This window comes from Schistocerca piceifrons, chromosome 1 (genome assembly GCF_021461385.2).
Source record: "Schistocerca piceifrons isolate TAMUIC-IGC-003096 chromosome 1, iqSchPice1.1, whole genome shotgun sequence".
In the NCBI taxonomy this organism is placed as follows: Eukaryota; Metazoa; Arthropoda; class Insecta; order Orthoptera; family Acrididae; genus Schistocerca; species Schistocerca piceifrons.
This window is the reverse complement of record NC_060138.1, coordinates 248,741,441-248,813,529: the sequence shown is the minus strand read 5'-3', so window position 1 is coordinate 248,813,529 and position 72,089 is coordinate 248,741,441. Positions and strand designations below refer to the sequence as shown.

Sequence of the window (72,089 nt, the reverse complement as noted above, 5' to 3'; positions counted from 1 at the left end):
TATCATGTAGAGATTATTTCAAAGAGTTAAAAATACTGACACTTACATCACTGTTTATTCTCAGTTGCTTAGTGCACATAAAGGAAAACCAAGAAAGCTATAAACTGCGCGAGTCTATACATAGCCATGACACACGCCAAAGGCAGATGATGGATATCCCAGTTACTAGGCTTAAACAAAACCAAAACAGTTACACATACGCAGGGATACAATTATTTAACATGCTACCACCTACAGTACACAATGCATCACGAATGTCTTCAAAAATATTACAAAAAGATGGCTTGGACAAAAAGCATTCTATACAACAGAAGAATTTAAATGTATGTAATAAAAATGATGTTATCTATTAAAGCTGCTGTATGACATGAACACCATATTACATGAGCACTTCTGAAAATGTTATTGTATCATGTGGTTGTGCTTTATTTACATAATGTATTTATACTCAGTAATTAACTGCTGTATGATATGACCACCCTATTACATAAGTTCTTCTGAAAATGTTATTAAACCATACTGCTGTGCTTTATTTACATAATGCATTTTCCCCAATGGTTAACATGTATTAAGCCTGTCTCATTTATATTTGTTAAAATGATTTTCTTAGTATGAGTATTGTGTTACACATACAGTAACTCCTTTTGTCATTCTGCACGACACATTTATGCTTAATGTCTACTAAACATATGCAGTATAAAACATATATACACATTCAGAATGTTGAAAATGTATGACTTATTTTGTAACTATATAATGTATGTAAAATGATGACATCAATTGCATCAAAATGCTTAAAGATGGATCAATAAATAAATAAATCAATCAATCAATCAAATCAATCTACTTGTACAATGTATCTCTATATATGCTTTTTCTGCTGAAATCCATTAAGTACACTTGCTGGATTTTTGTTGTTCAAATAATTTCACCACGCCTATCGACAAAGTGCAGCAAAAATCACTTAAATGCACCTAAACGATTTTTGCTACATAGAATATTCAACTATACACTTAACAGAACTCTACAACATCTGATTAACTTCTTAGAGTGAGCATTGCACTTAACTGGTTTCTCCAGACGAAAGATATTCATTTTCTGATGCAGAACTGTACTTAACGAGTTTTTGCAGTAAGGCCACGAATATCTGAGTGTATTGCCAGTTACACATATTTGATCTATGAGGTCATCACTACCATTGTGAAACTGTGTTCTCTCTTTTCTCCAAAGAACATATTTCACTTCCCTTTCCCCAGAAATTTCAGCAATATGAATAAAATTAAAACAAAATTTATAACAAAATTTTCTTACTATATTAACTCCTGCCATATATAATTTAACTGCTCTCAATTTATGCAGTGCCTTCAGAGTCATAGCTACAGGCCTTAAATTTCAATACGAAAGTGTAACACTTATGCTAATTTTACTTCCTCAGCATGCTGCCCCTAATTGTTGGAGCTGTAGACCGCAACGTTGGTTGCAACTCATCTAATGTGTGGGGCTGAAGTCAAGACTTCAGTCACAGTCTGTTCTACAATACCACACGCTATAGCTCCACCTGGCCTCTGTTGTCACTTGTGCTGCTCTCCACATCGCACTGTCTCATAGCAAGACGATTCTTCAAGCAATGTATTTGTGTAACCCCACAGACCATGCACACAAATTGGATTTTGTCACAGTTCATTACATGTTAGTACTTCCTATCTACAACTTTCCAGTTCAGCTGAAGTTCAATTGTAGCTTAGACACAGTTCAAATCCTATTTATAACAGGCGGGTGAAGCACTTCAGGTATCTTTAGGTCCCTCATAAACTATGTGCCTAAACAAAGTAGTTTTTCATTACTTAATCACTCCAGAATTAGAAATCATGAGCTAAAGATGCATAGTCTGGTGCAATCAGTTGTTATTTCAATTCTGTGAAGAAAAGATATCTAGAACAGTTCTACAGTCAGTAACTATTGGTTCAGTCCTGCACTTTTCCACAATATTTATTGTTCACAGTTCTTGCTAATAATTTCAGGCATCATAGCCCCAAAGCACTTCAAACTTCGAATATTTTCCCAAGCCAGGGATGCCAATTATGGTGTAAAATAATTTTAGATTAAGAAAGAATTTGTATAACTTCCCAGATATCTACCTCCTCTTTTCTACTGTTCCCATTTATACTGAGAATGCAGTCCACACTATGTACTTAGAAGCTTTCACCGCTCTAAATAAAATGCATGTGATTTCTGAAAGTTCACCAACATTCTTCTATATATCTGCACTGCATGGAAAGCAGCATAAAGGTCGTACATCCATCATCTTGAGGCTGTAATGAATTGTTGATAAGAAACTAATAATACCTAAATAACTGATTCATTCACTTTTTCGGGATGTCACTCGTATTTTTTCTAGCAGAACATGAGAAAATGCGAATTACCATCTTTATCCACGATGTCACTCGTATTTTTTTCTAGCAGAACACGAGAAAATGCGAATTACCATTTTTATCCACTGTCTATTTAACAATTCACATGTCATTAATAATTTCACAAGTTCTCTTGCTAGACAGTAGTAAATTATCGGACATTTACTTATTTCTTTAACTGTCCTAGACATCTTTTCTTTGTAGAATTGAAATAACAACTGATTGCACCAGACTATGCATCTTTACTCATGACTCCTAGTTATGGAGTGATTAAGTAATGAAAAACTACTTTGTTTGGGCACATAGTTTATGAAGGACCTAAAGATACCCGAAGTTCTGTGTCTGTCTTTTCATTCAACTTTTGTTTTTAGTTTTGCTTATTGGTATGACTTTTGAAATAATCTTGTGAATTAGAGATGCCAATATTTGAATGTCAAGGGAATTTAATGCATAGTTCTTTATAATATTAATGACAGAAAGTGACCGTTCTGGTGCACTGCCTCAGAAAACAGCAGCCAATCACAGTGACAAACTACAATCTGGGCTGTCTTTCCCATAAAAAGGGAGAGCAGACATACCATTGGCTACTGGTACCTCACATTATTATGTCATTTCCTGAAGCATGTAATCTCCATTGCTCTGGGAAGAGAATCTTGGAACAGACATGATGGTTGCTGAAGTGAGAAATATTACAGCAGTACACAAGGTACTGGCTCAGTCTCAGAAAAATAACTTGTGTCACAGCCAAGGATAAATGATTCATTGCTCTCATCCCACATTCATCTCAATGGTCCATGTTTCAAAATGTGAAATATTTGGTGATAAATATTTATCTGCCTTCAGTACACAATACCTAATACTGGATGTTTCAGAATGAATGGTTTGTAATCCTAAACACGCCTTTAAATTCAGCAACTGAATGAAGTAAAGTTGAAGAGATTGAAAGAATCAGCCAATCAGTTGGAAGTAAAGGTTTATTTTATCCCTTCGTCTAGTTTATGACAATTTGTAAAATCTTATCTTCAGAAGGTATAACGGACCCTAAAAATTCTTGTTGTATGAGGCTCCCATTTTACAAACACAAATAAACGCAAGCCATGACTTAAAACTGCAGTACAATAATATTTCATATATGTAGATAAATATCTGGTGAAGTGCCCCATTAACACAAGGGTCTTGTCGAAATAAAAGTTACATACATTAAAACAGAATGATGGCATCTGGATTATAACAGTATGCATATGACAAATAGCAAAAGTCAGCTGCTTTCTTGACACAGTCTTATAATGTTTTGAGTGTGACCTGAATTTAGAAATTCGTTGGTGTTCTGCTTCATCTGCTGTACATAAACTTCACTAGTGTCAGGTGTAGGTTTCTCCAATTTAGCAATTAGATTTTAACAAAGTTTAGTTCATGGCCTCCTCTTCCTCTTTGTTATATTATTTACTACCTTTAATAACACTTTTTACTACATACAAGGCGAAATGTCGTTGCAGTCTTACTCTGTTGTAAGAATGTTTTAAGATTTTGTTTTTACAAGCACTTTCATATCTGTTTAATTTTATTAAAAGGTTGAACATGGCCAACATTCAGCAATCATTTTTAGGTTCTAGTGAAAGATAAAATAGCCAACCATATGTATAAATTTTACTGTATTTAGCTGGTTTCAGTACCAGCTACAGGTATACCTTTAGTTGCTATCGAAACTACACCAACACATTAAAATTTTTGCCTTTAGTTGCTATCGAAACTACAGCAACACATTAAAATTTTTGCAGTCAATTGGTAGTTTTATCCCGTAATTAAAATTTTTTTTGTTTTATATCGTCTTATATTGATAGTGCCCATACACAAAACAGAATTTTCTTTTCTGTTTTGATTTACACAAGCTACTCAATGCAGTATAGGTGTATTTCTTACTCAGACATATTTAGTGCCCTCTGCATGTAGCTTCCCTCAGTACTAGAGCCTATACATTTTGGCAGTTGACATTTGCTATTCGACATATGCATACTGTTATAATCCAGAAACCATCATTGCCTTATGCTAATGGGCCATTACGCTTTGCACTTACATGTACACCTGAAATATTATGTTTCTGTAGTCTTATGTCATGGCTTGTGGTTATTTGTGTTCATAAAGTGAATGCCTCATATGACAAGAGCCATTTGGTTTAATTCACTGTACTGTATCAATCAATATGTGATGCAACAAGGGAGTATGCTTATCTTACAGTTTTCTTCTATAGTTGTTACTTATTTGTTTTATTCAAAATATTTTTATAACCAATAACATAATTTTTGGGGTCCATTCAACTTGCTGAAGAAGATAATTTTACAACTGTCTAATTCTACATCAAGAGTTCTAGTATACCTTTATTTGCAACTGGTTGACTGATTCCTTCAATCTCTCAATGAATATCTCACTTTATAGCTTAATATGTCACCACTCATCATATAAGAATAAAACAATACTCCTTAATTAGTCAAGTAATAATTACAATCACTGTTTTGTGTTTGAAATAAGTGTTCATGATACATCATTTTTTCAAAAACAAAACATTACTTGAAGAAAATCTTATCTTGAAGGTTTACAATACCAGGGACTGTCTTTTTCCGAAATTTTGTGACCGTCATGAATTTCCCATTTGCAGAAAAATGAACATGGATGACATTAAACTGGTGACTACTTAAAAAAAACAGATAGTTGAGTTCATACTTCATCTCTTCCAAATGATTTATCCTGGGTAAAAAGTCTATCAAAACAGAAACTGTTTCTAGTGTAACAAATATTTCTTACCACTAATGCAAGTAATGGATCCCTCATTGTGGACATTTTAACACTGTAAAGGATAGAATTGGGCCACATGCTCTTTAGTATCTTCATATCACGAAAACATGTTATGATCTGTAGTAAATTATCTGTCTTTAACACTGGACAATGCTTCCAGCAGGAAAATTCTGTAAGAAACACAAACAGAATGTTATTTTTCTCAGAAATTGGCTTCCTTTTGTCTTATTTTTTCCAGTCAAATCCACACCAAGTAGGAAGAAATACTTGTTGTTAGGAACCAAATAATGCCAAAACTTCCAATACGTCAATAATATTAAATTTCAGATTAAAATACAGCATCATCTTAGATTAAGTTAGAAATATGCTCTCCGAGTTCATCATTAAATGAACAGAAACCGCAGGAAGACAGTGAAAACACCTTTCTGGTGTACTTAATGATGTTAACCATTCACTGCATTTAACAGTGTGGTGTATAAGGATGCTCTGAAAAGGAATCCTAGTGATTTTTTTCATTCTGTTCTCAACATCACATGAAGAATTACATGTCACGCATATTACTCAGTTGATTTTCCTTCTTTGCTAATGCAAGTTGCAACCCTCTGCCACCAGAGGACTCCAAATTGTAGCATGTAACATGGCAGTGTGTAATGTAACAAAGTTGGGGAGTGATGAACACCATGCTGTAATCGAATTCTCAACATCATAAACATTCCAACAACTGGAATCAACTTGGAGCATCCTCTCCTTCAGCACGAAAATGCCATACCACACATGAGTGCTGCAACATCAGCAACAATCTAATGCCTTGGCTTCACTGTCATCAATCATCCTCGATACAATCATAACTTGGCTCTATCCATTTTTTTCTGTTTCCATAAGTTAAAGAACACCTTCAATGACTTCTCTTTGACGATGATGCATTGGTGCAAGCAGAATAAGGCTGTGGCTCCATCAATAAAGGAAAATATTCTATGGTGATGGTATCAACAAACTGTTCTCTCGTTGGGAGAAATGTGTTCGTTAGCTGAGGGACTGTGCAGTGAAATAAGCATGTATACATTGAGAATAAAAATGTAGAATGTTAATAAATTACGTGTTATTTAAAAAGCTTTAGGGGTTTTCAAACAAAAAATTTGGAGGCATTTCTTTCCAGCACACTGTATGTAATCATCGATTGTTGCGAATAAAAGTATGCAAATTTTTCTAATAATACCACACAGTTGTAAAGTAACCTCAGATTCTGTTCACCTTTCAGGTTTTCTAGGTAGATTCTGTCAATGATCAGGGTAGTGGTGAAGGTGCACACGCCCATTTTGATTTAAAACTAAAGATTTTACATACTGCAGATGAATATGGCAGAAGTTATTGTTTCTTGAAATGAATGTATGGAATAATAAATATTTGATGAGAATCGCCTGAAAAGCATCACAAAGAGATACACTATCATTCTCCTTATCACCTATATTACCAACCATGCCAACATAAGCTATAAGTATATTGACTCATGGAGACTGTTTCTCTCCAATTATATGAGCTTCATAGCTTTTGGTCTAATCTGTAGTATGATATACAGCCTCATTATTATATATGTAACAGTGGAGGGGAAAAGGAAAAGTTATTTGATCCTGTCAAACTTTTGCTCATAGATTTTCATGCCAATCTTGTGACATTCTTACTGGTCCATACAGACTGTTGATGAATATTGTTCCTAATACTACACAAAAAAGTCACAGAAAGTTATGGGATTTTAATACAGCCTGTTTTCTTCAGTAGTGTCTTAGTCACTAGACATCTGAACACTTCTGTACAATTGTCCAACGCTTAGTATATCGCCACTCCATAATTCACACAAGAGATGATGAGTCTAACGCTTTTTCTACATCTTTGAGAAATTCTAAATCCTTCTTCTCTACTTTAAACATACACTTGTCAAATGAACAGTCCAGTAATATATGTATCATCTAAAATCATATCGCATTGAAGAAGAGACAGTATCTTATGTTGGAAATATGAGTTTGTCTTCCCCATTGATTCATCCCAGTTGTTTCTTTTTGTTCTCTCAGCCTCACTGTCAACAATACCACATATTTCCTCATCCCCATTTATTTCTTTTCCTTCCTTGTCTTTTAGTTTAACTTTCATTACTCCATCTAAGACCTTTCCATATTATATTTCACTATTTCTCCATACCTGATTCGTTTGTTACTGCTGCCATCTCTTCCTTGGAATATGTCATTGCTCTCAACTGACATATAATGAAAAAAGTACTCAGCACATTTTTAATAATATAATAATTATATTCATTCTGGTATCATTATTGTCTGTAACTCAAATATTGTGCAGATTGAAGTGTTCATTCTAAATGGTAAGCTTGAAGGTGCTACTCTTCCAGAAAAAATAAACCCATACATAAGGAAATAAATAAATCTTGGTGTCAACACTTTGTGAGAATTACATTTTTACTTTGGGTCAATCAGAAGTTGAAAGAAAGAAGATTAATATTTTACTGTCTTATTTGTGACAAGATCTTGAGAGGTGGAGGATAAAGTGGGAATAGGTGAATATGGATTATAAAATAGCCTTGACCTTCTCAGTGCAGCTGGTTTGACTATTTCCTCCATCACTCACATGGCTAGTATTGTCTCAATACTCATTTTTGTAACTGATTAGATGAAAGACCTTGGAATCAAATGAAGAAGTTCAACAATGGTAGAAATTAAGCAAAGAAGGCCTTACAGGGAACTGTCATTCTCTCTTGTTTAGTGCAAGACATTTTTATGTCATCTCTGGCGCCTTCCTCCGATCTCGGTTTTGTTCTTCCAACCCTTCTAGTTCCTTAAGGCACATCTGTTCAAGCATTGAGTTAGTATGTGCCCTGCTGATCGCAGCCTTCTAATCTTTATGCAATTGTATATGTCTGGTTCAGTTGCTTTGTTTTCTACATGTATCTTTCACCTCTGATTAGCATTTGTTTATCAATGTCTCAAAGTAAACCAATTTATATAAAATGTTTTTGTAACATAAAGTAGGTGAAGTTTCTAAGGATCACATTATAAGTATGAAAAAAGGAAACGGTTTGTGATTCCAGTTCATCAATTATAATTTATTACTTTCTCTGTTTAATCTATATGACACAAGGAAGGAAAATATATTTTTGCCATAGGGTTACTTTTGTTCTTATTTTAAGCAATGTTTGATAGGAAAATAAAATCAAAAATCTTTTATTAGGGTATTTGACACTTGTAAAGTACAACAAGGGTTTGTGTCACTGTGCCCGCTTCATCAGTGCAATACTAAGCATGTACTCTGAAATATGTGCATTAAAACATGCCTATCAAATGATTTCAGTTGCTGTTCATGCCATACTGGAAACTGTGCCAATAGAAATTTCGACTGTTGAAACAGAATCTGACATCTGAAGTAATGGTGTAAGTTTGCAATAAATGTAGAAAATCAAATTAATCAGATCCACACAGATAAATAGCTAGGGATCTGTTGTTCCAAATATTTATTCATTGATTGATGATGCAGGGATAAAGTTAAATCATTTCTAAAAAGTGTTGGCGTATAGCAGAAAAATCATATGGCTACAAATGTGCATGTCTTAAATATATACAAAACTGAAAATCGTATGTCCAAATTCTGCTACACATCACATGTAGAGAAATATTTTTTACTTACTGACAAACTCAGCATTGCCTGGCTATCCATTTTGCTAATTTTGTATTACAAATGAAAACAAACAATGAACTATGTTTGTTGTCAAGTATCGAAAAATTCCATTTTCATGTAATGAGGGAAAGACCTTTGAAATTGTGAAACAGTTGTACAAAGGTCCTGGACAATTGTACACTGGGAGCAGCTGCTTCTCATGTCTGCAACACAATTTTGTAACTGTCTCTATGACAACGCCTCTTCATGCTTCCATAGATGACAACTGATTTTGGTTAAAGCTGTTTCAGCTTTGCAATTGAAAGTGGTCAAAAGCACTGCCAGATGTCAGGCATTTCCTTAAGTTCACACGATTGTAATAGTGTATTATAAGTAATGAATGAATGTATTAAAACTTCATACACGATGTGGCATTTTTCATGCATCTCAGTGTTTATAACACCTTATCTCCTGAACTATGTGTGGTACTACAATACACTTTTGTAGTTATATTTAGCGACATATGTGGATACTCTGTGAGAAATTTATTGCTGATGCAAATAGTAGCACTTAAATAATAAATTTAAATGTCATGCACGATGAGTCAGTTTTTCGAACATCTTTGTTTATAATACCATACTTCCTAAACTATAATAGCTAGGTGGTTCTTACACCTACAGCTATTGTTGCCTGACAGTAAGCGATACACACACACACACACACACACACACACACACACACAAAACAGAAACCAAGAGAAACTATTAGATTCTAGAATTTTTTAGTTGTTTTTGGAAGTGAACTTCATGAATATAGGCCATTTCACACTATCCATCATGCCACATCATGTCATGGCACTGTCATGACAGGGTGTATTCACACTATCCATCATGCCACACCATGTCAATTTGCTTAATCCGATACTCAATTGTAAATATGAGCTTATGAGTGTCAGACTCCAGTAGCAGAGTTCTCAGCATGACAGATTGTCAATCCTAAGGGCCCGGGATAGATTCCCGGCTGTGTCGGAGATTTTCTCCACTCAGCGACTGGGTGTTGTGTTGTCCTAATCATCATCATTTCATCCCCATCGACACGCAAGTCGCCTAAGTGGCGTCAAATCGAAAGACTTGCACTTGGTGAATGGTCTGCCTGACGTGAGGCCCTAGTCACACGACATTCGCAGCTTATTAGTTAGCATTCATGATACAAAAAGTCAGAGTATAGTATCAGAATTGAGGAAATAACAATGATAAAATTTATTAATGGCAAAAGATAACTTCATAATGTATGTTCTTCATAAGGTTTTGTGTGGTGAAGCGCTGAGAAGCGAAACAATATTTCAAACCGTCGACATTTACTTGCTAGGGACATTATGTAGATACAAATACATCAAACAACATTTATAGGTCCTATTGCCCTAGCCATTGTGTTTTTTTCTTACATAACTAATACCGTCATAAACAACTACATTTTTCTGCTTTGGTAGCATTGACTTCTAGACTTAAAATGTTATTTGAGCTGCTCGGGGGAACAAAATGGTAAGCGCCAAAATTACAGGTTCGAGATACAGCATATCTAAAGTTTCAATTGATCTGCAAATCCGAATAATTTTTTTTGAAGAGTCCTTTTATTCTGTAGTGATTCTAACATATATCTTCTACTATACAGACGTAAATGAAACTCAGAACTGACTAAAACAAATGAAATATACAAAAATTATTACATTGCCATACACCATTAACAACACACAGTGATTGAACATTATATATTAAATTTTACAGTAATTCTTCAACACTTTACTGAAACTGCAAAAATCATTCGTCAGTCTCATTACTAATGTCTTTTTCATCCATACTGTTGCCTTTAGTGAAAGGATAAATCCATGGTTGACAGGAGGTATGTAATTTAGGAGCGACAGGACGTCAGCAACTTTCTTCATTTCCGTAAGCCTTGGCCCATTGTGTTTAAGTCGAAGCATAGGAACTTGTCCTTGCCTTCCACGTTTCCTGAAGCTTATTTCATGCCAAATGTCATGACAAAATGTCTCACTGATGAATAAAGATGATGGATATTCGGAGGTCACCTTCCACCTACACACTTTCCCTAGGTTGACATCTCGATCCTCAACTGTCTTCTTGCTGAAGACAAACGCTTCTTTAGAGTATCGTATTTGATAGAAATCCTCTCTCTTCATATTATATACAAGCAATGGGTTCTTCTTAGCCGACTTCTTGATGATCTCGCACAACTGATCTGGACTGTACACATCTTATACTTGTCGGTGAACGTAATTTTCAATTGTCGCGAAATCTCTGTCGGACGGCAACATTGTGTGCCCGCTCACGGGGAAGTGGTGTTCAATCACACGAAATCTACCAGTTGAAATTAGATATTTCCAAAACAGTACCATGTTCCACTTCTTATTTTGGCCACAGCAGCACCTTTTCCGAGACAACCTCTTTGTCTGTTCCTGAATGTTTTCTGCAGGAGCGATACACTGTTCGTTGTTTTGGGAAATATGATCTGATTCGCTATTAACCTGTATAACAACGACACTAATATTACCATTATCATTACTATTATTACATGTAACAATATAAATGAGAAATGCGCATTCACACACCTCTTAGCCAAAAAAATGTAGCCATTCTAAAATAACCTCAAAATTAACGTACTTCAGGAACATAATGGTATGTACATGCACTTACCATTATGTTCGTGAAATGTACTAAATACAGGATATTTACAAAATAACATACCTTTGAGTCATCTGAATAGTAAGGAATGTATTCTGGATCCCTCTCGAAGATATTAGTATCATTGGAAGTATATTTCTCGTCTTCTGCCATGTTCACTGTTGCCATAATCTCGGAGATGTTTTTATTTGCCGCCATTCTCTCTGTCACTTACCATTATGTTTCCGCAATAGACGGACAGTGGCGCTTACCATTAAGCTCGGCCCTGACATCTGTTGAATGAATTTGGAACTACTAGTAAGTTTACTGCATTGTGCATCCCACAGGTGGTGTCATTAGCCATCTACCGCAAAATACATGGCGGTGGCGCTTACCATTGTGTTCCCCCAAGCAGCTCATTTCACGAAAACTGTTTCATCAATTTATTTTCCTGTTTGTATACTGGGAGTGGGATCAGCCCTGTTCTGTTGTTGTAAAACCTAAATAATATTTCCATTTCATATATCTGATCCCGCTTATGGAAGAAAATTCAATGGAAAAATATCCAAGTCACCAATGAAAATTTGAAATTTGATACGAAAATAAAGAAAACTAGTAAAGTAAAGGTTAATAAGACTCAAAAGCTTGAAATCACCCACTATATCATGAGTAAGTTCGGGTAAAATACGTCAACTTCCAGCTTAGTAGCCAATGATGTCAACAGAACTTTCTTCCTAAGAAACTCTGATGTGATGTGATGGTTCATTGCCGACCCAAGTGAATGCCACTATTTGAAATGCATTGTAGAATCCTTTGATGCGATGTGACTTGAGATGAACTCAAAGCCAGTGTGAAATGGCTTTATGTGATCTTTATTTCTTCAAAAAATGCATGGAAGACTATTGCAGATAATTACTATTAAAAACAGTCTTGATCACGATTTATTTTATAAGGTGACCGGTTTCGACCACTACTGTGGTCATCTTCAGGCCATAAATCGTGATCAAGACTGTTTTTAATAGTAATTATTTACAAGACATTGATCACTGCTGTTCCCATAATGCATTCAAAAGATTATTGCAGGTTAATACAGAGTAGTCCTGTAACTTGTTTATGCAATTGCTTACAACATTGTAGATTGGGATAAATTCAAGTGTCCAACTCCAGCAGTTGGCTTTGACCAATAATGTCTTATCTAAGCAAGAGTGCTGTATAGAGGCGATATCTGATGACATAGACCATTTTATAGTCTGTGAATGCAATAAGGCATATTCGTAAGAAGAGTGTATCACCAGGGAGGTAAAATTCACAGGAAAAAATAATACACCTACAAACATAAAACATAATCACAGTTTATATGATTAATTATGTAACCACAAACTGCACTGAAAAGAAATTGAGGTAAAGAAAAGGAAAGTAACAAAGAAAAGAAATCTGCAAGCATTCAATAAATTATTGTGGTAATTTAAGCAATTAAGTGAAAGAACTGCAGATGACCTTTAAAATCTACTGCAATATTATGCACTGTGCCAGGTAATATTATGAAATGATAGTAATTCTTAATAATAAATATTGAATCTAGTGGGACTACTGTGGAAAACGGTAGATTTTTGAGGGGAGGGGGGACAAACCAAAATATAACATAACCTCAACAAAATTAAGTGAATAATAACATATAGGAAACATAAAAAGGATGTAAACAGGAAGTAAGGAGAAAGCAATAGAGATATTCTAAAAGAAAACATTACACAAGAAACGAAAATTCACAAAAAATAACAGATCTTGGAATCTGTATACAGGATTAAGCTATATGGATCAAATCTGGTGATGAATTCCAATGTTTATTATTTTCTGCGTTTTTACAATAGGTGTACAGGATTCTTTGCTGTAGGATTTCTATTTCTGGCATTGCTTTCTGTGCTATTGTGATACATACCAAACCTTGGAATCGGTAACTAGAGTTGACCTATGTAGGTTTCTACAATAGGTCTATGAAGTGTTTTCTTTTAGGAAAACGTGTGCATGTCAGTTGTAGTTATTGATTCCAAGGTTCATTATTTTCAGTGGCTTTGTAGTGGGTGTGTGCAATGGTTTGTTTTAAGGTTTGTGTTTTTGTTGTTGCTTTCTGTGCTGCTGTGATAAATAACAAATACTGGAATCGATAACTAGGTTTTTGCAAAGGTCTAGGGGAAATGTTTTCTTTCAAGCATTACATTTTAGTGTCACTATTTATTATTAATCTATAAAGGTTATTTCTAACTGAAGATTCCACATTCTATTATTTTTGGTGATTTTTATTGACCATGAATTGTTGCTAAGTTTAGAATTTCAACTTTTCGTCTTGTTGTTTATGCTACAGCAAAAACAGGAAAACTAACAAATGTGGGACCTGTATAGCTCAAGTAAGAGACTTGACCAAAAAAAGCAAATCCTAAAAGAAAAATCAGCACATACTTAATGAAAAATCCCGAAAAATAACGACCTATGGGTTGAATAGCTAGCACTTTCCTATATAGTCCTTCTGTTATGTTCCAGCCTAACCTCACCCTCGAGAAACATGACATATTCGGAAGTAATAGCCAGATATTTGTAATAACGACGATTATAAATGTGACTGCAGATCGTTTCACTTGTAGCAGTGTATGTTGTGCTCAAAGGTTCCCACCTAGCTTAACCCATGGAAATCATGCCAAATATTTTTCCTGAAATTTGAGATTATGAATATGATTGCTTATCGTTTCACTTGCAGCAATTTAAGCCATCCTCTTAGATTCCTTTCTAACCTCACTCTTGAGAATAGTGCCACATTTGGAAAAAAGACAAACAAATATTTGTGAGAACCAAGTTCATAAAAATGATTACAGGAAAGTAAGCTATGCTCTTAGGTTCCTGCCCAATTTCGCCCTCAGAAATCGTACCATATTAGGAACAAATATTTACGACATCTAACATTATAAGTATGATTATTACAGAAGAAAAACATTAAAAGAGTCTAGTATTGAAAATATTTTGCCAACAGCTGTCGAAAATATTGTTGTTGTTGTGGTCTTCGGTCCAGAAACTGGTTTGATGCAGCTCTCCATGCTACACTATCCTGTGCAAGCTTCTTCATCTCCCAGTACCTACTGCAACCTACATCCTTCTGAATCTGCTTAGTGTATTCATCTCTTGGTCTCCCTCTACGATTTTTTCCCTCAACGCTGCCCTCCAATACTAAATTGGTGATCCCTTGATGTCTCAGAACATGTCCTACCAACCGATCCCTTCTTCTACTCAAGTTGTGCCACAAATTCCTCTTCTCCCCAATTCTATTCGATATCTCCTCATTAGTTATGTGATCTACCCACCTAATCTTCAGCATTCTTCTCGAAAATATTACGATTGCAAATTGCTGCACTTCTCCCAGTCGAAATACACAATGTGAATGTACAAGCACTAAAGACAAAAACCATGCATATATCAGTGACAAAGGTAATACAAAAGTTCCTTAATATTTCAACAAGATCAGACACTACAAATATTCTGTGACAGCCATGGTAAAGGAATCTCAAACATTCTGTGGAACAATATGGACTTAAAGGTTAGTGCCACTGTAAAAGGCAGGGCCTAACTCAAAAATGTTGTAGAACATATAAATAAATGTAACAGGGAACACTGCAAAAACGATGAGTGTAAAACTGTAATGGTTAAGAAACTCAAAAGTAAAAGTCGTGAACTTACCAAAAATGTACATCCTCCTTGACTGGTTGTGTGCAATCATGGAGATTGGAAAAGCTAATTCAGATTTGTTCATTGTTTGTAGGAAATCCAGTAATATCTGTGTATAAGATATTAGCTGTTATGAAAGAGACTGGATAAACAGAAATTTACCGATGGTCTTATAAACTTGCTAAGCCCTAAATCATAAGCAAATAGGCACAACAGCACTTACATGGTCAGATAAGGGAAACATGTGAAGTGCCCAAAATGCCCTATACAGTTTGTATGTAGGCATGTAGCTAATTTCAAAATACAACTCTGCCTTGATATGTGAAATAAAATAGCTAACAGCTAGTTAAGATAATTGTGAATTGGAACATCCTGAACAGCTATTGCATAATGCAAAATCTGAAATAGGTTTTCCAGAGATAAATATTGAATGTCTCTCTTTCTTCCACATAAATATGCAGTCAATACGAAACAAATCTGAATTAAAGCTGCTTCTAAAAGAATTACATTGTGGTTTTCTGTGTCTCAATGAGCACTTGCTCACAAAAGATAAAAGCCAGTTGTACATATGTGATGGCTACAAACAGCATCTGCTTGTGTTAGGTCCAGTACAAGGAAAGGAAGTATAGGTATACTTGTCAAAGTGTACATAAAACGTAATGTCAGTGTAATAGATCTTAAGCATATAATTCAAGAAGAAGAGTTTGATGCAGCCAGTATTCCATTCCCTGAATGCCTGGTTATTGTAGTTTCCGTATACTGGACTCTCAATACAGACTCAAAAGTTACAGTTAACCATGTAGAGAAACTGTTACTGTTATACTTGCATATAAAATTCTTATCCTTTGTGATATTATTATAGAAGTTAGTATTCATAGTTCTAAACTTAACCTTCTGTTAGATACTATGAGATCACACAATTTCTTCTGTCTAAATGGTAAATCCACAAGACACAAAGCCTAGATAATTTTATCCCAAATGTCTGCAGAAGGAATGTTGTCTCGGATTTTGTGAAACCCATGCTGCCTGACTATGAGGGCATATTTATAAAACTAGCTAGACTTGGTAAACTTCATGAGGAAACAAAAGAACCCAGGGCAGTAAGGCAGCTAAGTAATACAAACATAATAAATATGACACAGAGAATTATAATCAGAGATTGGAATTCTAGTGTGATGCAAAGTAACTCATTTACTGTAGCATTTGAGTGCTTCCTGCATACTATTGTCAATATCTTTAATGACTGGTAACCACTCAAAACAAGTTCGAGTTGGTTACACATCAAGAAGCAGAAGAAAGGATAAGAAAACTACTGAGAGTCTATTATGAAAAATCCTGTTAGACGTTCACTAAAAACTGTTTCTGACAAACTAAAAAAGATATACAGAAAAGAACTAATTGTTACTAAGAAAGAGGCCAATGATGATTATGTTCTTAAGTCCAGCAACAAATGCAAAGCAGCTTGGACTGTAATTAAAGCAGGAACTATTCTTTCATAAATGATGGAAATTTGTTTATGACAGTGAAGTCAAGACAAGAACCATGGAAATATAAACGGATCACTTCTTTCATGGCAAGTTCGAACTAACACTGGTTCAGAACGTCTTCAATGGAAAACTGTTTACCCTAAGGAATTAATGGAAGTAATCTCCAAGCTGAGCAACTCTAGAACATAGGATGTCTATTGTTTGTCTAATTGTTCCTTAAAAATGTAGTAAATGCAAACAATCAGGCCCTGAGTTTCCTTATGTAACCGATGTTCAAAAACATGTTGATTTCTTGACAGCTTGAAGCTGACCACCATCTTGCCTGTGCATTAAAAAGGAGACCGAAACTCAACTGAAAATTATTGGCATATTGTTTTATTGCAAAACAGTATTGAAAATTATTGACACCACAGCAAAAAAACAACTGAATACTTTTTTGACAGTAAAAACCTCGTAAATGGTGTGCAATACAGGTTTCAATATCGAGTGTCTACAATTAAGGCAGATGAAGACGCGTTCTGTGCCTTACTTGGCTTTGAAAACAGACAAAAGATCATGCCGGTCTAATAGATCTTAGCAAGGTCTTTGACGCTGTTTCACAAAATATTTTAAGAAATAGAACATTACAGAACAAAAGGCAATGAACTAGCACTTATGAGATCACATTTAGCTAAAAGAAAACAAATGGTGATCACAAATCCAAGCAAAAAAAACCTGATTTTCTGAATGTGAAAATGGAGTTTCATAAGGTTCTGTGCTGGAATATGCAAATGACTTGCCAAGTCTTTTGTTGTGGAAAGCAGTCACTTTTGCAAGTCACACCAGTTTCATAGCATCTCATAAATGAATGACCTTTGATGAAAGAGGCAATTCAGTGGTTTAAGGGTAACATATGCAAGCAAAATGATAATAAAACAGAGCAGATACTGTTCTCCCTCAGTAACCTTGATACTGATGTGCACAATCTCAAGGGAATGACAATGAAATCCATCTAGACAAAAAGTTATTTTGGAATAACCAGACAGAAAAAGATTGCAATGAATTATCGAGAGCAGTGTACATAATAATAAAATAGAAGACCTGCATGAATCAAGACCTACTACAGATGGCCTATTACGTATTTTGCCATACACCCTTGAACTATGGGCTAATATTCTGGGGAAATTGTTGTAGTTAAGAATGTTTTCTTCTGGCAGGAGAAAGTAATAAGATCCATTTTTGGTCTACGAAACATAGTTTCTTGCAAAAAAATATTTCACTGAATGCAGAATACTTATTGTTCCCAACTCGAACATACTCAGGTTCTTGTCTGTGCCAAAGAGAATGCACATATGTACAAAACTAGGGTTAATGTCCATACTTCTGAAACCAGGAACAAAAACCTGATAAATGTCTCCTGGACTAGACCATCCAAGACTAAAAATAATTTTCTGCACATTAGCGTGGTGTTCCTGAGTAAGGTACCACAAAGTGTTGGGGGACCTACCACACATCAAATTTAAAATGTGATGGAATCATGGTTAAAAAGAATGACCTTCTAGAATGTTGAGGAATTCATTTGTAGTAGTGTAAATGATATAATAATTTATTTATAACCCGAACTAGATGCTGTACAATATAATCCCTGTAATACGCAAGTGTACAGTAACATTTATGTAAATCAAATATGTAACACTATATTCTGTCACAACATTATATTCTGTAAAGAAACAGTTTGCACCAGATGATGTCTTACATAACACCAGTGTTATCTTCAGGCAAATAAAAGGATTTGATTTGACTGACTTGCAGCAATTTAAGCTGTCTGCTCAGGATCCTGTGTAACACACCCTTGGAGATCGCAACGCATTTGTAATAAACAACATAGTCTACCTCAGTTACTAGGTCAATCACAGATAAAATTTAATAATAGGCCACTTAAATCTTACGCATCATAAACTCATGTCATCACACGAACGTCACTGGATAAAGTAAAACTCCTATAATCTGAGCTGAATCGTCTGTCACATTTTCCTTAAAGTATAGCATATTCATAGTGGTTTACGATGCAAGCTGAGATTTCTAATCAAATATATTGAAGAATTAGTCATAAACTTGGGTACCCACTCAGCTGTGAGCTGCACTAACCATGACAAAAATGGTTTTCGTATGTTTAGATTTCAAAATAGTCTGAAACGAAGACAAAGATCGGCAATAAATTGACAGGGATAACAGGGAACCAGGACCTGGCGCTCAGTTGTAAGTGTATGTTAATAAAAGTAGCTATAAACATGAAATCTATTGTACAACGACTGCTGAAGCAGTTTGTCCCAGAATTTTTTGATTCCTGAGGTATTTTAGCAATTGGCAAGGTGATGAGGATTATTTATTGTGGTGTATTTATACATCGTTATCATAAACATACATACACAAACTGAATAATACTTGGCGCCATATTGTTGTACAGGTATGGTAGGCTGAGTGATAATTACGATTTTTTTATAGTAATTAGTCATTGATAACAAACCTGCAAAGGTAATGTAACCTTCAAAGAATGCAGTTTTGACCACAACTCAAATAGTAACAAATTTTCTGTCTTATTTTTGTGTTAGTGATAAAGACATTTAATAACAGCATGAATTCCAGATACAAAAAATTTATATTTGGTGTTTGGAGGGATGGTTCTTCAGACTTCCCTGCTGGGCAAGAACTAATTTAATCTTATGAACAAAAAATAAACAAAAAATAGCAAACAACATTTGTTTTGGGGAATGTACATACTTCTAGGTTTGAGATCATGCATGGTACATTTCTAAGGGCCTCACATTGACATGAGCCTACATTTCTATAGCCATGCAGTATTACACTTCAGTTTTTCTTCCATAAGAAAAAGGCATTCTAAATATCTCTGTATACATGAATTACTGTTTGGTACGCTCTATACAAGCAATATCAAATATTTTATAAGAAATAATGTAAACTTTGTGTGAGTAGGTTAAACCCCCAAAATGTGAACATTACCAAATCCTCAGAGTTGGGGAAAACATGGCAGACGATTCAGCCATTTACGTAGGAGTTCTTGGTCAAAGCTGACAGGTGGAATTGAACACTGGAATTGACCCAACAGTTGGTCATATGATGAATGCTGTATGGGAACAATATAACTTGGATTATAAAAGCATGTATGATAGATACACAGTTCGGAAACAGAGAGTTGCAGGCTAGATAATTATGTACATATCTGAGTTATGACATGTGAAGCTCTGCCAAAACCTGGAATGCATAACGACAAAAAATAAAAAGTTATTAATTGCTGAATTTCCTTTCAAGTAATTTAATATGCAATCGTTTCATACCGAGGAAGGTATCCTAAGCTTCTTGTTGTCAAGGGACTTTCCATGATTTGTTGCTAAAATGGTTTTAAACAACTAAATTAGAATATTCTAACTGCTGAATCAATAAGTACAAGGACTGGGTCAATAGATCTATTAAATGGAGTCTCAACAATTAAATGATTATCACCAAGGTAAGAAAACAGGTCGGATAATAGAATTTGTATGGATGAAGTCACATTCTGGCATTCTATACAATGATTTATCCGATCAACAAGTAAGAGAAACGATTAACAGTGACGACCTATAGACATTAAACTCGCATGCACAGAAAAATCCTAACAGTAAGAGAACAAGTGCTTCTCTCATAGCGGGAAGAATGAAATGAAAGTCAACAAACAAGAGGTAAAAGCTATGCAAACGTACAAAAATTCATATCAACACAACCATGGTTTGCGACGTACAAACATTCAAGGAAAATTATAATATGCATTGTGAGAATGTGTCTAAGTCATGGATCTCTTCCCCACCCACTCACACAGAATCGGTGTATCTGAGACAACCTACTATTAGTGTGAAGAACAAACAATAGGTGATATAAACCACATTTTATTTCGGTGTACACGTTATGAGAAAGCCAGAGTCAACTTTTTAAAGCAGTTTTTAAACTTGCGTCACTGCCAGCCGCTTTGCACGAGCCCAGTTATCGGAGACTGAACAAGGAGGATCTTCCACGCCATATCCAGATTTATAGTGAACGAAGACATAAAAATTTGAAATAATTTTGATCACTGAATTAACTGCAGAAATGAATAAACAGTTAAATGGTTAGCTGTCACTTGTGTCTTTGCAGTGTAGGTACAAATGTCTCTATCTGAAGACGTACATGAATGAAGAAAGACAAATGTTATCTTGCTATATGTTTGTGTATCAAAAGAACTAAAATGTGATGTATAAAAAGTTTGTATGCTAGAAGCGAATAAAATAAAAAAAAACATTCGAAATGCCTTGGTTCTATACCAGTGATCTCTGCTATAAAGTAAATTGAGTATCATCTTTGGTCGTTGATGTCTTTTGAGATTGATCTTTGTATGGCGTTGTGTGTGATGTGAATGTGGTGGTAAATGGTTTATGTGTCGGTACTTGTGTAACTAATAGTTTGTGTTGAGTGGAAAATATTAGTGCAGTGGTTCGTATTTAGTAAACAGTTGTAGTATACGGTAAGCTTTCTTCGGACGAAAACTTAAGTTACGATTAGAGATATTTTTATTGGCGCACTTTCGTGAAAAATAGATGTTTATGCAGCCGCCATTATTACAAATGCCGTAACAACGCGCTTTGCGAGGTAAAACTTTGCCGTAAGATAGGTTACTGGTGAAGGAGAAGTTGTTATTGATATTCAAGCCGCAGCTCTGCGCACGCGCAGTACAGCATCCATTTTCTTGCTTGCTGGTACTGCGTCGTAATACGTGTAAAGTATTTGTCTGGGTCCTGGACTGTTGCGAACAGATGTTACTAATCGTGCCGTAACTAATCGTTGTTAATAATCATCGAGTGCACCGTGTTATTTACGTGTTCTGTCGTGTAAGGTGAGCCTGTTTGCTAATACACGAAATTGTCCAAGCGTTCGTAGTTGATTCCTTTGCATTCCACCCGCAGTCAATACGAAGTTACAATAAAATTTTAATTGTGTTGTGGGCACGACGTCCGTCGCTGCTTGTTTGCGTACTGAGCATTGTTCAGAACTCGGTATTTTATTTCTCAAATTATCTGGAAACATTCTGTGAACTTTCTGCCGGATCGGTCGTGTTTACTGTGTCGCATGATTTTCTCGTCTCAACTATTATTTTATGATGGAATAGGAGTTAAGCACCTTGCAGAATTGCTATATGCTTGGCTTAGTGAAGCACCAGGCCTAATTTTTTGGGCAAAGGAATTAATTTTTCTAGGGGGTTGTTTAATGTATTGAGACCTCTTCAGTATTAAATGTTAGTTTGAAATGTTTGATTAATGACGTACTGTGCCTATGTTTTGCAGTTCAGTAGTATGATTTAGTATCAGTGTGTCTTAGGACATTTAAATTGTAGTTTGTTGCATAGTATCTGATGAGTAATGAATTTCTTTATAATTAAGTAGTACCTTCTGAGAGATTCCATTTTCGTGTAGCTAACTTTGATCATTCTAAACCTTTGTTGGTAATTTAATTGAGACAACCTTTCTCCATTTCTTTTAGGAACAAAAACATGACAGAGTACGTGCAGGTTGCGGAAGAAGAATGTGAGGAGCCTGTGGAGCTTCCTACTGAGGAAGATGGCACACTGCTACTATCAACATTGGTAGCACAGTTTCCAGGAGCATGTGGTCTGAAGTATCGTTGTAAGGAATCGCAGGGTATGAGAGGCATTCGTCTCGCTGATGGAAAATTGCATCCACCAGAGGATGGTTGGAAAGGTAATTTATATTGTTGTGTATTCCCCAAAGAGAACAAAAGGAAATCAGATGATAATACCATTAATTCAATGTCTAAGACCAAAAGAATGGAAAGCAAGCTGAAGTGCACTGATCTAATTGTTCTTGGTTTACCGTGGAAAATTAATGATCAGCAGTTACGTGAATATTTTGAGGCGTTTGGTGAATTGCTTATGTCACAAGTTAAGGTCGATCCCAAAACAGGACAGTCAAAAGGATTTGGTTTCATTAGGTTTAAGGACATAGAATCACAGATGCGAGTCATCTCGCAAAGACATTTAATTGGAGAACGTTGGTGTGATGTTAAAATACCTAATTCCAAAGATGGACACATTCAGCAAATGCCATCTAAAGTATTTGTTGGCAGAGTAACTCAAGATATGACAGCTCAAGATCTAAAGGATTACTTTTCTGACTTTGGTGAAGTAACTGATGTTTTCATTCCAAAACCATTCAGGGCATTTGCATTTGTGACTTTTTTAGATCCAGAGGTGGCTAACAGTTTGTGTGGAGAGGACCATCTTATTAAGGGTGTATCAGTTCGTACAGGCATGGCATTGCCAAAAAACGCCGATAATTACGCCCGCAATGCAGGCGGGTATCAAGGTGGTCCCAATAGGCAAGGTGGAATGGCAATGGTTGGTGGTGCCAGAGGTAGAGATTGGGAAGACATGAGAATGGGCTCTGCATCACCTCGGTCAAACAACACGACATTGACCCCAAATGTAAATATGGGTCAGATGGGTATGGGTATGTCTGGGCAGGGAGGTGGTAGTGGTGCAAATATGGGAGCACAAGGTAACACTTCAGACATGCAAAATGTATTGTTGACAGCGGTAAACCCCATGCTCGTGGCAGCTGCTCTAAATCAGGCTGGTTGGGGACTGATGGGGTCAGGTCAGCAAGGTGGACAGGCTGCTCAGCAAGGGAATCCTAGTGACACTGCTTCAACCGGAACAAATCAGCAACCCACTAATTATGGTGGTGGGTGGATGAACAGCCAAGGACCAGCTGGTGGCAGCACCAATGGCCAGCAGGGAATGTGGTCACAGAAAAACAAACATGATTCAATGCTGAAATATAACTGATGGGGCAATTATTTTTCCAGTAGTCCATCCTATTTAGTCATATTTGATGGATGGTATGCTCCTCATAGAGTGAGATATAGCTGTTGAATGCTGAAAAAAGTCATATTTTGCAAGAAATGGACCGTGTGCTGAGTTTGTTAAATGATGTGGAAGATCATTTTATGTTCATAAAGCATATGTACAGAATTGTGTGTGTGTGTGTGTGTGGTTTTAATTTTTATTATTTTTGTAACAAGTCTCAGCTTAATGACTTTAGTTTATCACCTCATGCTGAAAGTGTGTAATTTTGATGAAAGGGTTTTTCCTTGCTACTAAACTTTAAAGCACACGGTATTGAGCATTTCCTTTTGTAATGTTTAATTATATAATGAAAAAAAAACATAATTCATTTGTATTTCACATGAATGTTCACAGATTCACGAAAAGTGTGTGTTTTGAATTTAAAATATTACTCCAAAGAAACTTGTTGTATGTATGTACTGTGATTGGAAATGGTTTTTTGGTTGTAACTGAAGAAGTGTCCGTGTGAAAACTACTTGACAAATGCTTTTTTGTATATAGTTACAAATGGTAGGCAGAATCCATGAATGTCTCCAGTTCTTAATGTCATGCAGAATGTATTTAAGGTCAAGAGATTGTGGCTGAGATTGTAGTCATTAAGTTATCACACTACCAGTGTGAAGTGAGTGTATTGGATTTGGATTGTCGTGTTTGTGAAGCTTGATTTAGCGAATGTTAACTGAAAAATGTTTGTGTGCTGAGTGTTTGAAATTATGAATGTGTAATAATGATTGAAATAAATGCTTTAAAACATAAATAGTGGGTTTGAATTATATTTTATTTAATAATTTCTGAATAAAGTTCGAAGTCTGACTTTTTGCTGTATTTTTTTCACATGAGCAGTGGGGGCTAGTTACAGGGTGGAACAAGCGATTTAACACCTCATACTTATATTACAATTTGATCATTTGCATAAATAGTGGTGGTTAGTAAAGATTAGCCTTTTAGGTAAACTGGTTTGTAGGCAGTGAGAAAGTTCCTAGCCATTTCTCCAGAGATTTCACTTCACAGGTGTATGAAGAATTCTTAAGTGGTGGATGTCTAATTTACGACTAAAGTCTTTTCATTTACGTACCTTCTACTGTATTTAAAAATATTCTTGAAGTCAGAGTCTCTCTCTCTCTCTCTCTCTCTCTCTCTCTCTCTCTCTCTCTCTCTCTCTGTGTGTGTGTGTGTGTGTGTGTGTGTGTGTGTGTGTGTGTGTGTGTGTGTGTGTGTGTGGACATATTGTGTGGCATTGGTAATGTGGAATTTTTTTATTTCCTGTGTACTGCATGAAATAATTATTTCATGTCTTGTTCCAATTGTTTTGTCTGGAAATACTCACAGTGACTATTCTGGCTTGATTTTTGTTTTAACCAGTTAACATAAAATTTTAGGACTTGCGGAAGTGTCCGACTGTCAACATTTTTGTGACTTTTCATAGTGTTCTGTCAAGTCCATGCCTCCAAGGTTGTTCAATCGGGAAAACACTCATGGGTTTACAGTTTGGTGGCTTGATTTCTTTAATAGGGGGTGAACTGTTCTGATATGGCACACACTGTTGTTGCTGTAAATTCCAAAAGTTCATTGCATTTATGTCACGTCATCACCACCATCATGGGAGTGTGTTAACTCACCTTGCAGGGTGCATAACTACTGCACTATTACATGGTGTATTTCTAAAGTAAAGTTGGGTTTGTCAAGGTTTCTTTGCATTTGGCAGAGAACTTACATGGATGTATCACTTGTATGTACTTACCAAATTAAAGCTTGCAGCAGTTACTTGAACTGATTGTTAAATAATGAATAGTCAGTAATGTAATTTGTGTTCAATGTTTAGAGAAGAAATGTTAGCGAAATTTGGTTAGTGCATCAGCATTCATCTAAATCAGAAATTAGTGTCCATATTATGTTTGTTACATTTGTTACAAGTGATGTGGCCTGTTGATTCTAATGTATTGTTCCTCTGTTGTAAATCTGTTTTCTGAGTAGCAATTTTATGCAGAAATTCATTTTCCCTGGTGGGACAGTGTTCACCTATCCCTTCAGTTTGTCACATGCATAACGAACATGCAGTTACCTCTAGTACAACTGCTGAAGTTCAGTAGACAAAATTAGACTGAAAGCTGCATCAGTGTAACTCAACGTTGCATTTAATGACGTACCGTGTGTATCTGCCTGTGTAATGCAGCATGACTGTAAGTAAGTGCTTCTTTGTTGAAATGTTTAGCATACTTTCACAGTTAGATGAAGTTGCAGAGAGCAAATATTACTTCGGAAAAGAATTTGCAATTACATCCACCAGTAAGAAGTTCCTCTTGAAACATCTCTAGAATTGATATTTACAAATCTATTTTATTTTCATGCAGTGCCTAAATGTGTGTGCCCACTAGACAAGTAATTTCTGAAAGCTTTTGCTGGAGTGTTTACGTTAGAGCAAAAACCTGCACAATTTTACTTCTGCAAGTTAATTTCAGGTACTTGCTGCAAGTACTTCCAGAAGTGTTTCCACTAGAATTGCATCATGACATACGTACAAGGAAGTTTACAGAGTCATGCTTAAGAAATAGAGCAGCCTCCGCCATTGTTGCAGTATTATTACTGTTATTATTGAAGAAGAATCTTTACGAAAAACAAAATTGAGGAAAAGCGAAATATTTGGGTGATTAAATGAATAAAAAGCTGTACATGTTTGTTATTGAGAAACATTATTGACTGCATTAAAATCTAATCTCCAACGTGGCTTGTCTATAGTACAATCAGACAGTCAAAAATGGCATACAAAAATGTGCCAGCTATACTACCAACAGAGCTATACTACCAACAGATTGCATTTTTATTAGTCACAGATTTTTGCAAGCAATTTGTTATTTTACATAACACATTTACATTAATGCTAAAATATGAAGACTTATGTACTGCCATTCAAATTCCCCTTCTGGCTGTGGTGGTCGGTTGCATATGTTTAGGTCTGTCAAAGGTACACATAGTTTTGTTGATCTGCCTCTGTGCTATTCTCCTTTTCAACACTTGACATTTTATTACTGGTGTTAAACACACAACTTCTGCAAACCTGAGAAGAACTTCCCAACTGGCAGGTTCGGGAAATATTTGCAGCAAGACACAAGAAATTGTTTCCACTAACTTGTGGAAGCTACTTCTTCAAGTTGAAACTTGTGAAAGTCAACTTGTTGGGAGTGTTCCTACACCAAACAACTGACAGAAACAACTTCTGGAAGTTTACTTGCTAGTGAGCACATGCCTTAACAGCAGAACAACTAAAGTTTCTCTTCCAATATAATCTAACAGAGATGACATTGTGAGAATGAAAACTACCACATATAAATTTTCATATATGCTTATTCAGCAATACTAACGACTAAGTGAAAGTAAAGTGATTACTTTACTTATTGTGTCAGTGAATTGACATCCCTAAAAGTAATGAAAGTTTTATATCTTTTCCATACAGTATACAATGTTTCCCTGCTCGGTGTCTGTCCCATACGTGTTGACTGCTTTTTGCAAACTGTATGCTACTGCTTGTTAGGTTTCTGTCATGATTATTTGCAGCAATGTAATTTTGTCAGTATAGGTTAATATAGTATGGCAGCCTCAAAGTAACAGGCATAAAGTAAGGAAAAACTAAAAATTGCTCAAATTTTTATGTACACCATAGTGTAAAGGGAGAAATGTAACCAGTGTAGCTTTGCATGTAACGTGAAACATTTCTGCTCATTTAACAATTATCATGGAAGACTACATTCATTCTAGAAAATTTAATCCTCCAGCCATGGTCGTAGCAAGTACGCCTAAAGCTCTTCTGCACAATGCTGTTAGGCATGCTGAGTAAAATATCTGGGTGTTTGTATGATTTAAGCCATTATTTTCTCGTCTGGTGTTTTCTGTTGCTCTGGAATATCAGGAGTCTTGTATTACACATTCTCAAGTCTCATCCACACAGTTACACATATATCTTCTCACACCAGGAATTTCGTAACCAGCTTTGCAAGCTTGTGTATGGAACATTGCTTCAAGACATGCCACTATCAGAAAAGTTGTGAGCAATTTTCTCTGTGTACATTACATTGAACAAGATTTTCACGTCCCCTGCGGTTGGAGGATTAAACACAAGCTGCATGTACATTAAATGTCGGCTAGAAAACACTTGTAAATTCAGTTTTTGGTCTTCTAGTTCCATTCCCTCTAACCATTTTAATTATCAGATAAAATTTCTCCTCAGTTTTATACAGGAAGGGTTAAACACAAGAGCTGCTTGCTTAAAATAATTAGGAATTGAGCTTTATGTTTTCAAGATATGCTTGTTCCACATTGGCCAGTACACCCACAGCTTAAGCAACTTACATATGTCTCATTCCTAATATAGTTAGTATACATTGAATCTGATTCTGAACATTATACGTGAAGGATTGATGACATATGTACATCTGCAATTAATGTTGGAAAATTACCCGCCATCAGTATTGTGAGACTGAGGGCTTGAGGTACCATTGGCTGTTTTAGTTGCGAATAGACTCTGAAATAAGATTAAAACTGTATCACGCATACATTTTGATGAAGATTACATTATTACCCACATGAAGTGAACAACCTTTATCAAGACACACAAAATAAGCTACTCATAAATTACTATGGGAGACTTCAGTGGATCAGCTGTTAACTTTTAAAACATTATTGTTTCCGTAGTATTGATTTGTGGACTACCTCAGTTTGATACAGTAAAGAGGAAGTAAAATTCATTTAGTTGTAGAATTTCAGAAAGACAGTTCATAAGAATTAATGATCTGCTTGGTTGAGTGCCTGCTGTCAGAAGAACATCTTGAGATTTGAGTCAGTCCCATCTCAGGAATGCCTGGAAGTAGCACAGTAAAGCATACGTTTTATGCTTGAAGAGATGGTGTGTGTGGAGTGAGAAAGTATTCGTTGGATTGCCTGTTCTGAAACAAGAAGAAATCTGTGTTGCTGAGAGAACGAAGTACTAGAGGGAGTGAGGTAAATGATTTTGAATGTGTTGCATGATTGTGAAAAACTGTATACATATACTTCATAAAAATGCATGGTTGTGTTGAAGGTGTCTGTGTGCTCTGTCTGGTGTGTACTGTTACTTTTTACATTTTATTCGGTTGTCCTAGAAGAGTGTTTATTATGTAGTTGGTACTTGTATCCTGTTTTTTAAGTGTGTGAAATTCCAAAGAATAGTGCCTTTTCCTTACTCTCAAGCTAAATTAGAATTGTTTATTTATAAACTTACAGCTCTTCATATGCACTTGCAAACTACACTTGAGTCCGACTCTGAAGGACCAGAGTATTTTTTCTATCTACAGTACCACATTTGTTAGATAATTGAACATCTTTAAAGAAGGAAAGAGAATCAAGACTTTCTACAGCTTGACTAAGTAATGTGTGTGTATGTGTGTGGTAGGGAAAACATTGGTACACTTCATAAATACTGGATATGCCACCTTTTTGTTCTCTCTCTCTCTCTCTCTCTCTCTCTCTCTCTCTCTCTCTCTCTCTCTCTCTCTCTCTCTCTCTAGCATATTATTGACTGGAAATGGTTGTACTAAGGATTAAGTTGGTTGGTTGATTTGGGAGAGGGGGCCAAACAGTGAGCCTATCGGATTTGGGAAGAATGGGGAAGGAAGTTGGAGGTGTCCTGTCAAAGAACCCATCCTGGCATTTGCATGAAGTGATTTAGGGAAATCATGAAAGGCTTAAATCGGAATTTAAGTTCTTCATTTTCTAGAGTAGAGTAATAGCTTCCCGTCTCAGGCACAACATACCAATATTATGCTCACCATCAAGCACACACCTTGCTTGTCTAAGCTGTACTGGTATAATTTAATTTATATAACTTTTTCTCTTGAAGTGGACCTATATGAAACTTGAAATTTCACAAAGGAAGAGAGCAGATGGTATGAACCCTACCACGAATTCAAGTAGAACATGATATGAAATGATTGGAATACTTAGTGAGTTTGCAAGTCTGAGCTCAGCAGTGGACTCTGAATGATAATATCCCTAACAAAAAATGTCTGTACAAGGAGTTTTCCGTACTGGGTATCGTGTTCTTGCAGTGGTAAATGTGAAGATATGCAGGGCTTTGTACTGAAGTCACAGAGTGAATGATCGGCTACTGTGTCAATATTTGATAACATCCAAAGGTGACAAATATATCAATCACATGTCAGTGATTGATTGTTAGTGGACTTGGAAGGCTACTACGGTTGGGCTATTATATTTGGCCTAAAAGTCTTCAAAGCTGTACACTGAAAGCACATACGCATCAGTGCAAGGTACTTGTAACATCAATGAAGGGGTCAATGGAAGTGTCAGATTCCACCCATCTGGTTTGACCTGCAACATAACTCTGTTGTGTGATGTCATTTGGGTGTGATGTGCTTGAAATAGATTGTACTTACAGTTGGTGTGTCGGAGAAACTGGTGGCACATTTTAGTGTGGGATGTTTTTCGTTTCTGAATTGTTTGTGAGTATGACAATGAACGTAGTGTTGTATGGTATTCGATGCTTTGGAAGTGTGCTACGTTGACAGTGTGGTGTTCTCATGTCATTGGTTACTCGCTACGGGTTTGTTTTGCCACTGTTGTGTACTGGAATCCCCCAGTTTCAGAAGCACGGAATGAATCTGCTCAATTTCATAGATTTTGCGCACTGCTGACACTCCACATTCTGCCAAGAGACCCTAAAACTAGAGAAATGTAGTTGTAGATGCCATACTATTGTCCATGGTAGCAAGCAATGAACAACTAGTAAACTGCATTGTAAAATCCATACATAGAACCCAAACAGAACCTCATTTATAGTAACCCCACACACACACACACACACACACACACACACACACACACACACAGAGAGAGAGAGAGAGAGAGAGAGAGAGAGAGAGAGATCCACCATTAACGTCATGACAAACTAACAATTTCAAAAAATTAATGGTGTGTGTGTGTGTTTTACTATAAATGATGTTCTGTGTATGGATTTTACAATGCAGTTTACTAGTTGTTTGTTGCTTGCTGCTATGGATGATGGTGCAAGGCATCAACAACTAAATTTCTCCTGTTTTACGGTCTCTTGGCAGAGTATGTGAAGTGTCAGCAGTGTGCAAAATTTATGGAATTGAGCAGATTCTTTCAGTGCTTTTCAACTCGGTTATTCACATATGTGACAGTGTTTTCACTGAGTTTCTATTTATTTATTTATTTATTTATTTTTTTTTTGTGGATGCCTATAATTTGGCCAGTAAGTTTGTTTTGGTGTATTTTTAGTGTGTGTTCCTTTGCATTTGTCATTTTCTTCGGTGTGTGGCTATTGAAATGTATGTTGGAGTAGTTAAGTTTTTCAGTTTTAGGTGCCCTGGAATGTGTTGTTGTTATTTGGATCGCATTAGGTTTTGATAATAGTTCTGCTACATTATTAATTGTCATTAAGTTGTGTGCTGTCAGTGACTAACTTCTTGGTTAGTGATTATTAATTAATAACAATCCATTATCAGTCAAAAGATTTTTTCCCTAATTGCTGTCCAATGTGATTCTTAGCTAAAACTCAGTTTTCAAGGACACTATGGATGCAATGGGTGTTAAATCTACTTGTATATTTCATCTGATAGTAACAAAATGACAGAGTTGGAAGATTTAATGAAATAAACTATACTTCAGATGGTATTAATGAGAAAATGTGAAATAAAGTCTAATAACATATTTTGTGTGTGTGTGTGTGTGTGTGTGTGTGTGTGTGTGACCACATAACTTCCATCTTCATCTGTGAAAAACTTCCACATTGGCACTTAACATTTTGAAACCATTTAACATGTTTGTGGCAGGTTATATATGCAGCATTTGACTCATGTAAACTGTTTTATAGTGATATGATGGCACATTGAATTTACTGTTGTGCAAATGGGAATAATGCTAAACCCAGTTTATCATTTTCTCGTTAATCCCATGTAAGCTATAGTTTAACTCTTTTAAACCTACCACATGTATCAGTTCTGTTATTGCTAGTTGAAAAACTGAAGAAGATGTAATACCCATTACAGTCATATTGTGCTGGAAAATGGGTTTGTACCTCCAAAACGCATTGAATGGCAATTAAAAAATAAAACATTGATAGTGATGATCGATGATGATATTAATTAATAGTCCCTAACCTATAGTTCTGTTAGTTACTGGCTCTTGGTATTGCTGTCTTCATTTGAGCTCTATAGGTCAAGTGAAATTTGCGATTTTGGTTTTGTGTCTTGGTATGTGGGACTGGAGGGGGCAGGGAGTTGCCTGGTATCTCTGTCTTAATTTGAACTGTATAGGATCATTTGAGCTCTATAGGACAAATGAAATATTCAGTTGCAGTTGTGCGTAATCATCTTTTTTTGGTTTATTCTCCAGGATTTTGTGCATGTAGCTTATCCTCACCCTAGACTCCCTACTTCCTACAGTTGTCCCGTTAGTTTCATTTTATTGCTGGAGTGATATACTACACGTTGTTTGTAACACTGTTTCTTGATATATGACAGCATGGTCGCCATACTGTATGTGCTGGCAATAGGGGTGTCAGCCATCTTGATGATGTCCCAATTGAGAGCAGACAGGTGGAATGTGACACTTCCATTTTGCACTGTTTCTATGTGTACTAGTTTGTACTACTGAGGCAATGGATGCATTAGGCACAGTAGAGGTAAATGCCTTCTCAAGAGTGGATAGTACAATTTCAAGTTCTTGCGTGCATTTTGGGTGATGATATGAAGCCCCAATTTGTGAGCAAGCCTAGTTTGAATTGATGGTGCTGTCAAAAATTGCTGCTTAAGAGAAACTGCAGAACCTATAGTGCCACCCTTCATTAAATACCTTTTGTACCTGCACCTCCAAAGTACAATGCTAATCAATCTGCTGTAATAAATGTTCAAAGTTTTGTCTCTGGATGCAAATAACATTCCTGTCATATCCACTGTCTGAAATGTTATTCATAGACGATACTTGGAAATTTGCTCACGATAGTTTTCCAGTTAAAGTATAGTGAATCATGTACATGACATTTAAAGATTTTCATGTAACTTGTGGTAATGTTGCCGGAGACTGATTTTCTGCATGTTATATTGTTTTATTTCTTTGTTGTTCTAAACCAGTTACGGGTGGACTGAATTTAATTTCTTATAATTCCATCACAATCCTGCAGTTTCCAAAAACAATGGTGTGGGACGATTGATTCTGTCTTTTACCTACGTACGCCAGTGGCTTTAGCAGTTGAGATTTGGGTGGTTAATGCATGATTAAACTAAACATCATTACTGATTTCTTTCATAAGTGATGTACATCATTGGTGCGAATTATCACTGTAACATGAAAATTATTAAGTTCTCAGTACCAAGACAGGTACATGCAAGTGTAATAACTAACAAAACTTTCCTGCATGCCAGTTGTAAAATGTGTTCTGTTTGTATTTTTGGTTTCTGGCTTTATAACCTTTTATTTTTTAGCATGAAAGTTGATTATCCCACTAACCATTTCGTTGCTGTGGGCATGTATACACATCCTGCTATACCGTTCCTGGGGTATTGTGAGCTTCAATACACGCCCCATTTGGATTTTCCTACAGTGCTGTGGACGTCTGAATGTGTCCTCAGTTGTCAACCCCTCGCTGCTGCGGACGAGTTACTTCCATATTGTGGTGAACATGAAAATTTTGAGTTCATCATAAAACACATGTTCCTGATTGCATGCTGACATTTTTTCAAAAAGTCTTGTTTCGATATCTTACATTATTTATGAGATAGTGATTTTTATGACCACGATTCATGATGGGTGGTGTAAATGGCACTGTCGTGTGTAACTGTTCTTCGAATATAAAACTTGTGTATGAGCTAAGATCAGCCATACACAAAGTTTGCACAATGCCTTTTTACCTAAGCAAAATGTTTAAAATTTTGTGCAGTGTTTTAATTAATTTGCAGGAAGTATAAGGTACAATGAAAGAAAATTCATGTCTTAATCGAGTGAGGATATCGGTCAGTAAGATATGCAAAAATCAATTTTTACATAATAGTTTTTGGAAATTTGAGTCATAAGTATTTAATATTGCCTGGAACACCATCGCTCAGCAGAGGCACCGACATTTGGCGAGCAGTACAGCCATAACGAAACTTCTCTCAGTACAGAATGCAAAGAACACATCTGTAGCAGCAAAAGGGTTGATGGAGGCTGAAGTAGTATCTTTGACAAAGGCAATGACTCTGTCAAAGAAAGCTTAATGGTATTAATGTGCAGCAATTTAGAGATACCACAGAAACATAAATTGAAGAAGGGGGTGGGATACTCCACACCTTTTATGTGATGATTTGTTGTGCAACAGCTTGTGTTAAATTTTCCATTTTAGGCACAATCTATCATTAACTTGGTTGTTGTAATATTGTGCACAATGTGGAATTGGGCACCCTACAGACGTGGAGGCATACCATCAGTCATTCAAGCCAAGAAAATGTCTTGGAAATTACAGATTTCCATACAGTCATTAATACTAACGTTTTTATGTTGAAAACCTGTATTAGCTCATAAAGACTTGGTCAACAGATTTACAGGAATTCATTGGAGCCTTCTCACTCTTAAATATCAGATGTATAGTTGTCATTATTTGTATGTACTTAAAAAGTCATGGTTGTTTATTCAACTTGGGAATGTAGTTTTATTTCATGATGTAGTTCATCACCTTCTGATTTACAGGTCTGCTGATGTTGCTGAATGTGGATGGCACTAGTGTCTATAACTGAAGTAGCACATGGTCCTTCACGCTGCTGTGTGCGTGTTACTGTTAATATTCAACTGTACAGTGTGTATGATTGTGACATTGTCAACTTAGGCAGGATAAAATTGTAGTTTTTCAGTTCAAAAATAGTAATGGTCTGTTTCAGTCTTCCTTCACAAAGTCTTAAAATTGCAAGATCGCTGTTTTCATATTATGACTCAAATTACTGATATCAGCATTATGTGTGTCTTCAAGAAAAAGTAGGGAGATTGAGGCTGAAACTGATCATGCTACAACACAGTGTGGTGAATATAGACAATGTACTGTGACATGACACACAACTGTCCATAACTTGACAGATCACTCCAGTACAAGATTTAGAACAGCTGAGCTTAAACCAACAGTATATACACAGTGAAAGCCAGGCTATAATTCTTTTACTATAGCATAGTTGTTCAGGTGCTGACAACAAATGGTAATAGGGCTTCTGTATCCATTCTTGCTGCTGGGTAGCAGCAGTTGTTTCAGAATTTGTGAACAGGGTCAAAATACTCATAATTTTATAGAACAGTCAGTGCAGATATTGCTAGAACTAAGTGGCAGTATTTTTTCCTTATTATAAGTATTTGTTCTAAAATGTTAGATGGATTGGTTGTTTTTGCGTTCTGGGTGAATCTTGTCATCATTGTGATGAAATATTATCTAAATACCTAGATTTAAGAAGTAGTCATATCCACAATTTCAGAGTGGTTTTGAATGCATATATAAAAGTTACTTATATAATATTATTAACAAATACAAGACTAGGGTGAGCAAGTTTCGGTAACTGACATGTTATACCTGCATCTGTATCCTGTTTGTGGAATACATCTTGGTTAGGCATATGTAAATGCTTGGTTGTGTTCCATATAATGTTGTGCTTGGTGCACCCCATTTAGCTGCTCCAGGGTTATGTGTCTGTAGACAAGGTTTCCTTTTCCTGTTTAATCTTTGCTTTGCCTCTTCCATACATAACCAAGCAAGGTGCCACAGTGCTTAGCACTATGTACTGAAACAAAATGGTTCAAATTTCTGTTTTGGCCATCAAAATTTAGTTTTTCTGTGATTTCCCTAAACTGTTTAAGGCAAACAGTCGGATGGCTCCTTTGAAAGGGCATAACCAAATTCCTTCTCCCAACTTTCCCCCATTACAAGCTTGTCCTCAATCTCTAATGACCCCCATTATCAAAAGGGCTCTTTATCTTCCGTTCACCTTTTTTAAATTTACTTACTTAATACCCAGGTTTAATAAAGCATCTGCTTCAATGACATTTTGATCAAAATATCATGTTCCATTGTGCATGTTCCATTGTGCAGTGTACCATGTGGCTTGTATTTAGGAGGAGTGGGTCAAAATTCCTATACAACCATCCAAATTCACATTGATTGTGCGTTGTTTCAACTGTAGTAGGCCATTTGTTTTGAAAAGAGGGAGAACTCTTGCCTTTCATTGTTTAGACTTGTCATACTCATGTAACTTTCATATATTTTTGGGTAAAGGCATTCTGACTGCAAAGAAAAGTTACTGACAGGCATCCCATATGCTGCCTTTGATGATTATGCCAAAGATGGCGAGTTTGTGGCTGAAAAAAATAATTACTGTAGATGGGTGCTGTAATTGTGTATGAAAGAAATAAAAATAAGTGTATATTTTGCCTTCTTGCTTGTATACTTTAACAATAATGGAAATTTCTAGATGGAGCAAAACATAAAATAAGGAAAAAACAGCCATTCACCTACAGTGGACTGATGGGTGATGTACAGAAACATATACTAGAAAACAGCTTTCACACTAGCTTTTGAGCAATAACACTTTATTTCCCCCTAGCACTAGTGCACAAATTTACACAGACATCCAGATATACACTCATGTGGTCACAGAAAGACTGCAACTGTGCAATTTGTGTACTTGGCTGGGAAGTTGGTTATTGCTCAAGAGCTGATGTGAATGGTGTCATCTGTTAAATGTTCCTGTGCTCCACCTATAAATTCACTGTGGGGGAGTGGTTGCCTTCCTCTTATCTTGCTTATTGCACCCTGTGTATTTTGTTGCTGGAAACATTCAAAATGCTCAAATGTCGCATCTTAACTGACATTACTGGTAACACACAGATTTTTCTCTCATATTATTAATGAAATACTTTTCTTGATATTACTTTAAAATTTGTCAATATTACGTAAGCTGTTATGAAACACTGTGTAAATGTGTTATCAGTCCATATTTTTATCTAATTCGTTTCAAATGCTTTTAGAATGATTGCAGTTCACTTCCACACTGAGCAGTACATAGGGCATAGTGTAGCATGTTACAGAGTGTGTTATTTTCTAAGTAATCAAATGTTTGTGAATGAATGTGAGGAGCAAAGGAAAAGCTGTTGTTCTTTGAACCAGCTGTAAATGGGACTGTGTTAATGTGGCGGTGTGATACACAAATTGAAGTATGCATTGATGGTGAAAATAGAAGAGACAGTGAATAGTGGATGTCAGTCCCATCCAAGATCTCTTGTTGCCTCAGTCAGGCAGCTGTGTCAGGAGAGAACAGTTGGTGTTTCCGAAAGACTTTGTCAAAAAGTCTAGCAATTTTCAGTCTTCCCTGCATGCCTGTCTGCTGTCCACCACTCCTTGAATTGTAAGTTGATTATGGTTTAAACATTTATAAGCTTAGCTTTAATTTTTTACTGTCAATTTGTAACAAAGCTCAAAAAATAATATGTAGTCTCCAGATGCCATAAAAACCTAGTAATTTGGGAGGGGGGGTGGGCATTACATTTTACACAATGGATGGCCCTTTCATTTTAACCCAGTGATTAGTTGGCAACAGTTTAGTCTCAGTATTTGGTATTTGACTGAGCACTGTGTAGAGAGACGGGTGGGCGTGGCGTGGTGTGCATGTGTGCACACGTGTATTTGTGTGCATGTTTTTCCTATAGCTAGAAAAATGAAATGCATTTCGAAAACTAGCCAAGTTCTGTACATTTTGTTTGAGTGCTTATCGGCGATGCAGTGCTTCTGCCTTTTGGTGAGTTCTCTCTCCTTTATTCCTAAATAATTTGTAATTTTCAACCAGAACTTTCCATAAATTACATCACGTAAATGTTATGAAGACGCTATGGGAATCCCTGGAGGGAAGGCGACATTCTTTTCTGGAAACACTGTTGAGAAATTCAGAGAACTGTCATTTGAAGCTGACGCTGAATGATTCTATTGCCACCAACATACGTTGTGCATAAAGACCATGAAGGCAAGAATCGAGAAACAGGGTTCATATGGAGGCATATAGACTATCGTTTTTCCCTCTATTTGCGAGTGGGACAGGAAAGGTAATGACTATTAGTAGTACTGCATACCGCTGCCACACACTGTACGGTGGCTTGCGGAGTATTTGTTTAGATGTACATACATTTCTTATTGAAAAAGGGTATTTTAGATATTAATTTCTATTTTCAAGTTAGTTGTGGATAGTTATGTACTTTTGTCCTCCGTGACTTGGGTGGCAGTAAGCCAAATAAAATATTCTGTGTTCAAGCAGCAGATTTGGTTTTCTAACATCTATCCTTGCTATTGTCCTCTCAAGCAAAGCTGCTGTAATAGTTCTGCTCATAACAGAGGTGGATATAAGTGTCAAAAACTTCTATATTTTGCTCGAAATGGTGTGGCTTGATATATGAGAAAATTTTGTTCCCATAGTTTTCTGAGAACCTGTGAATCAGCGTTCTCTCTTATTTGATGCCTTAAATTCATATTTTTTATTTGTTTATGTTTTTCCCATGCTGAAATGTCCAGAACTGTTGATCTTTAATGGTTGGTAGGGTCTTCTTTTGCAGAAATGGAATGTAAATTTGTGTGCTTCGGAACAGCACTAGGAACATCTTCTTATGAGTTAGTATATTTTGTAGTCTCTCCTTAAGCAGTATGTAAACATTCCAATATTATATGCATATTTGTTATGCACTATTAATTTCAATATCAGGATTTTATTGTTATGTTTTATGTGTAAGTACATTTATTTTCACTACTTCCATTATCAAGCTATCCTAAAGGATTACAAAATTGTTTATCCTATAAACCTGTCTTCTGCCGAGTTGGAGATGTTACCCTACATCTGACTTGATGTAGAAGCATTTTCTAAGTTTTACTAGATATTTTGAGCAAAGTGACATTTCTGGTAGCGACTTTTTTTTTTCTGTACACCGAGTATGATTCACAGATACCTCTTTCAAAATTAAAAGGTGATCAAATTTTCCACATTATTTTGTCTTTGTCTTTGTATGCTGAGAATTTCCTTTCATAGTGTTAAGCAGACTGTCTTCAACCTGTGTTTTTTATTATTAGTTTTATTAAAATTATTAGGATGAAGGGCAGATAGTTTTATGTATTTTTTGGCTTACGCATGATGTAGAAAGTCCATTGGAATGAAGTTATTATGAGCACCAAGGTGACTACACAGATGACTCTTAAAGTCTGTATGCAGTTATTTCAATGCCAATCTTCTGTTTTCTAGGAAGGAAGATTAAACAGTATAAATTTACTTCTTCCTAATAGTGGGTATTACATCAAGCAATTTATTGAAAGTAGGTGACTTTTCCATTTTTATGTAACGATTTGGTTACTGGTGCCATATTATTTTAATATAAATTTAACTAATTTTTTTATGATAACCAGATGGTAATTTTAATGCTTATGGACAGTGACTTACATTGCTAATTTTCTTACTGTTCATTGAAGGGAGTAATATGAATTTTGTTATAAATGAAGCCAGTATATTGTTAGCACCTGTAAAGATGAGATGTGTGTGCTTTACTGTTAAGTAAAGGCCTAATATTTAGAGGGCTGTGTGTGTGTGTGTGTGTGTGTGTGTGTGTGTGTGTGTGTGTGTGTGTAAAATTTCAATTGGACAATCCTCTCAGTAAAGTGAGAATGCTAGTTTGTGTGATTCAGTTTCTCTGCTGCTGATGATGATGTATGTGAGATTTTTCTATTTGACTCCATGTCACAGTTCTAGTCATCAGATTATTGTAAAGTTGCATCACAGACTTACACACAAATGAGACACACTATGGAACATTCAGAACTTTTCTAAAATGTTGTTTGACAAGTTGACCAGTTTGACATAAACTGAGACATGAGAATTTATGCATGCCTAAAGTGAATCTGATTTAATGATTGTTGCCAGAATATAATTCAAGCCATTGATAATTGTCAAGTTACAGGGTTGGCACACAGGTTTTAGTGCTTTGAGCATCACCAGAACGAACCTCCAGATGTCCCCAGTAATGATTCGCAGACGTGAAAATATAATGCTTCGTCTGAGCAATTGAATATGTTTAAATAACAGGTATCCAATTATTTCTTGAAAATAATTCTGTACAATAAATATTAATCTTTAAAAGGTACTGTTGCTCATCACATAGAGGAGGCATTTAGCTGTTCACATGCAAAATGAAAAATAATTGTAGAAATATTTCAGCTTTTGGACAAAGCCCTTCTTTAGACAGAGAAGTGTCACAACAGCAATAGTTCGCACACACTTGGCACAGTCTCCGTCTGAAAGCTAAAATATTACTAGCATTCTTTTCCTGTGTGCATGTCTGTGGTCCAAAGCCTCCTCTGTGCATTTCATTTTGTTGTTATTCTCTCCTGGACTAAATATTATTTGTTTCATTAAAATTTACTGTCATTTCTGTTTGTGGGTTTGTGAACCTGCTTTTGGTAAGTAATAATGTTTTCAGTAAATTATTTTTTTGTGATTTTACAGGTCAGCATCAGATTGGAGCTTTATGCAACAAGTAGCATACAACTATTAACAAAGTGTTGTGGCATTAAAACGAAAGTGCCTTGTAAATGAGAGCAGATGGTACTGCATTGGGGAAATGATGAAAGTGCAGAATTACTCCAAAATATGCAGCTACTAATTGTTTCTGATATCACTTCTGTAACAGCAACATGAGGAAATGAATTGCGGCCCTGGATTCGAGCTGTAATTATTAGTAGAAGAAACAAACATCATTAAAAATTATTTGTTTCTGCCAAATTGTGTGGTTTATTAGCTGTAAAAGTTATATTGTGACTGGATACCAGCCACCACCTGCAGTGTTCATTCAGTTCCTTATTCAAACCACAAAGTGCCTGTGGTAATGTAATTGTAATACAAGCACTACTGTTAACAAAGTATGAGCATCATGCAAGAAAAAGGCTTCTTTCTTAATTGAATAATGAGCAAGCTTTATCTTACCTGTACTATTACAGATCATGTGCATACAATGAAACACTTCCATTGCCAAAAACTTATCCCACAAATACCGTGTGCTTAGGTGATTATCTTTGTTTGCCCTTAATGTTTTTGTACCCCAGCCCTTGCTCTTGTACACCCGCTCAAAGCTATTTCCAAGGATCAAAGCGTTCTTTTGTACTTGAGTATTACTCTGCTCCAGCCTCCTATTGTCAAATTTTGTATCCTACTGAGGTTCTTCAGGCAAGTGTATTCCTTAGTGAAAATAAAATTAGTTCAGTTACATTGACAGTAATGTAAAACTAGCCAAGGGAAGCGTTTGTCACTCCATTCCATAATGCATGTGCGTTATATAGAACCCCAGCAGACAGTGCACTGCATATATAATTAATATATAACCTACATGCTTTTCTTCATTTAAACATTTCATAGGTCCTGGTGGTAATAGGAAAGAAGTCAAATCCGAAAAATATTAGAAAGTTGTCAGTTGTGTTCAGTAATAAGACTGATTTTTCTAAGCTGTAGCTTGGTAAATTAAAATGTCCTTTTTTGTTTATAGTTGAGAATTGCTGTAGCAAGGTTTAGGCAACAATCAGTGTGTTAAATTAATTCTGTTGCCACGAAGCAGTGTTCCAGTTGTATTTTGAAGCTGTTAGTTATTTCACCTTCCAAAATAATCTGGTCATGGAAATATGAAGTGTTACCACAGATAGAAGAAGTTCGCGTTTATTAACAAATTGTACCTACGATAATACCTCTGAAATCTGTCCTGTATGATATAGTTAACAGACATTTTCCACTGGTGGGGTGCAGATCCGTCCATTACATGGTCACATAAGGTGACATAAAAATAATGTTGTAGCAAATGACATGTTGCACATAAGAACAAACAGAATGTGTAGAATTATTGGAGAACAAATGCAGGAAGCGTAACTGTGAACAAAAATGAAGTCTAAATTTGTATGGAATATGCTGGCTATCTCTTGCTTTGTGTAAAAATAACTGGAACCGTAAGAACAGCAGCAGTTACTTACTGCTGTGTATCAGAAGAACAGAAAATCATTACTTGAACAACAATAATAAAAAATTACTCAGCACGTAAATATTGTAGACTTTTGGAATCATCCTCATTGTAACTAGAAACTGTAGACTGAAGAATTTTATGTGTAAAGTATAATTACAGTTCCATTAAACTATTATGAATGGCAATTTTCACTGCTTCTTGCATTTTGTTTTGAAATCATTTAAGCTAAGTTAGCATTTGTGATCAGTTAAACTCATTCTTCAAACCACACAAACTGTATTACAGAACTGTAACAAATTTGAAATAAATAGAAAATACATACTGGAAATTTTCTCATAAGAAGTTTTCAAGCTCTGAGAAACCTTGTTGTAATCATTGTGATGTGGGGCTCCTAAGCCTTGTGCCATCCCATTAAAAACTGCACATACTCAGCCAAACACTGTGAAGATTGATTCACTGTTCCTCAGAGGCAAATCCAGGGGGAGACCTTAGCTTTCGGACGTAAGTCTTGAAAATTTTTTCATTATTGTAGTTTTTATTTGTTCACTACAGAGAATTTAGAAAAGGTACAATAATACAAAAGTTCTATATGCTCAGTTCCCACTATCACAGACCAAAACCCTGGATTCGACTCTGCTGTTTCTGATGCAGTAGTCCATAAAAACAATGTCACTGTTAAATCGAGAAAAGAGTATAATTCCATACATGAATAAAAATTGATAGCTAATAATGTGATCACAGAATTAATGCTTGATGAAGTGCTCAAAAGTACAAAGAAATGGAAGGCACTGGGAAATTTTGTTTTAACAGAAAATATTATGGCTGGGGCAGAAGTTGCACAAAATGAACCTATGAAAAGTTTTCTGGAGAGAAAAAAAAGCAGTTGTCCAAAGCTGGAATAGTGCTGTACGTTGCTCGTTCACAAGAAAGAGCACGAAGAAAACTTGACTCTTGCGTAATGTAAAACATATTCACTAAAATTATCTTCCACATTTGGACTTAAAATCAGTAGTAGTTTGCTTTAGAAATGTAAATAACACAATGGATCATTTACAAGTCATGAACTAAACTAGAGAATAAAGCTAGAATTCCATCTGTGCCTGATTAATAGATGTTGAGAAATTTTGTCTGTGTTTCAACAAAATCTGTGTGGGGGGGGGGGGGGGGGGTGGGGAGAGAGAGAAAGAGCTCAATGTTTAACATTATACTACTACGGGAGAAAATCAAAATTGAAAGAGGATCAGGAAAGGACATTCAGTATCGCTATAGCTGTCCTCAGCACTCTTCAAATTGTAAATGAGGGCGATGAAGAAGAAACACTTACTAATGGAATTTAATAGAATTGTTTTTGTTGTGCTCCTAACCTATTAATATGTGCATCTAATACAGTTGTTAAAACCAAGCTTCTGTTATGGTTTACAAGGGGGCTGCGGCTGTAATATGGTGAAATCAGAATTTCCATAAGGAATGGAGAAAGGCATGTTGAAAAGAAACTGGAAAAGATGCAACTGTGTAATAAAAACGAAATGGAGGTGGGCATACAGGTAAAGACCATGATGGAAACGACTGGAGGAGGCTATTTTTCAGAGTTGAGTGACAAATCATTTGATGAAATGAAAAAGTGAAACGAATTAGGTGTAATGCTGAAGGGACTAAACACACAAGTTTTAATGCGGTTTTGTGTGAGTGCAGCAGTATTGAAAATTTATTGGCAGTGTGTTATTTAAAGTTTTTGTGTACAGCAGTAGATGCAGTCGAAACTCGTCAGCTCTCACTATTGATGATACACCCGATGTAATTTTAATACGTGTAATTGGGTGAATCTGCAGTCAATAATCACAAGTAGGTGATGCATCAATCACTAAAAACTCCAATAGAATGCTCAGTTCTACTTCTGTGAAACTGCACTACTAGACAAAAAAATTGAAGCACCCAGAAGGAGAAGAGAAAATGAAATGAAACTTAACAAGTTGCAAAGGTTAGTTCAGTGAGTACAAAATTAAGTAAAATTGACAAAGAACTTGCCAGTATTAACCCACTTATCAGTACAACGTTGCACTCCTGTGCCCTGGATGCATTTGAGTTAGAAAGAGGTCTTAGGCACTGGTATGGAGATAACTCTCAGGTAGTCCCATGCATGTTCTATTGGGGGCAGATCTGGGGCTCTAGCTGGCTACAAAGATTACCTTAGCATCGTGCAGACAGTTCTGAGACACACGTATGACTGCTTGAGCATTGTCCTGTTCAAAAGTGGTGCCACAATGTTGTCCCACAAGATGTAGCAAATGAGGATGCAGGATATCCGTGATACACTGTTGTACCATCAGAGTTCATGAATCGCTAACAGCACTGAGCCTATAGAGATCATCGGAAGAGTGAGCCCTCTCCCCAGGTTGCCACCATGTTTGCTTTCGGTCTTATGGTGCACTGCAGAACTGCAGTTCATTGCTGAATATGATGACTGTTCATCAGCAGTCCGTGCATCCTGGTCAAGGCATCTCCCCAATTGCAGCTGTTTCTATTGTAGTAACAGCCTGCACATGGGACTGTGCTCTTCTAGTCCACTGGTTGTAAAACTGTTGGCCACATGCATCTTGAATCAAACATTTGTGAGATTTGCTGTTGTCCACCTTGTTTAATAATAGTACACATTGAGCAACTATGTGCAGAATTCGAGAACATCAACTTACATTGAGAGCTTCTGAAGAATGTAATTTTTGTGTTCAGCAACAAAGAAACACACTTGCAGACACAATATTATTTCAAGAAGTATTTAATTTTAATTGAAGCTTCTGAGTTAGAACTAATGTATATCCAAAACTGATAAAGAATAAAAACTTACCATTTGCTGCTGTTGGCTTTACCTGACTCCTTTGTCAACTCAGAACTACATATTTGAGGAAGTATAATAGGCATGCAAAAAGTTGACATCACCTCGGATGAGAAGCTGGATGCAGTGAACATACATTTGTAGTTTCTGGGTGAGGGGAAATATTTTCTTGTTTGTCTTTCGGTGCTGAGAACTCATGGTCTTGTGCACCTTATACTGACCAGCTGCTATGGTATAAATTTCAAACAGAAGTAACATGGATTTGTGAATGCACATTACAGAGATGTCATCTTCAAATGTGCTACATATTTGTTGCAAAGAATACAAAATTAAATAAAGGCTGTTGTAATATAACACAATGCATACTATAAAAATAACCTTTAATAAACATTTGTGATTGTAGCCTACATTGCTCAATGCATGTAAATGTAAGTACAATTAACAATGGCACAATTTCTGAGTTGATCAGGGCGGCAACAATATGAAACTGATAAGTCAATGTGAAGTGTTCTGAATGATGCTGACTTAACAGTTTGTATGTGGGAACCAGCAGCTAACTTTTTGCATTATTACTACAGCTAGTCAATTGCGGTCTTATAACATTCTAATTTATGTAGGTTATCAGTGGATATAACATCACTCACATGCAGTCTGAGGATCCTCACCACATCGATATTGGCTCTTGGAGAAGAGTTTGACGACCAGAGTTTAGTCCGTGTGTCACTAGTCTCCAACCAATAGTGTGGCATGACACTGAAAGTTGCAGGAAGTCCATTGGATAGTAAGTGCAGATGTGATAGGGTTACAAAGTGATCGGTGCATTACACCTATTGCCACATTTAGTGGTTGGACATTGTCAACCAGAACCTTTATGACTATGCCAGACCTCACTTTCCCTTGTAATAATATAACATTGAACCACTGTCACATCTGAATGCCCCACATATCTGGATATTGCATGATAACCAGCCAGTCAAATGGAGACCCTCAGTGAGTGCATATGCACCTTGTTACCTTTTCAAATTCTGCACACAGCGATCACCCAACATATGATACTTTTCACAATTGTTATAATACTCTACATGACCTGGTAACAAGATTAAACACTAACAACCACTGTACTTACATTGGTGTTCCACTTAACGTAAATCATTTACATACCGGCTGACGATGTGTTAAAGTACAGAGTTACAGTGACATCTACCCATGTGTTCCAGGGTTGATACTTACAGAACATTGTGTAAAGGGACAAGCAAGTAATTTTTTCCAGATTACAAAGCACTGAACATTGTCGGCTTTGTATAGATGAAGTTCTCAAAAACTTGTATAGTCAACAAAGTTATGGAAAGAGAAAAGGGCATAGATGAAAAGGGAGATATGAATTCGTGAAAAAAATTGAAATTTTGCTCCAAGACCTAAGTTGAAAAAAGACACCTAGACAGACAATTTCCTCGGAATTACTGAGATCCTTAGCAGAGTCAGCCATGACAAATTATGTAACAAGTGAAGTAATCTGATACTTTAGGAGGAATGGAATAATTCCGAAAGTAACTAGTGTAAATACTATTGAACCATCAATAAATCATGCTTGCAGAATACTAATGCAAATTATTTACAGAATAATGGAGAGAGTGATAGAAGCTGGCCTAAAAGAATACCTGTTAGTGTTCCAAGAGAAATTCAGACAATGAAGCACTGACCATATGTCTCATACCAGAAGACAAACTGAAGAGTGGGAAGCCTTCATTTATAGCATTTGTAGAGCTGAAGTAAGTAGTTATAAGGACAGAGAGCAGGAAATTATCTACAACTTGTACAGAAGTCAGATTGCAGTTCGAAGAGTTGACGGACATGAAAGGCAAGCTGTGCCGTAGTTGAGAAGCAAGTGAGATGAGGTTGTGGAATATCCCCAATTTCATTCAATATGTACACTGAGCAGCCTGTAAACAAAAGCAAGGGGATATTTCGAAACGGGGCTAAAATTCAGGGAGAAGAATTTAAAGTTCCGAAGTTTGCTGATGTTGTAATTCTGTTGGAGATAGCAAAGGGCAGTCTTCATGAGAGATAGTGAGCTACACGTCAACAAAAGTAAAACCATTGTAATGGGATGTAGTCAGGCTGTGGTGTAGGAATTAATTTAGTTCTAAGACACTAAAAGTAGCTGATGAGTTTTGCTATTTGGGTAGTAGAATAACTGATGGTGGCAGAAATACAGAGTATATAAAATGCAGACAGGCCATAGCAAGAATAGCATTTCTAAAAAAAGAGAAATATTTTTGTATTAAGTTTAAGTGTTAGGATGATTTTTTCCTTAAGGTCTTCATGTGGATTGTAGCCTTGTATGAAAGTGAAACATAGACAGTAAGCATATAACACAGCAAAGTTGAGTTACTCGACCTAATATTATTCTGCTCCTCTCAGATAACTAATGTTTTTTTTTTATTTTCCAACTGTGTTAAGCTGAACAGTCATTGTACATGTGGGACCTGCCAAAATACTATTTGTGCAATATTTTTCAGAACTTCATTATTCAGTATGTAGTTTTCAAGATGCTGATGCTCGTGGCATGTTTAGTTACGTTTGAAACATTGCTGCTTAAGAGAAATTTGTAACTGAAATAGTTAAACAGTGTGAAATGGTAATATTAGTGTAAGTTGTATATGGTAAGTTAGAGAGACTTGACATAGCCAGTTGAACAGCCCTATGTTATAGTGTCCAGTAACTAGTTTGATTTTTCCAAAAGATAATTAATTTGAATAATATTCATAATTAAAAGTTCGGCCACACTGAAAAGCACGTTCCTCATGTTAGTCCTTCACCTCCTGTAATTCTCACGTTTGATGTTATACTTTTGTTGCTGTAATTTTTCTGCATTGTATAATGGCTGTGGTTAACTGATAAAGCCACTAAACTAGGATTTGATAAAACAGCAAAATTCTGTAAGATAGCAATTTTACATGAAAGTAGAGAATCCACTGTGGAGGCATACAATCTATTAATCATGTAGCACCTTGAACTTTTAACACTTCCTTAATAAACTGCCATGTTGTTAAACCATATTATTGTTAGAACTGAAAGGCTCACAACATGATTGAATGTTCACCTTGCAGTTTTATAATGTAATAAATAAATACCAAAATCACAAAATATCTACATGCCAGTCTTTATATTCATCTTACCCCACCCTAAAACCTTTAGTCCAGGCTTGGCAGTCAGCCTGGTAATGTCATGTAGTATGTTGTTAATTCCTTTGTGCGGGTTTGCACCTATTTAACACGCTGCTAACATCTCCATCAGTATATGTCAGTGCCAGTAAAAGTTCGTGGTTAGAATACACTTGAGTAACATTTCCAACTCATTAACTGGTATTATGTATAAAAGTCTGTGAAATGTAGACATTGCATAACATAAGCATTGTGAATAATTGAATACATATGTGCAAGAATTTCGTATTGTATTGTATACTTTTGATGACAATTTATTTAAGAAAATCACTACACAAAAAAATCTTGTTCTTGAACTGCTATAAATGAATTTTGGTACAGTTTTTGTTATGAACTCAGAGCTAACTGCTGAATTATGGAACTGCTGTATGAAATCAGTGAGTAAGATACCTGCTTGTTTGCTTTAAGAATGAACCAAGAACTTACAATAGTGTAAAGAATGAGTCATTGTTCAGTTCGATCTTGATCAAACGAAATATTCCACTAAGTAAACTTAAAAACCCTCTGTGTTATATCAGGTGTTTATTAACAGTCATGCAAATAGTTTTCTGAAAGCATCTACAATTTCAAGAACAGATAGAATGAATATGTTCTATGGATATCTGGAGGATGTGGCTAGGCTGATTATATTAATGAATGTGACCCAGTTACCTGAAACTGTTTTGTAGTTGGGTTTAAATGAGAGTTTCAAATGACAGTGTTATGAGTACATCTCATTGTATGAAGCGACTGGCAACCTCTGAAAAATGGAGACAAAAATAATTCCATTTTCTGGGGTGGGAAAAATTTGTAGGGACCAAACATCAACTAGGTTTGCTACATATTTGACTTCGATGAAAATAGTATTCATGAAGGATGTTTCATAGCAGGAACAACATGTGAGGATATCAGCACGTATACGTAAAAGTGTTTAATCAAAGATGGACCACACTGTCAACACCAGTGATAGCCATAGGCGCAACAAGGTTAAGAATTTCTGGAAGACAAAACTCTCCTCAAATGTTCAGACACTGAGGCACTGTTGTATTCAACAAAACAAGAGTAAACTTAAAAGACAGATTCAAACCATCACAAACTGCTTCACTGATTCTGCAAGCGTCCTCGATGCAACTGCCCCTTTATGTAAAAAAGAAAAGAAAAAGTACTGCATGTACATTTTGGCTGTCCCTATGATGCCTTAGTACCTAACTGAGGGTGTGTAACATGAGACCATAATGTGGGCAATGCACATCCATGTGCATTATCCACAATCGGCCAATGTACAAGTTATGGCTGTCTGCAGACTTAAAATATCGTTTTGCTACTGCAGGTGAAAGTGTTGCTGGAAAGCTTGAACAAGTGTGGGTGGATATTGTATGCAGTGGGTCACATGAAACAACAGAATTATAATTCAGGGATGCCGTTACAGAAATGCAATTGCATCACTGATCCTTCTGGAACATATTTACTAACAACTGATTTTAAACAGCAACATTCAAGGATCATATCTGTAATACTTATTATTAATAAATAAGAATCAGTGTCAAGACATGATCACAACGTGATTTGACAGTAATATTTCTTCAGCTTGTCTCAACAAAAAAAAGCTACATCCTGAATGCGCACTTGATTGGAACTCTACTGGTGAGCTTAAGAGAAGCCAGTGTCTGCTCATTAAAGTTTGAAATTCTTGGCTTTTTTCAAGTATTTGTTCCCAAATTTTACTGAGCTATCACAATTTTTTTTTTATTTCTTACTCAGTATCTCTTAAACTGAGCTTTTCCTTTGTTACTTTGAGTTTATCATCATTGTTCTCTTGTACATTTGAACAATTTGGTCAGCTGTAGTGATGTGGATTATATTGGGTACTCCTGCTAGGCCTTAAAAGCCTGTTTCCTTTTGTTGTTATTCACTCTTATCTTAAGTGCAAGTTTCCAGAGTTCTCTACCCAACACAGCTCTGCCTTGTACGCCACACACAAAGATTCCACCACCAACCGTTTTGGTGCTCTCATCCACTGTAGTAGACGATTTTATATTCAGTTGATATACATGTTATAGAAAAGTTGTAAGGCACTGTGTATAGTGTACTTTGTTGTAGACTTTCTCTTCTTCAGGTCTGCTTGTCAGTGCTATTGTAGACCAATGTCTGAAATTCCATAGCATGCACAAAGTGTTGGCCGTCAAATATTTTGTCAAAGTGTGACGATTTGTGTTTTAGAATCATATATACTTCTTTTTCTAAATGTTCAGCGAAGTTCTGACATTTTTTATTGTTGAAAGTGTTTCCATAACTTCAAAACTGATCACAATAATAAGTTATTGGAATTCCATTTGCAATGGAAAAGTTTCAAAAAATGTCAACAACAGTGGAGAGTGTGTCTATACACATCCTCATCTTTGGCTCCCTGTGGCAATTCAAGTTCTGTCTGTGCGCTAGTTCGGAGTGTTTGATCTCTTTTTTACAATAGGTTGTTGTTTGCAACTGCTAGGAATTATAAAGAAAAGCTCAGTGTGGAAGAGATGTTAGAAATTAAGAAAAATAGTGATATATCTGATCTTGAATATGACGAAGAGTTTTCTTCAGTGCCTGATAGCAATATTGAAGTTTCCCGTACAATGGCTTATCATGAGGAGGAAAATTTTGATAGTCAGCCTGAATTTGAGGTAACTGATGCAGACATAAAGAAAAATTAATCATGAGAATTTGTGCAGCAATGATGGCGCTGTAACCTTCACAGAATAGTTTGCCAAAAACTCAGTAACTTTGGACTCTACCTTCAATGGTATTGGAACCAAGGATGTTTGTAGACTTTGGGATAAGAAAAATAAATTGTACATTGATGTTCTGAGACTTGAGGTTGTGAAATTGTATGACATTGCTATGGATGGTGTTGACAACTCCAACTCCGATTTCAGATTTTAGGAAATGTGTTGATCATGAAAGTGGGCATGAGACTTGTATTCTCAGTCTACTGAAATGGCTGTAACTATAACCAGTTCATTGCCAGAGTATGTGAATGAGGCAAAATATGTTGGGCTTCCTGAAAAGAAAATCTTGGAACTACTCAATTTTCATCAATACATTGCAGAATCATGGATTATGACATGAAACAGGATCATAAAGAAGAGAGGCATACCTTCAAATGAAGCTATGCCATTATATGTGCCTGCAAAACATAGTGTCCACGGCTCGTGATATAGTGGCTAGCGGTGCTACCTCTGGATCACGGGTCCCGGGTTCAGTTCCCGGCTGGATTGGGGATTTTCTCCACCCGCGGACTGGGTGTTTGTGTTATCATCATGCAGGAAGTGGCGAGATTGGAAGTGAAATGATTGGAAAGTTGTATGGGAACTGATGATCACGATGTTGAGCACACCATAAACCAACATCATCATCATCATCTGCAAAGCATAAAAATGATCTGAAACCAATAGAGAATATCAGATATGATACAATGTACTGTTTGCCATGCTTTGATCCAAAGAAGTCAGATGTAAATGCAGTAAGCTGTGGTGCAAAATTAAAACACACATGTGGTGTGCCAAATGTGAGCTCTGTCTTCGTACAGAAAAGGCACAACTGCTTTTACAATTCTATGCAAAATAAACTTCATTGTTAGCATCATTTCAGTTTGCTACAGTATTTTCTGATAAAGCTTTATTGCCATTTTACAAGGGTATTATTTGATTGCTCCATTCCTTTAGAAACCAGTGTCACAATTACAGATAAAAGTTCACAATAAATATTCTGAAAACTATGAAGAGTTATGCCTTCAGGTAAGTGTCCTCTTTACTGGCTGATCCATAACTTGGATTTAGATAGTCCAGTTTTGGTTTGTGCTATATGAAAAATTTTCTAAAAGTTAGTTCTGCTTGGATACCAAATTAAAACTTTTTATCTTGGAAATGGAAAAGACTGACTGAAAGAGTTAAATGTAGTGTGCAGTTTGCCAAGAAATTTCATAGCCTCAACTCCATCCTAAGACAACTATTGCAGAAGTCCAAACACACACAACTGCATGATTGACAACCCCATGTGATAAGTGTTTTGTGGGTGTGTGCTTGAGCACATGTTGAAATTGATGCTTCCTAGCCTCCAGCAATAGATGAAAGCAGATCTCCTCAAATATGGCAATGGAGGTCCCTGTCATAACCAATCCATTGATGTGTAGGCATTAGCTGCTTTGAAAAGAAGGTCAACAGGTACCAGGAACCATTCATGTGCTGCTGCAAGCCTGCATCTACAACATGCTGGCTGGTTTCAACCATCAGTCCCAGCTGGGCGTCCTGTGCTGGATGGGTCAGACTTGCGGCATCGGCAAGACTTTTCTTAGTAACAGTGAGGGTGGTACCCATTTGGTCTGACCATTGTACAGGATTGATGATGCTCTTGGTGTTATGATCAGCGAGAATGTTTGTCAGTGGCTCTTGAATGGACACTGCTGGGGATATGGTGGCAGTAGAATTTCAGTATCCCAAGGAACCAGCAGTCATAGAAAACTTTGTGGGTATTGATTTTCATGAATAGTCTGAACTTTTTCAGTGAGGGGAGTGATGACATCTGCACAAATCTGGTGGCCCAGCATTGTCACCTGGGAAGCACAAAAGACGCAATTGGAGGGATGAATGTTAACCTAAGTTAATAAAACAATGATGGTGTGGAAGAAAACTCCCATATGTTGTCAAGATAGGCACAGCAAAAGAGTAGGTCACATTGCATACTGTTGATGAATTGTTGCCATGCCTGTGCAGAATTTCAGAAACAAAATATCATGCAAATTGATTCGATGAGACCCTAGTGCTTGGTGATGGCTGTCATCCGTGGCGAGTGGCTTTGTGCTGTTGATGATGCTGAAGAGCTGCCGAGGGTGAAGATTTTGGACCAGATACCTTTCCGGGATGGTGCAGTTGCTGCAGGATTGACAGAATATGTTTTTCTCCTGTTTGAGTTGGAGGGAAGAGGACTAGATGTTGTCTGAATGGTGAATGATGCCACTCTGAAGCATTCTTCGAATTCGGTTTTAACGGCAGCAAGTTACCCAGGTGGAAGGCATCATGGTCTGCTGCAAACTGGATGGCTAGGCATGGTGCGGATGTGATGGACTGTGCTGTGCTGTGCTGTTGGGCATGTGATGGCTGGGAAACAGTCACGAAGGTCCTGGTAATGCCCTGCATCAACATCATGGAGGAGCTTCAGCACAAAGTTTTGTGCACCAAGGCGGAATCCATCTCTTGAGTGACCAGAGTCCTTGGCAATGAGATAAGAGCCTGCAGTGTTGGAAAGGAGGCAAAAATGTGCTAAGAAATCAGCACCAATGATTGCCTTTGTGGCATTCTGCAGTGGCTAACTGAAGGTTCATGTACCAGCAGCATTACTTACTGGAGGGTTCTCTTACCATTGAATAATAGTTTAACCTCCTGTCGTTTGATAAGAGCACAGGTGCGAGGAACCCCACAGCTGGAAAGTAAGTTTCACTGATTGCCACTTGGTGTCCCTGACTAGACTTGTCCCATAATTGACAGCCTGCTGTGTAATTTTAAATTATATCATACTGTTCTCTTGCCATTTTCCTTGACTGTCCTCACAGTCTGCTTATTTCCTGGAATTTCTAAGTAACCAAGTGCAGGAAAAGACGGTATCATTTTTGCTACTGAATACAATAGTTTTAGCATCTCTGGACACAGGGAATTGGTCCAAGTGAGAAATTCCGTATTCCAATGAAAAATTCAATCAAAAGTTACATATGGAGGCTTCATTCATGAAAATTTCTCAGATCCAAAATAATTCTAGGCGTCTTAAGAAGCCAAGTTGGATTTTTACTCCAGCCTTATAGTTAAACATTGATATTTGACATCTGTTTACAAGAAAGCTCTCTGTGGGTAAATCTTAATGGGCTTGCCTACTGACGGTTGTAAAAAGAGATCCTCAAATAGTGACTGAGCAATGGTGTGATAACCGTTTGAGTTTGAGGACATTTTTCATGCTTCTTGCACCAACCTGACAGATTGTCACGGCTCACCAATTAAGTCTAAGGACAAGGAATGAGCACGTCTCAAATGCTCCAGTTGTCAGCCTTATGTAGTCAAGGTGCACAAAATTTTATATTGTTAAATATGATGGTTCAACCGATTGATACTACACCCATTTTGGGTCAGGGACATAAGAAGGTTCAATAGAAGGGCAAACAGGCTTGCTCTACGTCTCAAATACTATGACTGATACTACATAAAAATCAAGTGCTTTCAGACTCGGCAGTCAGGTGCTTGAGGCATGCAAACCATGGTTACAGGTATTTTCATTCCATGTCATCTGTCGTGGTTATCTTATGATGTAGAGAAGGAAAGTAATATGTACAAACAAATGAATATAATCATATACAGGGTGTTTCAAAGTCCTTACATGAAACACCTAGGGGTGATAGATCATGGCACAAGGAACTACTTTTTTAAGAGAGAAAATATATGCTTCACATCCCGGTGACATTAGGTTTCTATTAATTATTAATTATGCTCCTGAGAGGCAGCAGTGCACAGGTACTCTGTGGCAAGCACATGCAATGTATGCTGTTGTATAATCCAGTAATCTGCTTTGTGCGAAAGATGACAGACTGAGCAAATGATTATCTTTTGAAATATCTTTCTGTCTTCGAGACATTGATTAGTAAGTAAAGAAAATGCACCACCACTCCCATATCAAAGAAATTTATTTCAAATGCCTAGTTTTGGCATTTGAAACACGTTTATTTTATGATATGGGAGAGGTGGTGAACTTTCCTTACTTTTATCATCAGATGCTGTTACGTATCCACGAGAATGATGGACTTCCACTCATAAGTGAGGTCTTCTTGTTGAAAATTACTTCATTAATTTACTGAGGTAGGCAGTAAGTGGGTGCAGGACACTTGGTTAGTAGTCTCTGCTAGTTTGGTGAAATCTCATTGTCCCACTGCTGGTGAATTCAGTAAAGATGCCTAGTTTTAGTTTAGTTATAGGTAGTTTCATGTTCCATGGGTCATTTGTGTCCTCAGGAAGCATTACTCTACAGTTAAAATTGCAATTTTGATGATGAGTTGTAAAGCTAACATTCATAAATGAAAATGTTCTCATCCAAAAATATTATGTGACTATGTACCCAGTGCAAGAACAGTAATCAGTATGTGAGTGGTTGAAAAAACTACATGGGTTTCACCCTTAAATTTGAAATCTGAATTTTCTGCTCATTTCTGCAGTTTATTATTTTTGTTAATACCTGCAACCATTTTCTTCAATTGCTAATAATAACTTCAATTATGGTTTGTCATAGAGATAAGAAAACTTCCATCTTTTGCAACTGAAATTTATTCCTGTGTACCATGTTTTCTTTACACTAAGTGCCACTCTATCTTTTAATTTTACATATTTTGTTGTAATATTTGTAGTGGTTCTTTGACAGTTTGTTTAGATTTAGCTATTTCTATTTACACTTGTATGTTTGTGTTTTTTGCTTACATTCATTTTTGTGTCCTGTTCATGCAGCAGTCTGTTGTTCTACCTGTGCGAAAAGCACGTGGTACAGGTTTAGTCTCCAGTAAGTATTTCTTTCCTTATAATCTATACTGTAAAAAACTGTTTGTTCGCTGATTGCAGCTGACATGTTGTCACAAAGATGACAGTGGAAAGAGGGCTTCTTACTATGGGCATTAACAGCTATTAACAATAACATCACGCTTACATATTCTACCTGGAGGCATACTTTTCTATTAAAAAAAAAATCACCTAACAGTACGTCAGCCACTCTGTGTGTAAAACAATACAAGGAGAGGGAGAGCCAACCAAACACAAGATTATGTACCTGGAAGCTATTCTAGGACATAACGCCTTTAAGAATTTTGCAGGCCTTCTCAGTGTCAGTGTGTGAGGACATGAGACTGTCGCCACTGTAGCAGTGCTAAAATGTGTGCTTTACCATATGTTCATGGAAAGATATTCTGACAAGAGGCTATCAACAGCTCAGTTACATCACAGGTGGCCCAATAGCACACCCATGAGCACTGGTTGCATAGCAAATGATGTGCAATAAAATCCTGTAGGTATATAGTGTTGCATCCCTGGCTTTGGTTATGCCAAAGGATTGAATGACAGGGGTCAACGTATGGAACGTAGCCTGTTGACCGAGTTGAGAGGGAGATCTTTTGCAGGTGCAAGGAATCCCTATGGTAATTTTGGTAGGAGAGGAAGAAAACAAGTACTACTTCATCTTCCCTGTAGTGTTTATCCCATCTAGTACTTTGTCAGCTTTTTCAAGACTTGGGAAATTTGATTTTATTATTTACCTTTGTGGTTAGATTCTATACCTTATGCCACAGTCATCAAAGAAAACTAAGGGAGGGAAGTTGTTTGCACCATCTACCTGTGAATCATGTAAACTTCATTCTGTGTGATATTGTATTTTAAATTTTCGAGTGTCACATTCCCAGGGCTGAAATTGCGGAACCAACTCAGTATTTGCCGAAAGGAGCTTGAGGAAAGTTTGTAGTAAGCACACTGGGGTGTGCCAGTGTAGCGGCTCATGGCCCACCATGCTGATCTGATGTGGGTCTGGCTCACCTGTCTCGCAAGCTGTGCGGTACACTGTGTGAACAGGTCAGGAAGATGATGCAACGGTCAAATCACTAAGTACAAAGTGTGAAGTTAACTAAGAGTTAGTGAAACTAAGTCACTATACTCTCACATGAGGTTCTTTCATCACTAAATGTCAAGCACAAAATGTGGATACAATAAAGTTGCTCACTGTTCTGTTAAAATCTTTAGTGTTAAGCACCCATGACAAGCAGAGCCAGCAACGAATCACAGAGTTCCCAATGGCTGCAATACAGAGAGTCAAGTGTCCAATGAACTCTACTTGAGTTGCTTCTTCACTGCTTCCAACTAACCACATCTGCTTCTGTCTGGCCTCTGTGCCCACATCTGAGTTCCTTCCCCAACCCCCTCCTGCCTTGGCAGTAGCCTTAGGTTGCATGGAGGGAGAGATGTGCTCAGATATTTATTGAAAGTTGATAAGATAATACCTCCTGCCTCCACTGAACGCCAATGACCTTATGGAGTCCCCTCAGTCTTGTTCTCTCTCACCTTGCATTCTCTGTTGCACATGGAATTATGGCTCAATGTCTTAACTGTGCTGTGCCTGTAATGCTCTACCAGACCTTTTAACTCTATGTGTGACCACTCTCCACACTATCAAAACAAAGCACACTGTGCATAACAGTTCCCCATATGTTTGACAAATATTTCATTACATTGAGGCAACTGCCATCCATGATTGCCTAGCACAGCCAGCCACAGCACTGCCATCTGTTGGCCAAGGTATGAACTGACAGTGAAGGGACAATTCAGCATTGCTAACAGCCTTAGCCGATCTTAGAACTTATATCATTGACCATAGTACAGCTCTGCTAGTATGCAGATGGGCCAGCTGATGTAAAAGCAGAAATATAAGACCCTAATGATATAGTATGCAAGTGTGGTATCCAATTCTTACCAACTACAGTGATTGTGAAACCAGTTTTGGGAGATCAGCAGGATTGTGTAGCAGAGAAATGTAATGTGTTCCCTCTACTGCAACCTCACTGGTCCTGTATACAACTGTTCAACATATGAGAGCGTGCTGGTTCATCATGTATGCCTCACTGTGCTGCAGTATCAGTGGTCATCCGAGTGATGGATTGCATAGTGTGCTCAGTGCTTGCCTGTGCTTCGGTAAATGCTGCCATTTCAGTGGTCACATGAGAAATACATTGTGTATTGATATCAGTGGTTGCTTGTGTGAAGAGATATGCTGGATGTCAATGTTTGTATGGGTAATAGATTGTATAGAGTTTGCAGTGGTTGTTTGTATGATGGAATATGTCAGTGGCTGTGCTGGTCACTCCAGCAATGGATTGTGCACAGTTTTCAGTGGCCGCTCATATGATGGGCCATGTTCAGTGATTAAACTGGTTGTCCCTGTGACGGGTAACATTTTACAGTCTGATCGTTTATGTGACTAGTTTCATGCACCAATCAAGCTATCAATAAGTGTTACCTCAGTGAACAATTGTCTCTCCTGTGTGCCACAACATACCCATTCTATGCCCTATATCAATTAACCTAAAGTGGTGAGACTCAGCTGGCACATATCAATTGCTTTGCATGTTTGGTTTATAATGATTAACTCTGATGAGGTCATTTCCCCCAATGGCGCTGCCGCTTTTGACACTGTTGCCGTGTCATTTCCTGGAAAGGTACATTCTATGGTTTCTTACATTGCCATGTGACGACCACCTTTCTGGCCTACCTGTCCCGTCCCCTGGTTCATGCAGATTGAGGCCTGCTTCTAGTGCAACAGCACAACATGGAACCTACAAAGCACACTTATGTTGTCAGTCAGCTCAGCCAGTGTTACACTGCCAAGGTTGCCAACATTATCACTTTATCACCACCCACCGAACCATCCAAGCAGCTGCAGTATCAGTGGTCATCCGAGTGATGGATTGCATAGTGTGCTCAGTGCTTGCCTGTGCTTCGGTAAATGCTGCCATTTCAGTGGTCACATGAGAAATACATTGTGTATTGATATCAGTGGTTGCTTGTGTGAAGAGATATGCTGGATGTCAATGTTTGTATGGGTAATAGATTGTATAGAGTTTGCAGTGGTTGTCTGACACCCCATACTCTAGCTGAGAGCGGATTCAGCTGATTGCTTGTGACAACACTGGCGACAGAACTCCATCACAACTCCATGCACAGCACAGCTGACATTGGCATAGTTCCAGATGAGCTGCTCCTTGTGAACTACTTGCCAAGCCAGGCAAGTGCAAACCTCTCAACTCAGCTGCCACTTTCACTGCAACAACTAGCGAATGTCATGGACAGTATGGTCAACCCTCTCAATGCAGCCCTGCGTTAAGGCCCAGCTCTTGTTGGTCCTATCAGTGCTGCCTTTGACAAGACAACTATACTCCCAAACAGCACAGTGGATCACAGAGCCTCGGCACACACCAAGGCCAGTCAGGAATGTACCTGCATTTTGTGCTCAGGTCAGTTGCTACAGTACCGTCATACCTTCACCATCACATCTGGGACCATTGACATACCAAAGAGCAACCCACTATATGTGGTACCACTGCAAATTTGTCGAATAAGCTGTCTGTTTTGCCACCATCTGAACATCTGAAACTAAGTGCACATGGATGTCATGCTGCCCCACAGTACTATGTTTGTCTTGCTCAGGTCTGGCCAGCATTTCCTTAAGACACTGGTTCCTACCTGTGTGTCTATCCATGCATACTACGTATTGGATACCCTCCAGCAACATAATTTCAGCTGTCAACAACCACCCACCACTTACGATATCCATCTGATGCAGTTGGACCTGGGATACCACAGAACCTTCAGCTGGTCACTGCAGAATTTCACAGAACCAATCATTGGTGCTGATTTCTTAGCCCATTTTTGCCTCAGCTCCAACATTGCTCTCTCTCATCTTATATACAAGAACTATGGTTGCTCAAGAGTCGCATATTGCCATGTAGCACAAAAGTTTGCACTGAAACTCCTCCATGCTGTTGATGCAGGGCAGTACCATGATCTTTTTGACTGTTCCCCAACCATCACATGACCAATTGGAGCACCATGACAGGAACAGCACAGCATAGCACAGTCCATCACATCTGCACCATGCCTAGCCCTCCAGTTTGCAGCAAACCTCGTTAACAACATTTTAATTATAGTTACAGCTGTGATGAATGACATACCATACAATCAGGGTGCTAATGGACTCACTCCAGCATTACAGATAGATTCGATCCAGATGTCAATTCAGAATACTTTGACTCCATTCCTTGCTCCCCAAATTGGCAAAAATTATCTAATGGGAGGCAAGACCGCTCAAGGCAAACAAAGACAACCTTCAACATTTTCTGTTCCATTGTAACGTAGACATCTGTATTGTCACTGAAACATGATTAAAACGAAATGACCCATTCACCCTTCTGGGCTACTCTTTCATTCAAGAAGATAGGGATAGTGGCTACAGCAGTGCAGCATTGTTGGTAAAACAAGGTATCCAATTTTCCTTTATCAGCACTGGCACTCACCACGATCCATTGCAAATGGTGGACATCCAACTGTGGGAGAAGGACATTCATCTGAAATTGGCCTCAGCATACAAAGCACGTAAGGACACTTTCCAAACAACACTAGTTGGATACATTAGGAAACCCTTTCTGTTAGTAGGTGACTTTCACAGCCACCATACCCTGTGGTGCTGCAGAATTACTAATGCAATGCGAAGATACTAGATTCAGAAAACATTAGAATGCTAAAAGATGGGTCACTAATATGAACAGTGCGACAAAACAGTATTGGAAGAAAAACTGTAATCGATCATCGAAACTGGGAATCCCAAAAATGGGTTCTTGGTATCACTTATCAGTGAAGCAGCGGAAGTCTCAATATCTTAAAAAGGACATAAACGGACTCCCCCTAGGCTATCACCCTGTTCATGCGTATGATGTAGTCCTCAAGGAACACAGGAATGCATTAAGAAATTACGAAAATCTCTCTAATGACACAAACTTCATTGCTGTTAAGAAGACAAGCTGCAGCCAAGAAGATTTACAAGTACAAAAAAAGAAAATTGTGGCAAAATTTCTGCACTGTGGTCTGCACAGAAACGCCATTTACCATGGTATGGAATGTAGCTTAATAAAGTATTTTTTAAATACACTGTCTGACAACAGACATGTACACACCACCACCATCTAATGAAGTTTTGACATCGGTCTTGTGTATTATAGCCCAACTGACGTAAGGACAAGAAAGACAAGGCGGAATATGAGGGGGACAACAGTGTAATTACACAATCCTTTTCACTGGAAGACTCCATATTGCACTGTCCAAAGGAAGCGTACTGCACCTGGGCCTTGGTACGACACATCCCAAATAGAGGAACTGATGCTGCTCAAAATTTACAATAGCGTATAGACTCAAAACATACAAATCAACTCGTTGAAAACACCCACAAATCTAGAAGAAGATAAACGAGAGTCTTATATGCGTATCACCTTACTACCGTGTTTGTTGAAGGTAATAGAAAGGATTAATAAGTGGCGCTTAGAATGGTGATGCAAAAATAAGAAAATATTCCTGGGAGAACAGCTTGGATTTCGAAAAGGAACATCTAAACCTCTCTCAGAATAATTGTATGGTAGTTGGATTGATAGACTTGGCTAAAGCAAACGACAACGTAGTCTTGCCACTCTAAGGGGAAAAAAATTGGAGAAGCTACACATTCCTGAGCAATAGAAAGATATCATTTTGCACCAAGGAACTACACTGCGAACCAGAGAAACTAGCAGAGGACTCTCACAGGGGTCAATCTGGGCCCTCTTATTATTTAATCTCGATACTGCACCCCTTAACAACCTCTTTGCCAGCAATGTTCAAGTATTACAATACGCAGATGATGTATGCATCTCTTCCGAACACAGTGCTCTTCATTCTATTGATTGGAAACGCAACCTGCTCTCATGTGTCTGCATGAGTTCTGTACAGAAAGCTGCCTCGAAATCTCTGATAGCAAATCTAATGTGCTGTTCTTCACTCGCCGTAGGATTCCTTTTCCCGAAACAATGCAAATGGGACATTATTATTTTCCTGATGGAAAACAGCACAATATCTTGGGATGATTATTGATGATAAATTAAGATGGATCCACACTTCAATATTATAACAGCCGAGCTGATTGCCATGTTGGAAGCCCTACTATCGACACAAACGACCACAGCAGGGGCAATAATCGCAGTTGTGTTTACTTTAAGTCTACAGTCAAACCACAGACAGAAATCAACACTTATCCATTACCTCACCCTGAGAAACTCTTGGATAGGCTTGATGCAGGATGTTACTTTTCTAAGATAGATTTGCGTGATGCCTACTTGCAAACTACATTGGATGAAGAATCTCAGAATGTGTTTGTTGCAAATACACACTTAGGACTGTTCAAGCATTTGCGTTTGCCCTTCGACAGTGCTTCCGCACCCACCATTTTTCAACGTTACTTGGAACAGCCGACTGTAAAAGTGTCGTTTTCTTCCAACTATGTTTACGATATTGTCGTTTCAGGTCGTACACCAGAGGAACACGATGCCAATGTGTGTACTCTAGTACTTACGTCACGTGATAAACAGCCAGGGTGTGCACCCCTTATAACCTCATTTGCTTTCAACCTGTGGCTTGCCTGTTCCTCCCAATGCGTATGAACTGTAGTCAGTACTAGGCAAGATGACATACTACATCCGTTCATACCGAATGCCGCTCAGATTGCGGCTCCATTGGATCACTTCCGCCGCAAACATGTATCTTTCGTGTGGACTAAAGAATGCCAAGGTGCATTTCAAAAACTCAAAAATGCATTGCTTCGTGACAAATGTTTAGTGCATTTTGACCCTGCCAAGCCGGTAGCTTTGCAAGTCGACGCTTCTTCCTACGGAATCAGCGCTGTGCTTTCACACAGAACTGGTGCGAAGACGGACCCATTGCTTTTGCCTCAAAGTTGTGAACTCAAACTCAGTGCAATTCTTATCAAATTGAAAAAGAGGCGAATGCTACTGTGTATGGTGTGACAAAATTCCATTATTATTTGTATGGCCACAAGTTCTATTTAGTGACAGATCACAAGCCTTTGCAGTCCTTGCTTTACCCGTCAAAGAGGGTTCCTACACGCACTGCTCAAAAATCGCAGTGACGGGCTTTTTTGCTTTCGCAGTATCAGTATGAACGTATGTATAGACCTATGGCAATGCTCGCCTTCCGACCGGCCCAGTCTTTCATTTTGATGCATCTGCCGCATCATGTTGTCAGATCGACGTGCAGGACTCTGAATTGCTGAAACTTTTCCGTTGCGCAGCAAAAAAATTGCACAGGGGACGGAAGCAGACCCAGATCTCAAGATATTGTTGTATTACGTTCGCACATCTTGGCCTCGTTCATTGAACAGTATCTAGAACTCAGTTGGGCGCCGATATTTTGCACGTCGGCATAACCCTTCAGTTCCACAGGGTGTGATTCTAGTTAAAAATGACAGAGGACAATCGCGTGTGTTTATTCACAAAGTGCTGCAAAAGGATGCATTGCGATTGCTCCACCGAGGACATTGGGGAATTGTTCGCACTAAATAGTTAGCGCGACGCCTCTGTACTTGGCAGGGCATGGACGCCCATATTGAAGGGATGACGTCACAGAATCGCGCATGCGCGGAAAACCATTCCGCTCCATCACAGACATTCCCAGCTTGGCCTAAGACTCAATCGCCAGGGCAACGAGTGCACATTGACTTTGCAGGACCATTTTGGAACACTCGTTGGCTTCTAATGGTAGACTCGACTAGGAAGTTTCCATTTGCAGTGCCAATCAACTCTACCACATCACGTAGTACCATTCAAGCGTTGTCCTCTGTGTTTTGCATAGAAGGTTCGCCAGAAGTACTTGTGTTGGACAACAGACCATAGTTCACTTCACGTGATTTTCGACAGTTTTGTGAACGAAATGGCATTCATCATGTAACAAGTGCTTCATTTCCTTCCCAGTCCAACAGAGAAGCAGAAGGCTTTGTACACACTTTCAAGCAAGAGATGGCCAAGCTTTGCATCAGTCGCATACGGGAACAGGCGTTGCAACTGCCTCCTATCTCTCCCACCCATGAGACGGACCTTCACCGGCGGAACATCTGCATGTCCTCCGTCATCGGACGCTGCTACACTTGACACCCACCACAGCATCCAGCGCCGCCAATTGTCGGCAAGTATCCTTTTGTGTTTATGGCAACCGCAGGCACTGGGAAAGAGGCGGACTATCGGCACGTGCTGCGCAGCTCTACTGTAGACGCTGACGAAAACGCAGAAACTGTGTCCAATAAATTAGAGTAACACGCAGAGATTCAAAAACATAACTACTTTCCGACGCAAACGAATACGCGAGAACTATGGCTATTAGATTTTTTTCCACTTATATTGGTATCACTTATGTTTGCAATGGTATAATAATTAAACTTGGGAAGTTGTCCTTGATTTTCCTGGTGAAGAAACATTTGACAACTTTATTTAGTATTTTTAGTAGTACTTTGTTACTCACAGTTTCAGTTTCTTGGTCATCCACGAGTGTGTGTACACTCTCATTGGTACCACTAATATCCTTAGCACATGAACAGAAGTTCTTAAGGTTTCCTCAATTATTTCTTCTTTTATAACATTAGGACTTTAGGGTGGTGCTTACCTCGGTAGTACACTGATGCTCAGTTCTGGTGTACTTATTTTGTAGAGCAGTTCATGGAAAGCGCATGTCTGCTACATGCCGACATCTCAATGCATTACCTCACGAGAGATCTCATATACTGCAGCATTCAATTACCTAGAACATAAAAAATATCAATTTTTAGTTTTTGTTACTCATTACTTCAAATAGGAAACATATGTATAGACAAAAACAGATACTGTGCGTAGAAGCTGCGTACACAAAATTCTAGAATGTTTGGCGGACATAAACACTTTTTATGTGACAAAATGTCTCAGGTACACGTTTTCCCCGCTAGGAGTCCGTCAAGATTTCGAGGCTATTGGCGTTCAGAGACTTTCAAGTTGCCGTATGATGAATACTGTTTTAGAGACGCTGCAGAAGTTGTCGCCCATTTACATTAACGCGCAGCTGGCATCTGCGTGCTAATGATTGTAAAATACGCTCAAAACAAGCATATGTCTCGCGAATAACGGCTTCAGTTTCAGTCAAACTAGCAACCAGCTCTGTTGAATGTCTTATATGTGCCTCGTACTCCAAAAGCTTCGTCTATACCCACAAACACAAAAAGGAATGCGATCGGGAGAACTTGATGGCTATGGTACTAGCCCACCAATCGCAATCCAGAAATTGGGAAAAGCGTTGTCTCAGTGTTCTCTGACACCAGCGACAAAATGCAGTGGGGCTCCGTCATACTGGAACTGCTAGCAGGACATTCTCCAAAATTTCTGGTTGTATTTGACGGAGAAAGATTCGAAAATTTCCTCCACCGAGCGTGTTAGGCACAAGATGCAGTTTAACCAGATCATTGTGAACAGTACCAGTCCACTCTTTCATCGTAAATCTGTATGGATGGTGGAGCCCACGAGTTGCCTTAGGATTCTCCGGCTCCCAGACATGGCTATTGTGGCTGCTGAACTGTGAACTTTGGCCTAAGGGAAGTCTGGGAGCTCTAGTGGGGAAATGACATTTGTGTTACATAGCAAAAGTGTTTTTTTATCTCTTCTAATAACTTTGCAGATTTGTATATGTTGTTTTTTAAATCCCGTATATTTTCGGTAGTTCTAAATTTCCAGTCAGAAATTTTTCAGTCAAAGTGAAATGTTGCAAGACAGCAAAATTATTTAGTACTGTATCATAACGTTTAGGGACGAAAATAATTAGCATAGCCTTTTAGAAGAATATTTTCCTTGGGTGGAGAGAAATAACACAAAATCTATTTGATATTTTGCTTTGACTTTAATACAGTTTAAGAGAGAACTGTAGACATACAGTAGAATACGAATACGTATTCGCTACGGCTAGTCAAGTACTGCCGTTCATAAATGAGAGTGAGGCTTAAGTAGTATCGTGAATAAGCTACAGGTACTACGAGTAATTACATCTTTACTCATTCATTTCCAAACATAAATTGTAAGTCGGCGTCTGCAGTTGAAACCACTAACTTTGATAAAGAACTGTCTGTTCACGATATATAATGATAAAATTTGTTATTCATATCAAATTGATAATTGAATTGGGGAGCGACGTGTAGACAACCTCCAAGATGGTGCTCCCCGGGCAATGCTGCAGTAAAATGCAACGGCAAAAAGTCTACACAATTCCGGCGACCGGACGCTCAAATGCCTCCCGGCCCACAAGAAGGCAAACGATTCAGAAGCGGAATTACTCCACGAAGATGGTGAGAGTGTGCCACTTCAATATAGAACGCTACACAAGGACGAAAGGAGAAATCCTTGAAAAAATTGTAACAAGAGAAAGAGTAAGTGTCGTACTCTTGCAGGAGACACACCTGACGGATGAAAACATCGAACGATTATGCATACCAGGATTCACCAGTGTGGGATACTCAGAACACGACAAACATGGTATGGCGACCCTGGTGAAAAATGAGCTTCTAGGAAACCTCGAGAACAATGTGGAATCGGTTCCACATGCAATAGGCATTAAACTGGGAGAGATGACAATCTACAATGTCTACAAACCACCTTCGCAGCAATGGCCTATAGGAATCTTACCGCAGGCTAATCATCCAGCAATCTATGCTGGCGACTTTAGTTCCCAGCACACCAGATAGGGATATCAGAGATCCACTCCGGAAGGCGTTGGACTAAGTGATTGGGCTGACAACTGGGACCTACACCTCCTGTTTGATCCCAAGGACAGAGCGTCCTTCAATTCGAAAGTATGGGCACAAAGATGACACCTGACCTGACCTTTGTCATACGCGGCGCAACGGGCGTACCAATGCAAACTACAAGAAGAGTCCTCGAAGCTTTCCCACGGAGCCAACACCTCCCGATTATTGTGGAGATCGGCTTTTCCATCCCGATCATAAAGAGCCCCTCGATTCCACGGTGGAATCTGAGAAAAGCAGACTGGGGAAAATATAAATCTTTTATTGACAAGACAATAAATCGAATACCACCAAGTCCAGAGAACTACCAAAGGTTTGTAAACCTGATATATAAAGGGGCCCTAAAGGCTATCCCCCGAGGGGCCCAGAGGGAATACATTCCTTGCTGGTCAGAGGAGTGTGAGTCATTGTTAGAGCAGTATGAGAGGAGTGGGGAGGACGAGACTGCAGAATGACTGATCAACATTATGAACAAGGAACGTAGGAACAGGTGGAAGATGGCAATGGAGAATCTGGACTTTACCCATTCTAGCAGGAAGAGCTGGGGTCTACTACGGAAACTGGGTGGTGCCACAACACCACGAAGATCGGCCGCGGGTGTAGGCCCATCCGAAATAGCGACTGCCATGAAACAGACCTCCAAAATACGCCTGAAGACTGAGGAGAAGAAAAGGATCTCCACGAACCTAACCAAGGAATTAGCCAATAATCCAACTAATCTAGATATTGTCAAAGCAGTAGACGCCGAGGAGATTACCCAAGCCCTAACACTAATGAAAACAGGGAAAGCAGCCAGACCCGACGAAATCCTCCCAGAATTTCTGAGGGAGCTGGGACCCAGTGGGAGGAAATGGATGGCCAAGCTCTTCATGGAATGCATTAAATCAGGTGCACTCCCGAAGTTATGGAAAGAAGCTAAGGTAATAGCAGTACTGAAACCAGGGAAGGATGGAGATAATCCAAAGAACTATAGACCGATCTCACTGCTCTGTACCTCTTACAAACTATTTGAGAGAATATTACTGGCCAGACTAGCACCATACATTGAGGTGAACCTTCTGGACTATCAAGCAGGTTCCGTGTGGGAAGTAACTGCTGTGAACAAGTTCTGTCCCTGACAACATATATAGAGAAAGGCTATCAGAACAAGCTGAAAACGGGCCTGGTATTAATAGATCTTACATCAGCCTGTGACACTGTCTGGACCGAAGGACTACTGCTCACGCTTACTCGAATTATCAAATGCAATCAGACGTACACATTACTAAAAAATATGCTGACAGGCAGGAAGATCAAGGTCTATCTCCACGGAAAGAGCAGCAAAAGCATGGTCATAAACAATGGCCTGCCGCAGGGGTCAGCCCTGGCGCCGACCCTTTTTAATTTATACATATCTGATATGCCGAGCACCAGGTCGCGTAAATTTGCGTATGCGGATGATCTGGCCATCGCATACCAAAGCAAAAATTTCGAAGATCTTGAAAAAACGTTGAATGCGGACCGTGAAGCACTGAACACCTACTACCTTAAGTGGCATTTGCATCCCAACCCCAATAAAACGACCAGTACCATAATGCACCTTAATAACAGAGCTTCAAGCAGGAAACTACAGCTTTCCCTGAATGACCGGCATGTCAGACATGAAGATAAGCACAAATATCTGGGAGTAAAATTAGACCGCACACTAACGTTTAGCTCCCATCTGGAAGACACCAAAGAGAAATTAAAATCTCGAAATGCCATTATGTCTCAACTGGCCGGAACATCATGGGGGTGCGGAGCTAATACACTAAAGACGTCAGCATTAGCCCTCGTGTACAGCGTGGCTGAATATTGTTCACCAGTCTGGGCGAAAAGTGCGCATGTAAATAAAGTAGACACCCAATTGAAAGAGACGATGAGAATTATCTCAGGCACACTTAGGGCTACCCCATGTGACTGGCCCCCAGTCCTTGCCAACATAGAACCCCCTGGTAAGGCGCTCCATGGCGACCTCAAGAATATATAGGAAGATCGTACACAATCCAGAACTCCCTATACACCAAGACTTATCACCCATCAACAGGCTAAAATCTAGGTCCCCCTTTTGGAAGATTGGCAGGGAATTACAGGACTTTGACCCAAAGCTAGCCTGGGGGGAATCATGGCGCAAAGGGACACACAAGAACCAAAAGCTTATCGATGACCCCAGCAAGAAGATAAATGGTTTTGATCTCCCTCGGAAGCTCTGGGTTGCCTTAAATCGCCTTAGAACAAGCGTGGGAAAATGCAAACATCTAATGAATAAGTGGGGACTAGCGGATAGTCCCATGTGTGACTGTGGTGAAATCCAGACAATGGACCATCTACTGGTGTGTGAAGTGGTAGGATATAGTGGTGAACTGAAGGACATACATTACCTGCCTGACCTAGCCATAGATTGGCTCAAAACTATAAGTAGCATTGTGTAGTGTTGTAATTTCCTGGTGGATTGTAATGACACTGTAATATTTACCTTGTATATGCCGAACGAATAAATAAGATAACTTATAACTGCTTTAGGAAATTTGAAGAGAATGTTAGGTCCAGTAGGTATTACAAAACAGGTACTGGCTGCAATAACAATAAAATTGGCAAATTTTGTTGCAGGTGTATTACGCCATAAAGACAGAAGCACATTCAAAGGCGTGCATCGGCCTAATTTTATTTAAATCTTAAGAAAGACATTGCAGCAAACAGTGTTTTAATCTCATCATCGCTCCTAGTATCACTGGGGTTAATATGACCCCATAAGCACGTTGCAAATATATGTCTACCTCGTTCTCAAAACTATTATTTTCGAAATACATAACTTTCTCACTTTGAGTCAATTGTATCCAACGATGCTTCGTTCATTTTTATATTTACAATTCATTACAATTTATTCATGGTTTTTGCAGTGAGTACCAACGGGATCAATATGACCCCATTCTAAATTTCTTTTTGTTTCTTGAACGTAATATTTTCGGAAATAGAATCGTTACTGTTACATTGAACAACTGGAATGTATGTTTTTATGTTAGTTCATTAAATTACTGCCAGTGCATCAGGTGTAAGTTGCTTAGGCCTATATGAACTCAGTAGTACTCAGTGAGACAAAGAAATCCTGGTACCAGGAGGGTTAAACGTTTTACAGAAGCCGCGAGCGAGGGTCATAGGTGGCTATGCTATCCAACATCTTTGGCATTTGCAACGAACGTCAGGCGTCCTAAGGGCAGCTAAATTTGACACACTCAATAATAATGAAAATCTTTTACAAAGAATATAAAACAATGTTAATCACGAAATAACGAAATACGTATCTATAATGAATTTTAGTAGCTGATGGCCTGAGAAAAAAATAGTTTGTAGGTGTAATTGCGTGAGCAGGTCTAATAATACGTTCATAAATGTTAATACTAAAAATGTATACACATCCTGTAAACTGACTCGTTTTACAGCATTTCGGTATAAAAGTCGTTCAAATGATATGTGGAACATGTAATTAATTAACTTACTTAAACTAGAGGTTGATTAGAACACCACAATGCTTTATTCGGTCTTGTCCTATTGGAGAAGATACGCCATGACCATAATACGACATGTGAACTGACTTACACAGTAAGTTGTATGAGGTTCTGCAATTTAGAGCAGTTTAAGAGCTTGGCATTTTTAATATTTATAAATCATTTTCGGAGTAGAAAAAAATAATAACTGATAGAAAAATAATGGAATCTACCAGCAATCGAATCTAGGACCGCTAGATTTGTACTTGACCTTTGAGGAAAAGAAAAGCAGCTTTACGAACAGAAACAGCTCAGACGGGAAACCAGAGCTAAGTCAATAAGAGAACGTCGAAAGGCACAAAGAATATGTAGAAGGGCTATGTAAATGAAAGAGACGTGAATGTTATGGACCGGAGAGAGCTAGTAGATGGAGATGCGGAATGCGATACTGAAAGAATAATTTGACGGGTACTGAAAGACCTAAGTCGAAACAAGGCACATGGGTGTAAGTGACCTTTCCCCGGAATCAGTAAGATCCTTGGGAAGACTAACAATGACGAAACTGGAATGAGATTTTCACTCTGCAGCGGAATGTGCGTTGTTATGAAAGTTCCTGGTAGATTTTTTGTACGGATAATGCTCCGAATTCTAGTATCAACCGAAATATTTAAAAAAACATGATTTGTTTTTAATGGAACCATATACTCTCCGTAACCACATTCGAAACCTCTTGGAAAGACAGTTACAGTGGTACAGTGCTTGATAGTACTGACGCTGAAACCTATAGCAAAAAGAGTCCGGAAATATACTAAAATTGTAAAGTAGTGCGTCCAGTCGGCTTTTGCGTTGGAACACCATGAAACAGAGCTCCCATGCCAGGCTCCACCGTTATCTGCAGGAAGTCAGGTCTACTCTAGTTAGATGTAACCTTATTTCCTATACAACAAAGATACTTTCGAATAGGAAATACGGCGTGTGATTGCTTCTGGCGCATCAAATGTGTGTACGTTTCCAGTTTTTTGTGGAAAAAACTACAATTTCGTCAGGCAGCTTTTCATTTAAACCCTTATTTTTCAAAACCTATACAGAAATATCTGTCGTTCATACTTCATAACAAACATCTCTAATCACGAAAAAATACAAACTACTGTATTAACCTTCTTAGATTTGAAAAAGGTGACTGTTTTTGATTGGAGACGCCTGAACGCTTCTTAAAGGTAAAATAACTACTGTCCGACAAATACTCCCGTAACTATTACTCGAAATTATAATTGGGCGGATTACATGTTAAATAAATTAAACATTTTATTCAGAATGACTGACGACATGTTACCCACAAAAATACTTTTATTAATGAAACGTAGTTTTACACTTTACTTAAGCTAGTGCTCAATCTGTTTATAATCGACTGCAAGGCATACCTGCAATCGCGTTTCAGGAAATAGTTAAACAGATGAAAATGCACTGGATGCTACTCCAATGTATACTGTGGCAATTCGACAGCGTATATCGCCCGGCATAGTTGGGGCTTCGTGACAGATTTGTTCTTTCAGTACTCCCCACAGAAATAAATCAAGAGGAGCCTACTGCAGCATTCCGTCCTGTGTAATGACCAGGAAACTTTTCATTCAGTATTTGCGTTGCAACACGGGAAGAGTGACCTGGACAATCGTTCTGTTGGAACTGCATACACAATTGCTTATCAGGTGGTACGTCTTTTAAAACAAGAAGTAGAACGTTCGTATCCATTTAACATTCGTGCGATAAAATAATGTCCCACAATAGAATTTCCACACCATACTTTTGCGCCTTCGTGGTCGCTGGTGTTGCATCCAACGAAGCCAGGGTGGATTTTCAGCTCAGCTGCTCAGTAGCGCAAAAATGGTTCAAATGGCTCCGAACGCTATGGGACTTAACAGCGGAGGTCAGCGGTCACTTAGAACTACTTAAACCTAACTAACCTAAGAACATCACACACATCCATGCCCGAGGCAGGATTCGAACCTGAGAGCGTAGCGGTCGCGCGGTTCCATACGGAAGCGCCTAGAACCGCTAGGCCACTCCGGCAGGCTTCAGTAGTGCATATTAAGGAAATTTACATTAGCGTCGTTAGTAAGCGTTGCTTCATCGCTAAAGAAAACACGTCCTCCGAATGTGTAATGTGTGACAGACGATAAGGATGGAATTTATCTCGATGCAAGATGATCCTCGTCTCGCTCATCCCAATTCCTTCCCCATACGTCTCGCGCCATCATGCCGAATGGTAAGCATCGTAGCCAAAACAGCTTCTTCATGTGTTCTGACAGTTGCATTCTTCGTCCTCGTCCTCTTTTCGGCTTTGAAGCTGCCTGTTCGCACTAGTGACCTAATGCAGTAATCCCTGCAATTGCCGTACCATTCTGACA

The 72,089-nt window shown here is 37.9% G+C and overlaps 1 protein-coding gene and 1 long non-coding RNA gene across 3 annotated transcripts; both read left to right on the top strand.

Annotated features, from left to right (window-relative positions):
- The first annotated feature begins 21,113 nt into the window (after window positions 1-21,113).
- On the top strand, window positions 21,114-24,413 carry LOC124780346 (TAR DNA-binding protein 43-like). Of its 2 annotated transcripts, none has more exons than XM_047253774.1 (2): window positions 21,114-21,259; window positions 22,273-24,413. In XM_047253774.1, the coding sequence occupies exon 2, from the start codon at window positions 22,283-22,285 to the stop codon at window positions 23,594-23,596; it is 1,314 nt and encodes a 437-aa protein (XP_047109730.1). In that variant the 5' UTR covers window positions 21,114-21,259; window positions 22,273-22,282; the 3' UTR covers window positions 23,597-24,413. The 2 variants fall into 2 exon arrangements, with proteins under 2 accessions (XP_047109730.1, XP_047109731.1); XM_047253775.1 differs by lacking the exon at window positions 21,114-21,259 and adding an exon at window positions 21,479-21,628.
- A 10,814-nt stretch (window positions 24,414-35,227) lies between these two features.
- LOC124780372 lies at window positions 35,228-40,479 on the top strand. The gene is made up of 3 exons (XR_007015940.1): window positions 35,228-37,077; window positions 39,653-39,783; window positions 40,204-40,479. It is a non-coding gene; the product is annotated as an uncharacterized LOC124780372 (long non-coding RNA).
- The last annotated feature ends 31,610 nt before the right edge of the window (window positions 40,480-72,089 follow it).

Excerpts from the sequence above, each read along its gene's own strand:
- LOC124780346 (XM_047253774.1), top strand. The coding sequence starts at position 22,283 with ATGACAGAGTACGTGCAGGTTGCGGAAGAAGAATGTGAGGAGCCTGTG.